Source organism: Xiphophorus maculatus, chromosome 19, assembly GCF_002775205.1.
Source record: "Xiphophorus maculatus strain JP 163 A chromosome 19, X_maculatus-5.0-male, whole genome shotgun sequence".
NCBI lineage: Eukaryota > Metazoa > Chordata > Actinopteri > Cyprinodontiformes > Poeciliidae > Xiphophorus > Xiphophorus maculatus.
Genome location: NC_036461.1, coordinates 16,277,460 through 16,340,287, shown reverse-complemented (window position 1 = coordinate 16,340,287; position 62,828 = coordinate 16,277,460). Strand labels below are relative to the sequence as shown.

Below are 62,828 nucleotides of genomic sequence, written 5' to 3'. Positions count from 1 at the left end.
GCCAGCTTTTTAAATTATATGATTAAAGTTTGTGATCAACTGTTTATTAATGTATGAGGAAATAGTTTCAGTTCCCAGGGCTTTTCAGATCTTTCTCACACATAATAAGCCGGAGGTAAAAAAAACAAATAAAAACAAAAACACCTAAAGCGCGTAAAACAAGAGTTTCTTGTTTTACGTCAGACATGATGACAGTCAGTCATCGTGCCTGTGTCAGTCAATAAAGTCAGAAGAGGATAATAAAGTCGGGAATGGAGCGTCATCAATCAGCAGAGGAATTCGGATGACTCACAGCCTAAAAATCAAAACACCACCTGGACAAAATCTCCCACACCGGTTTATGTGCATTTCTCGTTTAATTCCAGCGGAGTTGTTTTCTGATGTAATGTAGATGGTAGTCTCCAGCTGACAGCCTTGTTATATTGGCATCGCCCACTGGTCCAAAAATAAGCAAAGCTCGAAAATGTTCAGGTAGTGTAGGCAAGTCTAAACTAGTGCCTGAAAGAAGCTAGACTTGTCACGAAGCTCCTCCGAGTAAAGCCTGAGCAATGAAGGAAGGGTGTTAGCGGTCATATTAATTACCTTTAACGCGGTAATAAAACATAAAACCAACATAAAGTGACAATAAAACAAGTCTTGTGACAAGCTACAAGACGTGGCTGCAGTAGTTGAGCTGTGTTTACTTTTAAGACGGCTTCAGGAAAAGTTACAGTTACTGTGAAGTGACATTGTGGACTGGTGGTGAATTGCCTACTATTATTATATACAGTATATTTAGAGGTTGAGTCATACAGTCAGGAATAGTTCACTGTTTCAGTACCTCTACATTGGCACACATCATCCAGACTTAAATTGTCTTGGGTACCTTTCCAAAGATGTAATTTGAAGATAGAAAACTCATTTTTGTGGCCACCGTAGTCTGAGAGCTTCAGTATTGTGGACATAAACAGTAAAAACTAAAAACATACGGTATATTGAAAGCGTAATTTTATTGTAGACTTATGCAGGATGTCAACATGATGAAAATCTAGTTTGAAGGTGTTGCATGTTTGAAGCAGAGCGATGTTTAGCAGCAGTCTTTAATGATGTAGGGAATATTGTTCTTAGCCAGTGTCAAGGACCAACAGCAGCACTCAAAGCAAAAAAAAAACCCCAACATATTTATCAATGGTGGAAAGTTTCATGTTAAGTTTATTACTTCAAATGCGTTTCTTATTTTCAGGTGAACTAAATATGTAGAGAATGCCCCTCTAAGTAGGACAAAACACAAAGCAATGTGGCTTATCATGTAGTAATTTATATTAATTAGAAAACCATTTTATTGTTTTTAAGGAATTTGGCCTGCATTTGTTCACCTCCAAGTTCATAATCTAAAATACCAAAACTAGTCAAACTTAGACTGCGGGTTTCCACTCTGAATACATATTTGATAAAAACTCATAAAACTCATGGGATTGATACTCATGGGAACATGGAAAATGGAACATGGAAAAAAAGCATTTCCATGCTTTTTTTTTTGGATAACACCACCTTAAGATTGAGTTAAACAGTAAAAGTAAGGTAAATACCTGGATCAAACCTGGATTACGTTAAATTGCATTGAATAAGAGAGCCTAACAGCATGGCTCTGGACCAGTATAATTGATCACTAATCAAAATTAAAGTAATTCTATCAGCATAAAAAAAAATATTGGCTTCCCAACATATATGAAAAAACAATATTTTTAAAATTAGCAAAAAGCTAATCTTTAGGGTTTGGTGACGAGGTCATTTTTGTTGTTTGAGAGCAATCCAATCAAAATTGTCCAAGGGATAAAAACGTGACTAGACATCAGTTTCATTATATTTCCTAAAACTGAACTTTTAATGTTCTGTCTTACTTTCCCCCCCCCCCCAAGTATATGTATATGTATGAGGAGGAGGGGTTGCGAGGTGTTTTGCCCATCTTTAATCAAAAATAAAAAAAAGTAAGCTTAAAAAAGCTTTTTGAAACTATTTGTTGACATGTAAAAGACAGCTCACGCAGGCGTGGGGTTGTGTCACAGTCTGCGTGGTTGGCCTGCACGTTTGTGTGTCTGGCAAATCTGCTACTGCTTTCCCATTCACAGACAGAGACCAGAGTCAGACACTGGCTGGCTTCGCAGCAGAGGAGGGGAGATAAAAAAACACACACACACAAAAAAAAAACTCTCCTCCCGCCGCTGAGAAACCAACAGCTATCAGAGACGTGAAGTCGACGCGATGTCAAACACGAAATGCTACCGTTTAGTTTGCGGAGACAGCTACCAATAAGGAAGAGGCTGCAGAAAGTAAGGAGTGGGTGAGCAGTGACAGCTGGACACATAAAGCGAGGGATTAGAGGTCCGCACGTGGGAAAGAAAAAAGGGACTCGCTTTAACACGCCAGGTGAGTTCCGCGAAGCTTTACACCTGCCGAACAACCGCATGTAAGCACGACGTTTTACCCAAAAGAAAATAGCAAAACTTTATTTTGTGTTTTTCTACCGTCGCTTTGTGTTTAACAAGCGACTGCGTCAGCAACCTTTTTACCACTTTGCGGTGATTTCAGAGCGAATGCACGCGCCCACCTACTGACAGTGCGCGTGATGGTGTTTCTTAATAATAAAACTTAGTGAACCTCACATTGTAGACTTTATGAGCAATGGTTGTCGATATTCTTTATCAGCTTCGGAGAAGACAAACACGTTGAGAAAGTCGTCATTGTTTGTTTTTTTTCGTTCTTTCTTTTTTAACAAACAACGGATAATTCGCGTTAATAATTAATCTTTAGGGAATTCCTAAAGGTCAATGCTTTAGTCTTCATCATCTCTGCATGGTCTCCACGCTCCTTTGACGTACTAAATTCTGACGCCCGGGTTTTAATCAGCCAGTATTTGCACAGACAGAGAGATGTCCTTGTCAAAAATGTGACTTGGAAGGAAAAATATCCCAGACAGTGAAAATTCCTGCCATCCCAAATTGAATCTGGGTGTTGTCCAAACTGAATAGTTCATTGCTATTACTGTAGGCTGTGCTTCTGTCAATCCACAATAACGGCACTGTTTTCCTGTAAACATGGCTTTAACTTGAAATTATTTGAGGCAAAATTGAATGCATTGTGTTCTCAATGTGATATTAGTGGTCTAATGAGTTGCAATTTGAGGTTATAGATTTATGTTTTATCAGGGACGTTTATTGCATTTCATCAATAGATTTAATGTAAGCAGAATAGAATTCACATTCAGGTGCCCAGAAAGTTATTTTATCAATGCAATTTTACAAAACTGGAGATCAAATTTTATTGACTCATTATACCAGTACAGTTTTGACCATTATTGTGGTTAACAGCATGAAAACCCAAAATTTACTTCATAAAAAAAAAATGTGCACATGAATTTCTGCATCAGTGTAGCGTGGGATTTGGAAGCATTCAGCCTGTGTCTCAGCTGAGGTGTTAAGGAAGCCTGGGATGCTTCAGAGGCGGCATTCGTCTTGTCTGCGCTGCTGGCTCTGGTGTCTCTCATCTTCCTCTTGACAACCTGTCATAGACTTTCTATGGGGATTATGTCAAGCCAGAGTACTGTCTAATCAAGTGCAGTGATGACCATGGACATTAAACTAGGTATTGGTACATTTGGTGGTGTTGACAGGGGCTAAGTCCTGCTGGAAAATTGAAATGGCATTAAAATAAAGCTCGTCTGCAAAGGGAAGCATAAAGTATTGCAGCATTAACTGGCTTCACTGAATTTAGACATATTGGAAAGGCATCAGCACATGGCATTTTCTTCTAAATCATTACGCACTGTGGAAACATTTCAACTGGACCTCAATCAATTTGTATTTCTTCAATTCAATTATCCTCCAAACTTTGAGATCTTAATTTCCAAATCAATTCAAACTTTTACCTTTTATCTGAATAGAGGACCCTTGTGCAAAAATAGTTCTTCACATTCCTTTAGAAACTGTGGTTATCCATCTTTGTTTAGCTACATTTTCTTTTTACCACTCAACTTTCTATTAATTTATCTTTTTATTAATCTTGTGCTTTACTCAAATTTTCTGAAAAACTCCATTCTGTGATTCCACTAACTGTTAGACACAATCAGCAACATTAACACATACAAGTATTAAAATTTATTACACTATATGGATGTGTTCACGTGTATACCAAAGTCAGATTAGGTGTACCTCTCTTCAGTAAAACTACCTGAGCCACTTGAAATGATAAATTGTTTCTTTTCATGCAGGAAACCAGGGGCTAATTTGCTCTGGTAAGCCATAAAATATGTTATCCCCCATACTTCTTCATCGTTATGTTCAGCTGGCTTTGCCCTTGCATGACTTAAAGTCATTTGGTAACATTTTCCTGTGGGGAGAAATAAGTGCATCTTCTGTTCTATGTCAGTTTATGGAGAAAAGGGAGAGTGTACTTGGCGTGCTTGTTGTCCTACAAATTTACACTGATATTTGAGGCACTGGAGGAAGCAAAACCTCTGAGGCAGTAATCACCATTCCTGTCTTACAGCAGTGATTTTCCTTGTGTTGTGAATGTCTCAAACTCATCTTTTTTTTTTGTATGCATTTAATAGAAAATTAACAACATAAAGATATGCAGCACCTTTACCTCAGAGTTGTAGCTATTTTTTCCTCTCTATGCACATGCTCCTGTGTGTGCTATTCATTGAGAGCATACACAGACATTCATTTGTTGCATTTGCCTAATGCACTTTCACATTTGTATTGTTAATGCCTCATGCTGTGGCCTCGCCATATAACAGAGTCATTGCGGTAATGATCCCCGCACTGTTTGAGATATCGGTTAGTAAGTGCACTGCATTTGCTTTTTTTCTACTATTTACCCAGTTCCATCTCAAATGTTTTACTGCTGTAAGGTGCCTGTAAACAATGAGCTCATTTGGGGGGTTGGCATGCTTTTCAATGATGCATGCTTAGCTTAGCCCACATCCTTCTCAGCTTTATACCTTCAGCATCGGCTGAGTCATCTGGGAAAAACTGAATGAATGCTTTCAACGTGTTTTTTCTTTTGTTAAGGGAAAAGACTCTGGTCTTGTTCAGTATGTTAGTTTAATGGAGTGCTATTCCTTCGAAGGATTTAGATTTTTTTTAACGTAATATACAATGCACACCAGCGGAATGTACTTTACTCATCTTTGTTTGTCTTTTGTCCAACACGGTGCAATGGAAATTTAGCAGATTTTCTCTGTAAAATTGCTTATCCCATAAAATGAAACTAAAATAATAAGGCTATTTGGAAAAGTAAAAAAAAATCTGAGACAAATTCTGAGCCACATAAAAAGGAGAGGTATGTCTCTCTTGGATAAACAGGGTATGTACTCAATAAAAAATGTAAAAATGACTTCTGAAATAGACAGTCAGGATAGGAAAATGTTTGAACATTTGCTTAAGGTGCATTTCCACTGCAGGAACCTTTTTTTCAGGAATATGGGTAGTTTCCTAGAGCCATCTTTGTTTTTTGTTTTTTTTTAATTTATTTATTTTTTTTATCTCAGTTGTTTGCGCTGCAGAAACAAATGCAAAACCAGATCAGCAGTGTATGCTTACACAAGAAACTTGTCCCTGTAGGGAGCTTGTACATGTGGGATGGACCAACCCTCCAACGACATGGTGTTTTGTCGTTGGAGGGTTCTGAACGTTTCTGATGGCTGAATATTCCCAGAAATTAGTTTCAGTTTTCTTGCTTATTTGAGTTCAGTTAGAGCTTACATTTTCTGATAACTTTACAGCAGTCAAATCCATCCACTCATGTTGAATGTTGCAATGTTTTGTGGGGTTTATGTCATAATACAGCAGTAAAATCGTTCAGTCTTGGGGGAAATATCACAATATTTCCCAGAGGTTTTCCATGTTGGGTTGTGTGGGGGTGGTAATCAGTTCTAGTTGAATCTTTCCATAACGTTTGGTGTAACACTTCTTTTAAAACATGACGGTTATGAAAAAAAAATGTTTTTACTGTTTTAAACAGGATATTGTCTGTTGCAGGTAGAGATCTGTCTTCCCAGAGAAAATAGAAGAATTAAGCAGAAAAGTGTTCATTATCACCAAATGTTAAAGACAAAATATGTACTTCTTGCCCTCCATGCATTATTCAGGCAAGTGGCTGAAATAAGTTTTTTGCTGTATGTTGGCTGGGCTCCACATTATAGATAGGTCAAGGAAGGTTTTTAATCCTGGGAAAATTCAGAGCAAACTTGTTTCTGTGCTTCAAAAGGAGTCAGTTGAGGTGGATTGGGTATCTGATCAGGATGCCTCCAGGGAGCCTCTCTTTGGAGATTCGCAGGTGGACTTCAGAAATTGCTGGAGGGACTATGTATTCATTCTGGTCTGGAAACAGCTTGGGATCTCCTAAGAATGAGCTGAAGAGATTGAGTTTTTGCCTCCTGGATCTGAGGCTTGTGCCTCTCAGATGAGCAGAAACCATGATATAGCAAATATAGAATTATGCTCTTAATTTCTTCAAATAATTTGTAAATATTCAGTGTTTCTTACAGAAGAGTTGTACTGTTCCATAACTAAAATGGAGAAGTATCAGAGACTGGCACTTAAAACTTCAAAACAAATTTTGAGAAAATAATTTCTCAGTTTTCTGACCTGTGACATTTAATATCTAGTCATATGGTAATACACTCATTCAGTTACTCTTACTGACATGAAACTCTGCTTATTTGTTTTCATGGACACAAGGAAACTGTGGGAGTTTTTCCCCCAGGTCTTGTTCAGAACTTTTGAGTCAACATGAAAGCCATGCATGAAAGGCTGCAGACGTAGCAAAGTGTTTTGCTACGTCTTTCGTACATCTCAGAGAGCTAAGTGCAGAATGACAGAAACTAATTTGTCCTCCCAAGTTTCCAAAGCCAGCCAAATATGTGTAGGAGGAGTAGATATGAGCAGCTTGAAGAATACAATTAATCATTTTTTAGTATGTTATCTCGACAAATCATTATGTCTTGTACTTTCAGATAAAGTTTTCTGCAGATATTATTACCTTAACAAGTTTAGCTTAAACCCCAGATTCAAGTAAAACCTCTACCACTGTCATTGTCACACTTGATTCCTGCTGCTGGTCAAACATACAGCAATTCTTGGCATAGCTGCAGCCTTAAGAAAAGGGGAGGTTTATTTACGTACCAGCAGTATGTCAGAATGTCTGCTAAACAGTCTTATTTGAGTAGAGGTGCAGTCAAAATGACTGACTGAGAGAAATAAAATGATCTTTTGGAATTACCTAGAATCCAGAAGTAAACTCCCTACAAAATGTGTGGGCTCATCTGAAGAGAGCTGATGAAGAGATGCCTTCACAATCTGATAGATATTGAGAACTGTCAAAAGACCTTTTTTTCAATTTTTGCAGCTTGTTTTTTAATATGGGTGTATTGAAAGTTGAAGAACTCTGTACAACCCTCTCTGTCGGGACTATAACTAATAACGTATACCTCTAAAACGTAAACGTTGCTGGATCAGGGTCCGAAAAATCAATTTTACATCAAAAGAAATCTACTTTAAACATTCGTCATCTTTTGCCTTTACAGATTTTTTTCTCCATTTGTTAAATAACACTTCCTACTTACAGAAGGATCATGGTTAAAATATATTTTGGGTATGTACCTGCCATATGCTGGCTGTTATAAATTAAACATTTCGATCATTACTTCACTTCTGAAGTCTACGTTCTCTTTTGCCTGGTCTTGAGAGCAGGACTGTGTACTTGTTAAAGAAGTGACTGTGCACACCAACCCACAGACCTCACTTCAGTAAGCTCCCAAGAGACCAGTAAGCACAGCCTGAACAGATTTGACTTTATCCCGCAAAGCAAAGGAATGCATAAGAAAAAATACTGGTCCTTTCACTCCTGTGCACCATATAACCTCAGTTAATGAAGTGTTTTGGGTGAAAATGGGGTGACAAACAGTACTGGATGTATGTGCATTGCCTTCACTACCACAGTAGCTCCTTGGCTACAGTTGTTCAGCCTTGTGCTGTTCGGGTTGTGTAAGACTTACAAAGTCAAACCATAAGCTGCACACTAGCTGGCTACATTTCAATGCCTGGAGGTTTCAGTCCCCTCCTCCTCATATTCCTACTTGTTTTCCTCCTTGTGTCCCTGTCGTGTTATCCCTTCTCCCTGATGTTATGCTTCGCTGGGCCACCTGAGGGAAGATGTTCTAGTGACTGCTTCAGGGGTAATATAGGGAGCTACGAGACCAGGGTTCGTTTGACCAGTTATTTCTTTGATTTTTAACTTTCGTGTGCAGCTTGATTACTAACAGGCAAATTAAATAGAAACATTTGCTTGTAAGGAACTGTTCTATGTTGTATAAAAATCTCTAAAAGGTAGAAGGAAGAATTCAACGCTGTAAATGTCACTTTCAAAATTTGCTTTCTGGCTTTTCGTCCAGTTGGTCATTTGAAACGTAGACGTCTGTGATCCAAGTTCCCGCTGTGCTGTACAGAACAAGCAAACTCACAGGTTGTGTGCTGCTGAAAAACGATCTGAAAACATTATATTGCTTTATTGATCTGTTTTCTCTAGATACACATTGCCTGAGGGATTGATTGTAAATCTTAACTTTAAGTTTTGGTTCATTTTTATGTGGGGGGAAATTCTGCTGCTCTGATGGGAGGCTAGTAAATAATGCAGTCAAAGAAATGAATGCTCTGATACAGAAAGACACAGAAACTAGTTTTAGATTGGATGCCCATTTACCACACCATGTATTTATTAACGTTCTTTTGTCAAGAACAGTCTCAGTTTAGCAGCAGTATGCTTGAAAACTAGTTGATGCAATGTATAGCATAGACTATAGTTTAGCATGTTCAAATGTACCTATTTTTAACATGTTGTAGGTTATGGTTTTGTGATTTTTAACAGTGTGTGCTCTGACTTTTTGTTCTGCTTACCTGACAGAAATTAATTAAATCCTACAAGAAGTTTAACAAACTGTTTTATGTGAGCAAGTGTTTTTGATGAGAGGATTGTTTAGTGGTATGCCTTGCTTTGCCTTGCTGTAGAGTAATTCATCCTCAGGTTGAGACTGACAGAGTGGTTTGTCAGCACTAAGGTGGCATATGTGGTATATAATGTTAGCCGCTATGTGTCTCGAATGAATGCCTGCGGCTGAGACAATGATTAAGTTCCACGGGACTCTTGAGGGCATTTAGATCTAAATAGCCCACTACTTTATGACCATATACTGCACTTGCAGATAGTGAAACCAAGGTAGCATAGTATTTCCTGACATCAGACATACTGCTGCTTTGTCTCCAATGTGTCCCACCTGTCTATAAGATATACATTTACTGGTAGACATTGGTGTGTAACGATGGGGGGACAATTTCTGTTCTGCATCAGGGGAACTTGACAGTTTTTCAAATGGCTTTAGCTGAAGCCATTTCATTTTTGCAAGTACCTTCAGAGCAAAACGCAAAAACAATGTAGTTATAAGAAATTTGAAGAATGGCTAAAATAGAGTAACAAAAATGCATCTCATGTTGTTGAGAGGGTTGTTTTACTTTTTCTTTCTTTCACTTTTCATTTTTGTTTTAAAGTATCAATAAGAGATATAGCAAGTTGCAAGTGTAAAGATTCAGATGTTGATTTTAAATGTGTAGTTATTCAGCTGACACTTTGTTCATGGTGAGTCTTATTTTTCTGATATTTCAGATTTTGTGCTGGTTAAATATACGTACATATATTTTTTTCTATAAAAGTAACACCATATCAGGACTTTTGTGTTCTTCCTTCAGGACACCCACTGTTTCACCAGTCTAATTTATTGCATAAGTGCTGTTTTACACAACAGTTGGTGTTTGGAAATATTTTTAATGATGCTGACCAGGATTTTGAACCTGTGATAGATTAAAACCTGCACTGCAAACATGGTTTTCACATAGCAGGGATTTTCTCCTGTGGAAACAGAATGAAATGGTTCTAATGAGGCACCATGACTGGAAATGGATTGAGAAAAAAGTTAGGATACAACTTCTGATTGAAGAATACCATTCTTGCTTCTTTTTCAGTGAAAACTTGGCCTTGAGTTAATATGCAAACTCTAAGATGCAGCCAGAATGTCTGCAATATTTGTGGTTTGACAGAAAGCTGGTGCAGCATGCCTGAGTTTTTTTTCTTGAGCATTGCTTTTTCTGTAAAGTATTTAGAGATGTGAATACTGTAGTATGCTGTTAACACAGTAGGCAATTTCCCATCACAATAAGGTAACAAAAGCTAGAACCCATTTTTTAAATAAAAAGTAGTAGTAGTTTGAATGAGGTGATGATATTTCTGTGCTAGATTGAGGTGATTATTAGCTTAGATTAAAAATGATCTCACTTACAGATCTCGCCATGTGAATTACAAAACGGTTATGTTCAGCTACCTTAAAATTGGCAAAGCTATTCCCAAGAGATTGGTCCTGGGACCACGTCCTCACAGTGCTGAATTACACTTTCAATTTGGTTATGCAATTTATGTGCTTGCAGTTTTGTGATGCCTAAAAGCTCATTTTTTGGCAAACCATAAGACTGTTGCTCACCATTGTTCATCCTATTCTCTGGTTGGATAATCTTTTTTTCTTCTATAAAGTCAGACATCAACACTTTGGAGAAAATTAATATCAAATTTTTACAATTATGATTCTTGATACAAAATATTGTATAGATGAACCAAGTATATGTTGTGGGTGTTGTACTATAATCTAAAAATAACACTCAATAAACTATTTTATGCACTTCTTACACTGACATTTAAAATACACAAGCAAGTGGTTGTATTTGATGGATATCCTTTTTCTGCCTAATTAAATTTGCTGTGTCTGCTTTTCTCTCCTCTTCAGTGAAGAGTGGACTCCTCCATTTAATCGTTTTTCATCTGTTTATTTCTGCCTGTGTCAGAGATGAGTGCCAAGTCAGCCATCAACAAGGAGCTCTTCACACCTCACGATGAGAAGATGCTCGCTGGTGTACAGGTGAAGAGGAGGACAAAGAAGAAGATACCTTTCCTGGCCACTGGTGGCCAGGGAGATTACACGACTTTCATCTGCCTCTCAGGTAGCAACATCTCCCTCTCTTTCTGCATTTGAATTTAAATTACTTTTATCTATGCATCTGTCACCTTCTGCATTTGCTGTGCTTTTGCAACCATTTCAGCATTTGCAGCATGGCAATCCTAAGTGTTTTCTGATATTTTTACTGGCAGGGACGTTTATTTTTGCTGTCCAGATAATGCCATTCTCAATAAGTTCAGCCAAAAGACATGTTGTCAGTCCTACTTAAGTGGATTAGATTTGAATTTGGAGTGAATATTTAACTTTGAACTCTCTGTTTGTGGCTTATTCCTCCTTAGCAGCTGTCATCATTCCCACTTTTCATAATTCACTCAGAGGCAGCTCAGCTCCTTCATAGTATGTGCTTTACAGCAGGTTTGCAACATAGATTGTGTTGTTACCGCTTCATTGTTAGTAGTTGTTTTCTGCCTGAAGTCCATTGTAAACCTCCAAACAGTACTTAGCCGAAGTGCATTGTGATTTAAAGTTTAGCCTGCAGTCTTCACACCTGCTTGAAGTTTCAAATAGCAGTCCGTTTTGACCCAACAATCAAGTGTCTGCTAGAAAGTGAAAGATTGAGTGGAGTTTTATTTTTCACCATGACAATGAAATTGAAAATGCATCAGATGAATCAAAAGAATGTATTGTGGGGAAAAGCAAAGGTTTGGATTGGTCTAGTCTAGACACAGAACTGAATACGGTAGAAAATCCGTGAAGTCACCTGAGGAGGGCTGTGGACAAGAGATGTCCTCACAACTTGATAGATTTGAAAAACTTTTGCAGGCAGGGTGAACATATGTGACCTAGTCAGGATGTGGCATGGTAGACCACTGTCAAAGAAGGAAAAAGTCTATATCAAACAAAAAAAGGTGATTAAACAAATCCAGTTTAAAGGTGCATTTACTTGCACGGCCAGGGAATTCGACCTTTTTAAATACTTAGTGTTTTTAGACAATGTTTCTTTTTCCATTGGATTGTACAGAATAAATATCAGAGTGATACATATATAAGTGATTTACCAAACAGAACAGCACTAGGATGTGTCTCTTCCAGCAGCTGTGTGTGTGGCAGTTCTAGTCAATACCCTGTAGCTGTAGACATTACTGTTTTGGTTTGACTTGAAACACTACTTTGTAGGTAGTAAAGTTGCTTACTATTTATCTGTTGTGTTCAAGAGGTCTTTTACTCTAAGACTACAGCTCAGAAGTTAGCTACGTATTTTAGAAGAAAGGCTTTTTTTCCAAGTTATCTACTGATGAGTCATTTCTCCTTTCATGTGGAAATTATTAATGTTCACACTAGCTTGTAATGCTCACCTTGTTAGATCTTTAGGACCAGTTTTTTGCTTGGCTTAGAGCAGATTTAGGTTGCACAATACACCTATTTTATTATTACTTTCACAAATTTAAATGTGTAGCTTGCTGGTGTTTTTGCAGCTAAGAACTCAAGTTGAGATTTAAGTGTATTTCAATATTAAACAGAGCTTAAACAGAGTCAGATCTAGAAGTTGGTTAACACAAGCCATAGAGGACTGGAAATTGACACCCCTCCAATGGAATTAAATTAAGCATTTGGAGTAACATCATATGAATCACTGAACAATGGCCAGACACATCTGGAAGATTTTAGTCTATTATTTAGTAAGTTTGGAATCCATCTGTTATTTTAACACATCTTGACCTAAAATAGCACAATTTCACCACACGTTAAGAAAATGTTCACATTTATTTCTTTTTTTACATTGGGTTTATTTATGTATTATATGCATTTTATTATTACGTTCTTGAAAATGATTGAATGAATTCCGGCTCATTAAAAACCATGTTCTTGTTGCTTGATTAGTTTCCCCTTCTGGAGAAGATACAGTTACTACGAGCTGACATAAAAGAAAGATTACAACATTCCTCTCACTTTTTCTGGCAGACTCATCTGGTTTGTTTGTCTTCCTATTTAAGGCGTTGTCTGGTTAGCAACCACTACACTTTTTATTGCAACCATATGTAACAAAGGCTTTATTGCCTCCTTATGATGACAGTATAAAATGCTATAGTATTCAGTTACAGTACCTTGGAAAAGTACTCAAGACGATGAGTGTTCATGACCTTTTTTGCAATCTGTATTGTTACAACCACAAACTTTAGTGTGTTTTATTTGCACACAATTGTGAAGTGGAAGAATGTTTTTTTTTTTTTTTTAATTAAAAACTTGAATGTGCCTATGTTCAGCTTCCTGGTGAAGCTTAGTAGAACCACCTGTCCTTTTAATTATGGCCATAAGTTATTTGGAGTATGTCTCTGCCAACTTTGTCTAGCCTTTGTCTAGTCTGTCTTTTTTTCCTAAAGGCAGTCAGACTAGATGGACAGTATCTGGAAATAGGCAATTTTCTAGTCTTGGAACTAGAAAATTCTCAATTAAATGTAGCTTTAGACTTTGACTATGCTATTCTAGGTATTAAATTCTTTTTTATGATATTATTTGTTTATTAATGTTCTCTCGAACCTCTGAGGCCTTCATAAAATAACTGGATTTACACTGAGATTAAATCGGACTCTATTCAGACTCTTTTGTTGAGTTCAAATAAAGTTTGTTGTATTGGCCTTTTTTAGGAGCATCAGATTAATAAGAGTTTGAATAGATTTAAATAGATTGGCATCTATTTCATCCTGTTTAGATTTTTACTTTAGACATTTTGAAAACAAAAAAATTCCTTCCAGTCCAATGGCGTCTTTGTTTAAGTGGCATGAATGCTTTGGCAGGGAAAACTTATGCATCAGTTTTCCCAACTTTTCAAATCTTTATCATAAGAACAACCAGTGTCTCTAATACAACTCATATGTGAGCAAACATGCTCTGCCAATATGTCTCTGAAGATTTTCTATTAGGAACCAATTTTAAATTCCTTTCAAGTTATTTTAGTGGAGGATTTATAGATGTATTCTCATGAGTTTTCACTGGAGTCATGGAGTTGATCCTAGCTGTGTGGATGGAAGAGTTTGATGTGCGAAGTTAAGGACTGAAGCATTTATTTACTGCTTATGCAGCACATATGAATAGTTTTTTTTTCTGCTTTGTTCTTTAATGGATTTAGGCTGACTTCAACATTCTTTTTTCCCAGTCAAAATGGATAGAACAGACATGTCTAATCCTTTAATAAGAGACAGCAAGCAATTTAAAATTTTAACATAAAACGGATCCCTATCTGATCACATAAACTGACCTAACTTTCACAAGTAAGAGACCTAACTCTTGTTGTATTTGGTGCTATCTCATGTGTGTGAGTAGAATTGACAATTATCTGCTAAATAAAAGAGCTGCTCCACCAGGCTTGCCAAATGTATTGATTTCCTGCTTTCTGTTGAAAAATCTCCTGACTCAGCTGGCGCGTTGTAAAACACGTGGGATCGCAGTGGCTAAGGCACAAGACAGTGTTAGAAGCTGTCTCATGATTGCTTCTTTTTTTTTTTCTTCAGCCAATAAAGCATTGTTCTTAGCTTTACTCATGAGTTTCTTTGTGTGTACTGTACATTGAAACCATGAGCAGCCAGCTCATGCCTCCTCAGAGCTCGTTGGATACAATGGGACTTTGAGTGTGCAGCATGTGTGTGATTATCTGTGAGAGCACACTGCGTGTTTATGAGAGAAAGAGGGGGATGGGAGTCACTGACAGCCTCATGGTTACAGTAGCAGAGAGTTGATGCCTGAGGGCCGTACAGTGGCAGAGTTACACAATCTGTGGGATGTCATTACTGAAGAAAACCCACAGTGTTAGAAGCTGTCCTGTGAAGACCCCCACAGGCGCCTTACTATCAAACTGAGCCAGATGAAGCACCAGGAGATCACTGCTTTTCTAATTTCTAATCTCATAGCTGAGGTGCTGTCACAAGAGAGAGAATCAAAGGATCTTCAACTAATATGTAAAAAGTCTCATGCACGCAGTTTTAAAATAGTAATTTGTAGCAGATCTTTCTCTTGCCTGTAGTTTAAATTATGCAACTTCCCCTGTGGGTGCAGTGTTTAGCTTTAGCTTTCTTGTCAGTGTGGGGATTTGTAAGGCTTTGCATTGTCTAATTGCTGAAAGCATGTTTGTATTCTATAAAGAGTTGCATTTATCACTGAAATGCACAACAAAGAGCTTAGGTGGCTTGCAGTTGGTGAGCAGCATGCTGTCAGGATAACATGTGGCTCAGGTCTGGTTCTGCTGACTTGGCAAACTGTCCTTTTCCTTCAGGGGGAAGTTTAGAAAAGAGTTTCACCTTAGCTAAAAGGAGCTGCAGTAAACTAATATTTTTCTGTCACAGGGCAATGATATGCTCTGGAGTCTGTTTAATCCTGCTACAAGATCTAATTCAGAATTGATTTGTTTTGTGATGCTGTTACTGATGAAGCTCAGAGTTAGCAGTCAGGCCTCAGAATTTCATTCCCTTTTCTTGATTTTATTCCCAGCTTTTTATGACCAGGAGGGGAGAAACGGCCTGCAAGCCCAGTTTCTCGAGGTGCCTCATAACTGACTTGTCACGAGCCAGTGTGCATAAGCATCCATTTTTATTTATTCAATAGTAGGAATAGACATTCAGATGTGAAAAGGCTGCACATAAATTTGAATTTTATCTCTACTTTATGCACAAAGAATAACTTTATGGCTACTGCAGTGAAATTATGTTTAAGACCAACATAATTTGGTTTGTTGCCTGTTTAGTGTTGAGCTTCGGAAGACATCTTTGATCTTAAACAAATGTATATCTGCACAGAACCGTGTGTGAATGCTTCAACAACACCAGGAATCTTGATGACATGAGAGAATGCTGGAGGTTTGCCAGAAGCAGAACATGGGCCATATCGGTCGGTGAGACTCCTCTTTGATCACTGGACATCATGTGGTGCCTTTACGGCTGGACTTCAGAACTCAAACATTGGGCCGCCCACTGAATGTTTGGCAGCAGAGATGTCAGGGCATTTGAGCAAGATAAGAAACATGGAAGGTTCAGTGGAGGCAGCTTGTTAGTCAGCTTTGTATTTTTGTTTTCTCAATATTCTAATCTGATGGAAAAATACCTTAGCTTGGTTGTATCTGCTTTTCTTATTCAAGCTAAAATATGTTGACATTTTTACTTCTTATTTTTGTGGTTAAGTTTCTGTGGATGTTTGTGTTTTTTAGTTATCATGCCTCATCAGCTCTGGAGGTTTCTGAAGTAAAAATGAAACCACTACATTAGTTAGTAGACATGATGGTCAGTGTGCTTGTGCTCAGCATGTTTGTGTGATGTTGTGTGTTCGTTAACATGTTTGATCTTGTCCCGTACATGTGGTGCATTTGTTATAGAGACAGCAAATTACTTTTTTTTCATTTATTTTCAGTGCTGAGTGAATTCACTGTTTCTTTTTAAGGCCCTTTGGACTATAGATTGCCACTGTGACTGCACAAGGTTGTGCATTGCATTTCTGTACTTTTAATGTCACTCATTTTGACTGGTCTAGGGATTATTGATTGGCTGGAAGATGAATGTGTAGTTTGCTGATTTATTAAAGTGCTTAGTGTGGTCAGCGACTCCCAACACTTATGACCTTGGCAACTCCTTAAATTTCATTCTTGTAGCGCTTTCACATTAATATATTTCATTTGTTGTTGTTTTGTTTTTTGCCACTGTTTTTCCTTTTTTAACTCTTTACAAGCCTTAAAAGCGCCTTACATAAGTATCAATACTGCTTCAAATTTTTACAGTTTTGTCAGGTTAAAACCACAAACCTCACTGTATTTTAGTTATAACACAAAGCAGTCGGTAGTTTTTATGTAAAGCTCAATAAAAAAAACAACAAAACAAATTTTACGAATGAAGACATGAAAAGTGTACAGTGCATTTATGTTCAGCTTTCGTGAATTAACATTTTGTAGGATGATCTTTTCCTGCAATTATACCCGTAAGTCTTTTTGAGAATGTCTTTGCCAGCTTTGAACATCTAGAGACAAAATTATATCCACAACTTCAATCATATTAGGTAGAAATGAGATTTGAACATAAAGTTTATAATTCTGCCCACAGATTCTCACTTGGATTTAGGTATTTGTCTCTTAACACATACTGAATATCATTAGCTTAAATGATTCCATAGCAGTTCTGACTATATAGGTTTTCCTCCTGGAAGGTGAATCTCCACTGCAACCTTAAGTATCATGTAGCTTCGTTATGTTTGTTTTTCCTCCAAACACAGCATTTTTGCATGTAAGCCAACAAGTTGTGTTTTGGTCTTACTCTTCTTGCCACTTCTCGCCCAAACCACAGACTTGTAAAGAGCATGACCAACATTTATCTTATCAACAGATTCTTCCAGTCTGAGCCTAGCATCTTTGCAGCTGCTCCAGAATAAGGGCCTGTTGGCTGCTTATGTGATGATTACTGCTGTTTCCAAGCCTGTCAGTTTAGAAGGTCAGATCTAGGTATTTTTGCACTGCTTTATGTTGTATGTAATACCTTGAACCTTCTGGTCTGGCCAGATGTCCATTAAAGACCCATCTGTTGTTGTGCCGGTGCTTTGTATTCTGCTGCTTTTAGTCAGTTGTATAGCAGAGGTGACTGATGCTTGCTTGCTGGTACTCAGAGAGGCAAGAGACTCACCCAGAACCAGATACACCAGAATGACACTTATACTGCATTATTATTATACTGTATGCTTGTGCTCCTATTCATTTGTGTATACTATGCATACCAGCTCCTCTTAGTGCCGTGCAGTGCTATACCAGACCTCATCTACCGTAATTTGATTCTACAAGCTGAACTCATTTTTGTATGAGTTTTACGATCCTCTTAAAGTTGGATTGCCCGGCTTTCCATGCTAACCTTCTCCTCATGTCATTTCTTTAAATCTTACTTTGGTAAAGAATAACATCTTTTAAGTTAAAGGCATGATTTAGAGCTTCATTTTTCAGGACAAGAAGTCTGAAAACTGGAGTTACCCTAAGAAAAGAGGATTATTAGGATTGAATTACATTTTGTGTAAGAATTATCTACATTTACTCACAAATAAGGAAACTGTTATGTAGGGGTCAGTAATTAATTTTGCACATTGCAGTGCTTGAATACAAATAGGTCATTCATTCATTCCTGTTGTTATACAACATATCTGTTTGACTGATTGGATGGCCTTCTGACCCCCTGTATGCCCACATTTGATAAAGATTTGCAGACAGCTATAGGTGAAGAAAAAGGAAGGGACAAGTGCGGAAACTTTTGGGTTGTTAGTGCCAGCATGGCCAGTGGAGTTATTTTGCCAATCTCTTTTTGTATTATTATCAATTTAACTGATGTTAACCAGTTGTTCCCTTTTTATTGTTTGACAGAAGCTTATGTTGTGATTTTCATTCATCAAGCAATATACAGGAACGGTGAATTATATCTTATAAATTGATCATTTGGATTATTTTTGGAACATTAAAGCCCAAGGAAAAGTAGCTCTATTATCAAATTATTAAAAGGTTTTACTTTTATTTGGGGGGTTGTGCCAGTCAAACCTTTACCGAGTGACACCAATTTGCTTTTTTTTTGTGTTTAACCTGACTTATTGTTTTTCCCAGTCTTTATTTTCCTTCAAAGCTCTGACACATTTGAACTCTCTTTTGTAAACTTTGCTCTATTTCAACATCTAAATACATAAAAGGAGGAATGTGCTGCTGGTTTCTTGGTAGACGTTTTAAATTCTTCTTAATAAAAAAAACTGAAGGAAAGAACAGTCTGTTATTTCATGTTTACAGTCTGAAAAAGTGTGTGGTTTCCATTTTGTTGCATCCAATGAAGCAAGGTGATTGGCTCCCACCATTAGCTTTCTGAGCATGGCTGTTATAGATTACTGCATAGCAATATTCTAAATTTAGCAATAGTTTACTATGTTGCTGGCTGGATGGCGTGAGACCCAGCAGGTTAAAACTATTTCATTTATGCATCAACATCTTATGTTATTCTGTGACTAGTTATGATTTACTTGGTTGATTGGTTTACAAAGTAAATCTCCATTACAAAAGCTCAAAATGTTATCTTAAATTGCCAGCAGATGTTGCTTTGATCACCTTACTTGCCTTTGGCACTTCTACCCTCAGCTGCATCCAAACATTTAATCTTTTTAGGAATTCAGTCTCCTCTTCTGTGGCCTCCCCAGAAAGACTCCCGAAACGGCATTACTACTCAGAAAGTATAATAAAACAAGTTTTTATTTTCTCTTTGAAAGTTTTTCTTCTTTCGAATTGTCTTACATAATTTTTTTGATAAACAAATGGAAAATATTTTGTGTACTAGCAGCTGATCATGTGGTCTTGTTCTCTGTCACTTGTTCTTTCCAACAGCGCACACACAGAAGCTCACAGCAGGTGTAGATGGTAGATGAAAAGCTCGGGTTCGCTGTATGTCGCCTTTGTTGTGAGTGGGGCTGTGCATACAATGCCTCTCTGTGTGGAAATGGTGAGCCTGTTTCGTCCAGAGTGAAGTATGCGTGTCTGTGTATCCTGGGAATTTTGTGCATACCTCAGTGGTTCTCAAAGCTCGCTTCATTGTACTTTTCTGTGCAACATGAGCTGCTCCCTCTGCTCACTGCCCTTGAACTCATCTTGCTCACATCTAAAAAGATTCTTAGAAAAACACTAGAGAGAATGAGAGTGTTTTTGCTCAATAATGCCTTAACCTCATAGGGTGTAACATCTTACCAAATTTAATTTAATCTTCAAATCACACTGTAAATTTATTGTCAGAAAGCTGAGAAGGTCATCACCACAAGGCAAAATGGTAAGCCATTTTGTATTTAAATAAGATGATTTGAACATAGTTTTAATTTCAAAGTCAACGTCAAGAGGTGATGAGTTGTTTCTACATTACTACTGCAATGTTAAAGACTCTAAGTTATTCTCTGTATTTATTGCTTGGACCACTTCGTTCAGTGATTCAATTCAAGATTACCCACAAATGTGTGCTAAAAATTTAACTCGGTAGTGAAAATAGGTTAAATCAGTGTTTCTCAACCTTTTTATAACAAGTACCACCTTTGTAATTGCTCTTAATTATTGACCCTGCATATGCTTTACTGGTTGAATGATCAGGGTAACGGTAAAGTCCATGGTAGTTTAAAATGAATATGCCAGAGTTTGCCCGCCAGCTATCGTCTTCAAAATTTTAACTTGCCACAAACAGAATATGTTTCTCATAATAATCAAGATCAATACAAATGACAAGAAATGCCATTCTGGGTTGCTCATGACTGCTCCGTCACTTCAACACCTTTATGGCTGATCAAAATAACTAAATTTGTCGCACCCATCCATTTACTATTTTATGCAAACTATGGAATGTCAGCATGTGTAGTACACGTGAAATCAAACATGCATATTAGTAGCATACAGAACTGCCACATCACACACTTCTTGCATCTCATCACTGAGGTGTCAGACGTTGTTAGTATCTATTTTATTTCTCATATATTTATTTCTTACAGACATCTTCTATTCTTTTTATTTTTGTCTATGTAAAACCATACTCAGAATCTATTTTTTCAGCAGAAACTTTAGAGTAACTCACTCATTGTAATGTAATGATTTCTATTGTTAGGGCAATGCGTTTTCTCACGTACATAATTTACAAAAGTAAATTCTGTATGCGAGACAGATGTTACTGCTAAAATGGAAAAAGAGAGAAGATGAGCATAGAAGTAAAGCAGATGAAATAAGGGAATGTACAACAACAAAAATAAAAACAAAATAAATATTGTCAGACCTGGTGAACATGATGGTTACAGTAAAATATAAATGTGGTAGACTTCAATTGTTTACATTTCTCTGGTAGGAGTTGGATGTGTGGAAAATTTCCTACGGATACATATTTCTGACATTTTGTAAGAGTAAACAATACTTTGAGTGCAATGGATTGAACTTGTAGTAAAACCCCTTTTTTAAAAAGTTAATTAATATTTAAAAAGACCTGTTCAAAATCTTATACACAATAAATGTTCAACTACAAGACAGTATTATTGTTCACTCGAACATATTATGACTTGGGGTTTAGAGATATTTGTTTAGACAGACTGTTTCCTTTTGATTTCTATGCAAGGGTGTGTGCTAGTTTCTGAATGCAGTGGAAGTGTTGTCCACACAATTACAGCAGGAAATGGCCTGGGTAAATGAGGTATTGTTACCATTAGGGAAGTAATATTCTGAGAACAACATCACTTTATACATGTTTTGATCCAGGGTATTTGTCCTTCATATGTATTACTTCACCAACAGTCCACAGACCTGCACTGGAAAAAAGAATCGCGTTGTTTCCAGCTGTTGTTTTTTGTTAACAAAGATTGTTCCCCACATCCTTCCTCTCATCTGAACTGCATTATGTAGAGGAAGAAAGATAGAAGAGATATCAAACAAGTGAGCCTAGATAATGAAGAGCACACGCTTAGTCAGCCATTCAAACATAAAATTGTAAATCAACTTTATTTTACTTAATTGCCTGTAAAATTAATTTCACCTAAAAATCCTAATTATCCTAAATCAGTATCAACCCAACTGATGCACACAGAAGATACAACAAATCAGTCCATAAATCACAGTTTGTGAAATAAAGTTGAATGGCATGTAAAATGTGTACTGAACACGTTTACCAAAATATATTTATTATTTTAAAAATATTTTTATTAATGATAATATCAAAGTAACTCCTTTAGTAAGCATTGTTCAGGTGTAGTCCTGCACCATTTTGACATACAAACTACCTTCAGGACCTAAAGGTTTGCTGGGGGCCTAAGACCAATTTAATTTTTATAGTTAGAAACAAAAAGCCCTGAGTATAATTACATTAAGTTTGCAAAGGAAAGAACTCTTCAACCATAATGAAATGCTATTTGTATAATACCTTGGTAATAAGAAATCTTTTTAATAGGCTATCAAATATTATTTAACCTGTTGTATATTGCCTTACTGATATATTTCAACTGTCAGCTTTCAAAACATTATCAAAGAATGTTCAACACATTGAACACATTTTGTTGATGTGTTCAATACCAATCCCTGTGGTTAGACTTTATTGCATTTAATTTATGAACTAAATTGTTTTGATATGTGTATTTGTCATCAACATCTGGTGTGAATTTAATGTTAATATCTCCAGTCGGAAGAATATTTACAGAAAAAGAAGTGGACAAGAGTCTTGCATTACAGTCTGAAGACATCCATGAGTAATTTTAAATATAAAAGATCAGAATATAAATCAATTTTTGACACTGACCACTGTTTGCTTTCATGTCTCAGTTTGCAGCACACCAAAGTGTCATGCACATTCACTTTTGATGTTCTTTTTTAATCTCCTGTCCATTTTTAATATCCCAGTGAGAAGGTTTTGTGAAAAGGAACAAACTATATCGTTTCTCACTTGGCCTCTGTGAACAAGGAGAGTCAGGATGTGAGCGACGCTGAGATCTAATGAAACAATAGGCTCAGTTAGCTGCTTGGAGTTCTTTGTTCTATTTATTCTTTGTTCACTCACATCACACTATGTGTTGACTAATTTCAAATGGGTCATTGAAGCCTCTAATTTTTAATATAGTTATGTTTTGTTATGTTTGGCCTGATAAAACTAGAACGTCTGCAAAAGCTAGCTGTAAAACATATGTGACAGAAATGTTTCCTGCAAACACGTATCTTTTATTAAAATTACTCGCATATATTTCTGTGCAAATGTAAAGTGAGTCATTCTCATAATATTTTATTGTAAAAACGTAACTGCATTTTAGCAGTATTGTAATCTTGATACCTTTTGAAAAGTAAGAATAAACCTTTGTACAGATTTTTTATCACTTCCTATTTTCTTTTTTTGGCACACGTTCAGAACTTGAACGTTTTGTTACATCTTGAAAGTTAAAAAAATACTTTTTTTATCTAAAGAATTACAGTTTTGAATCTGACATGAGAGTTTAGCTGGGATTCAAAGTTTTTATCTACAGATTCCATCTGTAAATTAGTTTAATGTGGACTTAACACACAGTAAAAAAAAACAATTTAGTTGGATGTTGGAGGTAAATTGGGACTACTGTTTAGTTTTCAGTGCGCAGTATTTAATGACCTTGAGGATACCTTGAGGAAGCACTGGGTTATAAGGAGGAGAGATATTGCTGTAAATGGGAGGGAAGTCCCAACTGTTTTCACTTTCTGAATTTACTGGAAAGAAGTCTGGTCTGATATGGAAAAGGAGGCAGCGAGTGTTCCTGATCTTTAAACTTTTATTGCCAGTGATTTAGAAATTACTTTACATAGCTCAAATATCTTGAATAATTTCTTTTTGCTACAGGAACAAAATGTCTTCACACACTATTGGTGTTTTGTGTTGCCCTTATTTACAGTTATATTGACATAAAAAGTTATAATAAGCTTCAATTTCTTAAGTGCTGGTTTTCCACCAGGATCCTTCTATCTACTTCTACCAAAATATGTTTTCCTAAGTCATGTGATACAAGGTGCACAGTTGAAAATATGTGATCTGTTCTGGCAATAAAACCTCTGCAACAATTTTACCAAGTGTTAAGACCTCTGGTTACTTGGTAAAATTGATTAAATGAAATTACTTAGGCTTCTGAAATGGAAACAAAATCAAAACTTCATGTCTGTTTCATTGCTTTAGTCTTTTGTTTCCACAAAATCCCTTTTTAATTTTCGTTGTAATGATTAAACTGTTTGGCTTATCCAGTAGAGGTTGGGGAACCAAATCTGTACTGAAACATTTCTATTGTTTGGGATATTCTCAATAGGAGGAGGAACTATTGTCAGAAGCATATAACTGGGAAATATTTAAAATTAACTCTGTTTGTTTTTTTTTGTGTTTTTCAGAAAAGGAAAAGTTTTATGAAACAGGTAAAGGTTCATTCTTTGAGTGATTAATGTCACCTGATGTAATTAATTCAAACATGTAATTAATTCAAACAACAGCAAGCAAATATCTATGCTTGCTGAGCTTGAGGATTTTTCTATCATTTTAAAACCACTGGTATTGATTCTGAAGAGAGGCACATAGATTTGCTGACCTAGCGTGTCTGCAGTTAACTCTATAAGTCTCTTTTAAGGGCAGGAAGTGGATTTATCTATGGCCCAAGAATGGAGAATTCTGCCTTCCAAGCACATCTGAGTCCAGATGCTGCTGTCTGCAAGAAGACGTGGAGAGCTGTACTGTGAAGTATCTCATTAGTCACTGTTTTTCGTCTTGCAAAAAGAGACACTTAAATTACACTGTGAGGAGTAGAGAAGAGGTATTTCTAAAAGCAGATCCTTTGGCTATCTGTCACTACCATAAGCTTTAAATAAAACAGCAGGAAAACACTAAAAGGATCAGTGGTAAACCAGGATGATGAAAACCGTTAAGCTCAGATCTGGCTCACTACTTTTTGATTTACTGGCATTGGTATGAAAATTATGTTTTCATGAGTAGACTAGTTAAAAACATATTTAAGTATAGAGCGTTCTGCTAATTTACATTGCACAATTTCACTGGCTATGATTTCTTATCTGGTTTAACTTCTAAACTTTGCCATTAAATTATATTTTATTGATATTTAACAAAGCCCAAGACAATGTGTTGCTGAGTCTTGCTGACTCCAAAGTAAAAAAGATGCAATTTTTTCCATAAATGCTAAAAATTGTAGAACCTTCATGTAAATCAGTTTATACAACCATGTACAGCATGGCAGATTGTGGTGACATCTTGTTTCCCAGGCTCATTTGTTTATACACCATTACAGATTGGAAACTGCTGATTCTGTGGTTCTGCATTAGCTTGTCTTTTATGTTTTTACTGCAAACAGGTCAAATTACTGTGGGACAGTCATATCCTAGTACTCTAGGAATTCAGGAAACTAGTCAGTTTCCTAAATTCACATGCTGCTATTAAATTTAACCCCTTATCCTTCATGAGGATGCTGGTGTCCTCATAAACCCATTCGATGACATGTAATTGTTTTTGAGGTGATAGTTAAGGGGTTTAAAAAGATAACAAGTTTGACTAAAAATAGACTTGTAAGACAAGACAAACAAAGAAGCAAATTATTATTTTCCTTATTGTAACCAGTGTTTAACTTGCCTTTCAAATTCATGCTAAGAATTCGAATTAAGACTTGACAAGTACAGCCTTTATTAAAAATGTTGATAACATCAAGTTTTGGGTGTTTCTAATGTCTAAGTAACTCTTGTCATATTATTTTAGTGTTAATATTATTTTTTTGTTCTAGTGGTTCACTTTGCTATGTCCCTACCCTGAAATTGTAGATTATATAGATTTTTCTTGGCTGGAATCTTGGAAAAAACTGATAAAAGTTGGAACAGGGTGTATTTTGCAGTCTAAAACCACAACTCCCTAAAACTTTGATCTGCTCTTTTTCTTTTTCTGTGATGGTTCATCCTTTTCTTCCACCCATGCATTCTTACTTACTTCACTTTTCCAGCTTTGAACTTGCTTGAGCTATCAGTATTTGAATGTAGTATGTCACCTCTCTCCTTCCCTCATGCAATTCTTTATTAGTTGTTTTTGTATTGTAGTGAAAAGTTGGAGTCTTTGATGTAAAACCAAGAAACTGGAATGCAAATCTCCTTTTTATTGTACTCGCATCAGGTCATGTTTTAATTATGATTTTTTTTTTATTATTATAAATGGAGATTAATTTCTCCTGAATATGATCTGTTTCATTAAAAAAAATAACAAGAGGTGATGCAAAGTCTCAATGCTTTGCTTGCGTTTCTAAAGCACATCATTGCAACCAACACATAACATATGCTTTTCATTACCTCTCTAATGCTGTACCTGCAGCATTTGTTTTTGAGTTGACTTTTTTAAAAATCTTCCTGCAAAGGGGGCAAACTTTCATCATTTTTGTTGATGTGCAGTTGAATTCAAAAGCTAATGTTGCATGGAGGCTCCGCTTCTTTTCAATTTGCATTTTGGAGTGAAAACATCACATGCTTAAAATAAAACAAATAGAAATAGATAAAATATTATTATTGTTATTCTTTTACACAAAATACATTAACCTCTCAACAAGAAACATCATCACTAGATTGTCTACTTGGCTCAGCAACCAGAAGCATGTCAATAAGTCTGGCTTCCATCCAGTGGTGGATCGACTATGCATGATGTATTACTCCAGGTTGCTGTTTAAACAGTGTGCATAATCAATTGTAATTCAGTATCTGCAATAACCAATATGCTTCAATGTACATGTTTTGATGTTTATGGGATTTCCTTTAGATTTGCTAGGTCTGTAATGTTTTCTCCAGATTATTGCTGCCTTAAAATTGAGCACTGTGAGGGTAAAATTTAATGTAACACAGACAGATAATTGTGTTCCAATTAGCTTCAGTTACACTGGTTTATATACAGTGACACAGATCAATACATGTGGGAAAGCTTTTATGTGAACACAGTGATGTTCTTCATCCTGTTGGCCTCACCAAGGGATACAATCAGGCTTATATTTGAATAACACTGTGTAAGGAAAACAGGTGGAAGAAGTTGGAGGCAGTGATCCCGGCTGTTAAATCAATTTGCCTAAAAAAAAAAAAAGCAAAGATTTAAATTAAGAGCTCATTAACAGTTGTTTTAATGAGGGTGTCAGGCCGCTTTTCCCTATGGCTCTACTGTAATCTGCAGAAATACACAGCTTCGTCAGAACAACCAATCAGAGCCAGGAGGAGGATCTTAGTGCTGCCAGTCACCCTCAATCACCATCGAACCACAGCAGCATGATTACATGTTTCCCTTTGTCTTGTATCTAGAAAATAACAATATAGTCCAACGGTGTATCTCCAAGTTCTTTGGGCCTCCAAAAATGAGTCCATAATGTAACTCTGAGGCGAGGGCTCTCCATTAGAAAAAGACCCATGGCTTCTCTGGACCGCAACAGAAATAATGTAGATCTTGCTTCAGTCTGTAATGATGAATCAAGAGCACAACTATAAAATGAAGGTTTTCAGTTATCTTTCGGTCTGACTTCCAATCCATACTTATGATCATGAAATATGGATCTTGGCTGAAAGTACAACACCCAGATTCAAGTGACTGAAGTAAGTTTTATCCATGGGGTGGCTTGGCTCAGCTTTAGAAACAGAGATAAAAGCTTCTTCATCTGGGGGGCAGACAATAATCAAAGAAGTCATTTGAGCTGGTTAAAGCATTTGATCTCCTTTTTAGAGGTTTTCAGAGCATGTCCCACTGTGAGAGGACCGCAAGGCAGACCTTGAACTCTCTGGTGACAGTATATTTCATTTCTGCCCTTTCAACAACTTGGATTTCTCAGAATGAGAATTGAGTGTCTCTGGGGAGAGGCATGTTTGACATTTCCTCCTGAAACTTTTACCCCTTGTGACACAATTTCTGTAAGACGCATTAAGTGAGTGGTTCTCACCTGCTTGGGCTTCGGTCCAATCATCCTCCCCTTACAGACAAGCTGCAAACCCATCCAGAAAATTAAGATTTTGTTGCTTTTTGAAGCATTAATTATAAGGCTGACCAATTGGAAATGTTTTTTTTCACAGGCTCTGTTGCTCTTTTCAGGGAAAAACAGGAAATAAATGTGAAATATTTGCTTTTAAGCTGAAATTACTTGTCTTTAGTTGAGAATCATCCTATTGAAACTGACAAAACACAATTTTTATCAATGCTCTAGAGAAAAGGTATTATTTAAAAGCATTTGAGTTTCAATTTGTATAACACTAAATTCATAAACCTCAATTTGTAGAGAACTGAGCATGTTTTTGCTCCTCATAAGAGCTTACAATTTCCAAAAACAGGTATTTGTTCTTGCTGATGGCTTATGGGAAATTAGTAACTGAAAGAAAACACTGAATAAAGTCAATGACAAATTTTTGAATACAACTGACTCACTCCTGAGGTGGACAGATTGTAAATGAGTGTGTTTTCTTTATCTATTTAACATTCAGTTGACTGTCTAAGAAACCACTGCATTCAATCTGCTATTAGTATTTTAAGAATAATGGCAAGTTGGGGATTTTAGATGCACATCAATATTACTCTTGTCAGTGGACTCCATCTTGTACGCTTTGGTTTCATCAGTCTTTTTTAGTCTCACATTGGAGGATGGCCAGTTCTGTTGGTGATTTATGATTAACCAAGAGCAACTTCAGGATGAACAGATCTTTGCTAAGATATTTCACAACTAATTTGTAAAAATATATGATTTAATTTCCCTTTAACTAAAGATATACTATTTCACAAAACTAACCTGTTCACCAGCTTTATTACAAGATTGAAGTTGGAACACCTCCAGTGCACTTCTTGATATTTTTCTTAAAATTATATATTTTCTAATTATTTTCATGTGTGTTTGTGTGTGTGTGTGTTAAGTTACATTATACTTCATCTCTAATCTGCACCCAAAGCAGGAGAAGGAACTGCCAGTTTTATGAATCTGTGAATTTATACGACTGCCCTTTGCAATGTTTATTGTAGAAACTCATTTCGTTACAACACTAAAAAGACCATACAGTTCAGCCATCTTTGTTTGAAAGGTGGTTTTATGTTCTCTTGACCTGCACACTTGAGGACCTCAATGACTCACCCCATGAAAGCTGAGACATGTGGCAATAAATATGGATGCCTGTCTCTCAAATTAATGACAGAAGAATGTTGTATTTTCTGCCATTTCTGTCTGCTTTGCTGCTGCTTGCTGCATTATACCCTCTAGGATATACAATATAATAGACAACAGTATTGTAAGGCTGTTAGTCATATACTAATATGTGAACCAAACCTTATTACTTGTGCATAAATAATACATAGATCCTTAGTTTGATCACCTCATTTCATAAGCTGACTTTTTTTTCTTCTCACTGGACAACTGTGTTGTGCTCTTCACGTTTGTTGTCTCAGGCCATTCTTACAGAGCAACATTAAATGGAGTTTATTGTGTCTATGACTGGCATGCATGCTAATTGTGGTAATGAAGGTCACCCAGAGGACCAGCTGGAGTCCCTCTCTGTGTCTTCAACACTCTCTGTAGGGAAGTCGCTGCTTGGCTCATTTCTCACCAGGATATCAAAAAAACACCATATGCTCCCCACCTACATCTTCACACCTCTCTTAGGCTTGCTGCTGGGCAATTCAATCATGGAGCTCAAAGCCAGTGAAGATCTGTGGTGTCCAGTGAGGTCTGCTATCCAAAATAAGGTTAATTCAGATACAAGTCCTAATATATAAAAGAATCAGAAAAATCGCTTTGTGCTTGAAACAGCAAATTTCTTCTCGGTGTGTTAACAAAATGTGACTACAATTATGTTAAAAGTGGGAAAAACTCTCTGCCTCTTTACTGTGAGAATGTTCACATTATGTATTTCTGAGCTATGCTTTTACATTTACAGAAATGCCTTAAGAGGATGTGCTGAGGCAAAGCTTGATATAAATGCCTAATATTTTTAATCTTTGTGTCAGTCAATCATCAGGCATATAAAAGGACTTCTTCTTGAAGAGGTAGACATTTCCAACAGTCTTTAAGCTTGAAACATATGTACATTATTCATAATTCTATGCAGATCCATCCAAGTGTGCTGTAATCCATGGCATATAATGCCTTTTATAAGCTGTGAAACTGATTTATTAACTTTAATTGTGTAGACTTATATCTGAAACGTGGTCATAATGCTAGAGTGCTGTGCTTCCTCTTCTGCAGTTGTTTTTCTGATTTAACACTGCACTATTAATTCTGGTTTGGATCCTCTTGCATCCTTTCCTTAGTAATCTGGTAAAATTTTCATTTTTGTCATGAGACTCACCAAGCAGTTGATTTGTGACAGGAATCAACTGATTTTTAGTTGCATTTGCTCTGTTAACTGACCTGTTGTAAAGTCAAAAATCAGGTTGTCTACTGATTGTGTGAAACAGTTTTGTGTCTCAGAATTAGAGAAGTCAGAGTCACAGTAGAGTGATGTATATTTCTTTTAGCTTTTGGTCTTTGACAATAGTGGCACAATAAATGAGTAGAGAGAGAATGAGGGAAAATATACAGCAAAGGTCTCGAGATCAGAAATCGGAACCGGACTGCTGCGTCACAGACTAATAGTTTCCATATTTTGGTAGTCTCTCTACCCTGCCTCATGTCCCACTCCATTTAGAATTGAAATTAGAATTGGACTAACTTATGAGTAGCTTCACAAAAAAATAGATAAGATATTTTGTCCACATAATTCTGATCTTTAATTTTTATTTATAATTTCAGTTGTTTTTTTTTTTATTAAACTGTCTTCAAGAGAACCTTTGGTACAAAGACAAATATTATCAAGAGTTTTGTGTTTCAAGCTGTATGAAAAAGCAGGTGTTGCAGCTGTGTGAGATGCATGTCTATGTTAACTCATTTTCATTGGTATAAAGTTCATTTAAACAGCTTTTGTGAAATGATTGAGAAAAAAATCCATTAATTTTCCTCGAAGCAGATGTTGTTGAACCTCTGCGGCAACATGGAGACCACTCAAGTGGAAAATGAAAATGCTAGGAAACTAAAATTTTCTAAAACTGAGAAGTATCCACCGGGTTTGGCTGCAGGTGTTACAAGCCAACTCTATGTGATGTGATATCTTAAAGTTTAGCCTCTGTAAGGCCATAAAGGTTAGACAGGATATAGGCTGGCAACTTGGCATCTCACTCTCTCCAGGCGTCTGCCTGACTGAACAGGCCTGGTGACAGTCGACTGCAGGGGCTCTATTGGGAGCCTCCGCAAGCCCTATGTGGGCTGTGCTCTGGTATTTTACATTAAGGGCAGGGCTTAGCAGGCTCCATGACAAAGCTTCAGCACATGCTGTGTATTAGTGAGAAGTCTAGTTTAAATGAGACATTTTCATTTTGTTAGAAATTTTATTGTACTTTAGTTTTTATGCTAAGTCATAAGAAATAAAAACATTATCCTTAACATTCTGAAAAGGTAAGTTGTATTGGTGATTGTAAAAAATAAGAGTTGGTTGGTAAAATAGTTAAAGCTGTCTCTTTTTTCCCCTTAGGCCAAGGATGTAAAAAGGAGAAGATACATTATAGTATAATATCAATCTTATGATCACCAGCTGTTTTCTTGCTATGTGGGACATAATTCATGGAAAGACCAGATGGAAACCCAGGCAGGGAACAAGTGAAACTTTTCCATCCTGTTTATGAATCATCCTGACAGAGCAGCAATGTGTACCCCTCAGTGACACTGTTTCTATGTATGTTTTGTACATACAACCACAAATCCAATGTATTTGGATTTTATGCGATTGAGCAACATAAAGTATTGCATAATTGTGATTATAAACAAAGGATGGATGGTTTTCAATTATTTTTAAAAAGTAAACGTATAATAAATTGACATGCCTTTGTAACTAGCCCATTATACTCTAACGCCATTGAATAAAACCCAGTGCAGCTAGTTGCCTTTAAAAAATAGTGAGTAATGTCCATCTATTTATAATTTATTCTCTCTGTATGAATACAGATGTTCCATTAAGCCCTATTAAATTTTAGACAGGATTTGCAAACCGGATCATCAAGACCAAGGAACACAGCAGGTCATGGGTGCAAGCACATCCTCTTGTTAGATAAGAGGAAAATAGAACTATGTGAAGCGGATAATTAACACTGCACATCACTCTGAACACATCATCCCTATGATGAAAAATGGCCATGACAGCTTGCCGGGGGGCTGCTTTCCTTAAGCAGGGACATTGGCGTTGGTAAGCATTGATGAAAAGATGGATGGAACTAAATGCAGAAAAGTTCTGATAAAGGCTACCAAAAAGCAGCAGAATGCCAATCCCAAACTTACATTAAGAGCTATATTTAAAGGGTTTAGCTCAATGTATTTGAATATTTTAGAATTGCCCAGTCAAAGGTGAGACCTAAATCCCAGTAAGAATCTGTTATAGTGCTTGAAAAATTATGTTCACAAATCCTCTTCATCTAATCTGAGTTAGAGCAAATTTTCAAAGAATAATTGATCTAACTCATCTAAAAATTGCACATCAATCTCTACATGTACAAAGTTGCTAAAGACCTACTCCCAAAGACTTGCAGTTGTTATACGCATCATTAGGTGCTTCTTCAAAGTATTGATTCTAGGACTCTGGATACAAATATACACCACATGTGCAATTTCAAGTTATATTTGTGAACGGAAGCCCAAAATTTCATAACCATCCAGCTCTAGTCTCTAGTTTATTTCCCCTTGGAGAAACACTTATTATTAGAGTTCTTCAGCGCTGTATGGTATGTTTTCAATCTCCCTAGCCTTTTTTTGGTAATAATCCTAGTCTCACAAAAAAATGCTGTTTGTCATAAAAAAACAAAAACTAGAACTATTTCTGCATCTTAATTAAGTCTTGTCTTGCTGTTGAAACTAAGAAAGAATTTGTATCTTCAGATGAGCTTTGTTTGTGGCAAGATCAGATCCTCAATTAGAAATGATGTTCTTTGTCTTCTTTCTTCATAACTAACATGCCACATTTATCAAAAAGTACAGGAGCTGTGGGCCCCTTGTGTAAAATCCTGGCTTTAGTTATTTCCATAGATTTTCTATTGATTTTAGATCAGGTGATTGGCTGGAGCACTTTATTTACTTTCTCTGAGACCAACTGAGACTTCCCTTGGCTGTGTGTTTGGGATCAATGTCTTCCTGAAATATCCGCCCTGATTTCATTATCCTCAGAAATGGCACCATTTTATTTTAAGCTGACATGTATTGTGACATCTATATATATGCATTTTAAAAACAAACATGAAAAGGAGCTGGGCATCCTTTAAACAAATTACAATAAATAAAAAATGAAAAAAAATTATTGTAAGAACATATGATAAAAAGACCAAGTTATATTAATATAAATTCTGGGAAAATAATTCCATCAATTCAAGTAAATTTTTGTAGCACTTTCTCATATATTGCTCCATGTTTAAATCTCAGGTGGTTCCACAGATCTGTGGAGTTGCTGACTTGTCCACATTCCACCGATCGATACTGCACACTGTGTGTTATTGATCTGTGTCGTCTCTTACAAGCCAAAGTTTTCCCACGTAAATAAACTGACTTGACCTTGTTTTGTTTTGTTTTTCACTTTCCTCTGTTGCTATTTTATTCCTTTACAGTTTTATTAAATGATAACATAAAAGATGGAGTGTTTTGTAACTATCGTGTATGTTCATACCCAGCAGGTGATGCTGCTTTTTTTCCCTGTTCTTTCCACCATCCTCTCCTGACATTAAAAAGTCTCCAAAGTATGTTAGTCCAGCCTCCAAATAGGCATCAGTCAGGGAAAATATAAAAAAACCAGTGTACTTATAAAACAGAATATACCAATAATAATGTATATTTTTATGATGAAAGTGTTTCCTGGTTTTTTTTTTAGTAAAATGTTTAATTGAAAAAAGTATTTGATTTGTGGCAGAGCCTTTGTTCTTGTATAATATGTAAACTTTTGTTTGGAGTTGCTTCCGCTTTGGCCAGGACCTGTTTATAAACTTAATAATAATAAAAACAATATATATTTTCCAGATATATAAACCATGAATAATATATATATATATATATATAAACTACCTTGAAAGAAAAATAATTAGCTCGACCAAGGTTTCTATTTTATGGGTTGTTTTTGTTTATGTCATATATTTTAATCATCTAATTTAATCGTTTTGGCCAGCGTTTGATGTGGGTGAGCTGAACTACAGGTATAATGTTGTGTGACACAGTGTCCTTAATATGTCGTTGATGAAATATGTCCCTAGACTTTTTCTATAGGTTTGTTGCCTGGTCAACTGCTTTGCTCTTTCCCAATCCATTGATATGGAACTGATTTTATTCATCTTCCTCCCTACTGTTGTAGTATTGAGAAAAGCTATTAAAAGTCATTCTGAAGTCAAAGATGTTGTAATACTAAAGGTCATGTGAAATATCTGATTTTCATAGGTGAAGCTCTTAACCTTTTATTTGATCTTATTTGATTTAAATTATGTATGTTCTTGAGGATATCTCCATCAGTTGTCTGTTTACAGATTTATCTGAAGCATCTTTGCAATCTTTTACACATGCAGGTGTACTTCTGTTGTGTTAGAGCTAATCTAACCCTACCCCAACCCTTTCTGCCTTGACTGTATTTAATTATCAGCAAAGCTACTTTGAGTATAAGAGTCGACGAAATGATTGAGTTGTTATTTTAAACTGTTTTCTGTGTAGGATATTAGCAGTTAACGCTGTTTGCAAGGTTAGCTTTAAGTGTAGACTGTAGTCTCTGTGTATGTTCCCTAAAGAATGTGAATCCTTCCCTTCCCTCTGGAGATTTTCAAAAGGCTGCCTACACTTCCAGATTACAAATGTTTTATAATGCACAGAGGTTGAAAACTGGAAAGGAGAAAACAGAGTGACATTACTGTCCTCTGTTATGTCTCCCTATTGTCTGATGGAGCCTTACTTTCTCTCACTTTGTTGCAGCCTGAATGAACCAGGTTGTAAAAACAGACATGTCTCAAGATATTATAGAAGATATAATTTCTCTGTTTTTTCAATATTGTCTTCAGTTTCTGAACTTCCTCTGACTACATTTGTTTATTTGCAATACTACAAATGGAAAGCTTGATTTTTTTTCTATTTGGTGCTCATGTCTGCCTGAAGAGTCAAGGGTGGCCACATTTGGATTATTTTCTTTGTTCACCAGTCAATTTCTTGGTCCATCTTTAGTTGGTCGCTGTTCTAAGTCAGTGGTGTTTCTTTTCTGGGATCTGTCCTGCGGTTGTTTACGATGACAAATGTCCTCCAGTATTCAATTGGTGCCTTGCCACTGCATGGTAACCATCCTGCCTACCAAACTCCACAAACACAACAGTTTCAGTGTTTTCCATCCCATGAATGGACTACAAAGACCTTTGTTTAGAGTCCTGATTGCTAGCCTAGCATGTGCTATGGTTCGTTGCAATGCCAACCTTTTCTCTGAAAATAATGGTTTCTCAGCCTTTGCAAAATGAATTAAAAACAGCAAGAAATCACTAGATTTGATTTCTTGCTGTGCTGTATTATACCAACTTGAGGAAATTCAAAAACATGTTTTCAGATTTATTTGGTGCACAAGCATGATAATGGATTTGTGATCTATCCATTGATAACATTTATATTTCATAATGAGATGAGGTCTTCTCGTCAAGCCAAACACCAGAACATTTCTTTGCTTTGGAGCACTTAGCTTCCATTAGTTCCTACAGCTTTCATAATGATATGTAAATGGATTTTAATGCGTCAAACTTGGCCTTGGCCCTTATAAGTTGCTGTCCTTTCATAACTGTCTGCTTCTCTGTGTGTGTTTTTGTCCCACTCAAATGAGATTACCATGGTGACTGCATTTATTCAATGATGGAGTGAAGAACAGATCTGCTGTTAAAGGAAGTGGCTTGATTTTCTTTCTTTTTTTTTTTTTGCAAGAGGTCCTGAAGACGTCTACCTGCAGTAGGGGTTGCTTTCAGGAAATAGTTTCATCTTTTCCCAGTGATCTAACAAGGTATTCTTGACCTTTAACCACAAATGACTAAATGAACCAGAAAAATGTTTGTGCGAACATGACTTTTGCGTAACTTGAAGAGGCAAATGTGCCTTCAATTAACTTTTGAATTTTACCTTCTTGGGTGACTCCTGGCCAAGCAACCAATCAGCAGCAGTTTTATTTATGGTATGTCTCATAACCATGCTTTACTATTATGAGACAAAGGCATCTTTGTTTTATTTATTTTTTATTAAAATTGCATGTCTAAAATTATTTCTTTATCAAAAATCTATGGAAAATTCTGAAATGGCAGAGCAGCATCAAGCTTTTCCCATAATGTTGATTAATTTTTTTAACATTATATTTTGCGATGTGCTGCAAGTCTTGAATAGGAAGGCCTTTTTGCCATTACCCAAATTTTGAGCGTCTCCCACAGATTACCAATCAGAATTTTATCAAGACTCTTACTGGGTCTCCTCAAAAGAGTAATATTACTCCCAGTGGGAAGAAACATGTTTGTAAATTAAAAGATTACTATAGAAAGATTAGCTTTCACTCTCTCCCAACTACCTAAGAGTGTTATCGGAGAAATCCAGTAGCACTTATGCATTGTGGGCTCACAATGCATCGAAGTTGCAAATTAGGATTGGTCAAATATAAAATCTGCTGATTCTGTTTACAAACAGATTTCTCTGTGCATCTATAATGACCATTGTTTTGTTTTCTTTCCAGTTAAGGTGTAACTATCAATGTATGAATTGCCATTGATAGTGGTGTTAAATAAACGATCACAACACATAAAACAGTATTTGGTGGTACTATGCAAGCATATGAGGGTCTTTTTAATTATTTCCCACCTAGGTGGTCCTTCAAGCAGAATTTGCCTTCATGGTGTCAATATCATCTGATATCTCTCAATTCTCTCTTCACAACCACAACTGTGATAATAATTCCTCGAGCGTTAGCTGATCCAGGGAACGTTTCCTCTATGATGTCTGCAGTCTGTAAAGGCACTGTACATGTTTCCCTTTCAGCTGCAGCGCTCGCACACAGTAAAGAATAACAAGAGATAATTCGGTGCAGGATTTGCGTGTGTGTCACCATGAGAGTATGAGAAGGGGGAAGAAAGGAACACCAACATAGCCTTTCTTGGACAGCCAGCCCACATAGGAACAATATGTTTGGCTGCCTTTCAGTCATTTTGAGTTTCAGTTTTCCTTCTTTGTCATTCTGTATTTATCCTTGATCCTTTACTCATATGTTATTGTAATAAACCAATAACAGGTGCATCATAGTAAATTTTGGTGTTAGTCAGGTTTTAAAAGAGAAGCATGCAATCACGTTAAAAATAAAGTACTCCCATTTTCAAATCCAGTATCTTATGTATTGGGATGAAAATAATCTGGTTTTTAACCGATTGTAAATGTATTTAAATCTAATTTTCAAATTGGATAACAGCCCACAGCAAATTGAAGGTTTAAGGTCATTATAATGTTACAAAGGATCTAAACGGGTGTAGTTTTTTTTAAGAGGGTCACAGAAGAAGCCTCTTCTTTCTACAGGAGGGCTGTGTCAACAGTAAAGTTTGCAAACTGGATGAGCCACAAGACTTGAGGCTGTCAACCACAGTGATGTTGGGTTTGCTGAGATGAGCGTGTTTTCTGGTAACCAAGTGCTACGAAGTAAACATCAGATTTTTACTTTTGCAAAATTTACCAATTGTAAATTTCTTGTGTCTAAGCAGTACTTCAAAAAAGCTTATGTTTTATAAACTTATTAATTTAGTGTTAAAAGATGAATGTTTTTTTTCTGGTAACAAACTGACATGAATCAGATTTTTACATTTGCGTTGAATGTCTGTTTTATGATATATTCACCACCAATGACAAAAACACATTCTCACTTTTCTGCAAAATTTACCAACAGAACATAGGAAATCTTATGCACTGCAGTGCACTGCCCACATTATCAGTAGCCTTTTCCCTAAAATAAGCTTTGAAGCTATGTTGTTTATTTTTTTAGCCATGTATAGCACATTGAATGGAGGAAGCCAATGTAAGACAACATGCCACTGGCAGCATTTAGGCTAACATCAGCATTTTGTATAATTTTAGCTTGTACACTAATTTTAACATACTGAATGGAGTAAGTCCATGTTGATCCATATGTTGTGACTCTCCACATGCTATAGAGTACATTGTAACTTACTTTCACATTGATGCTAATTTTTTTAGCATCAGAACGAGGGGTTCCAGCCAACAGGCACACTTTGGCAGGCTCTGTTTAAATTTCTTCAGAAATTTTCTAGTATAATATTGTTTCCAGAATTTTTTTTCACACTAATAGCATCAATTTATCTCAATTTGCCATCAGAGCAACTCGGAAGTTACATTTTTGTAGAGCTTGGCTGAACATTTTCTTCTTGCTTGGTTGCTATTTCAATAAAGCCATGCCTTAGAACTTTCAGTAATTGTGTTAATATTCAAGGGAGATACTCTGACAAGAAGGCAGTGAACAGCTGAATATGAAATTGATTTGAGAGCCTCAGAGGTGACTGGCAGCTTCATTAAGACGTTTGTGTTGATGTGTCAACAGTTTAACTCCGTGGCCTTGAGATTTTTTCTTTCACAGATCTGCCGATACAGTTCGGTGATCTGTTCTTTATAGAATGTCATTACTTATTTAAAAAAGACTAAAAACCACAAAGTAGTTTGACTGATTGTGATTTGCTTAAAAAATGTGCAGATTACACAGATTGGTTTAATAGGAGTCTCACATTTTTTATGAAGTATGGTTGACACAATTTTTCTCATATTTGGAGTAATTCTGTTTGTTTTGAAAGGTTTAAAAAATGCCGCTGGTCCAGGACGTCAGTCAAACCTGCTGCTGAAAATTATCCCTGCCGAGACAAGACAATAGTGAAAATCAACATCCAATCACTTTGGGTGTCATATTCCGTACTTTTGCTCTGCTGTGATTGACTGTTTACTTTAGTTCACAGCAGATGTAAACATGAATAGAAGACACGTTGCAAAGTTTTTCACTGTTCTACCATCTTTAAATTTAAGATTGATGGGTGTGCTGTGGTGGCGTAGAGGATAGCGCTACCCACGTTTGGAGGCCTTATTTTTTTTTACCTCTTAACATAAAAGTTAATCTGGAGAGAAATAAAATATGACTCACTTCAGGTATTAGCTAGTTTGGTTACCATGTTTGTTCCTAAATTAAATTGTGCATTTCCAGATAACTTAAAACCTTGTGCTTTACGTGAATCCAAGGCCGCTTTCCTTCTCCTTTATCAGAATTGAAAATTGTTATACCTTTTAAGAAATCTAGTCATTTCTTGTTCATATCAAATTTTACTTGATAAATTTCAGCTATCAGTTTGTTACTTATGAAATAAAATATCGCAATTTCTGTTAAATCAGTCTGTCATGGATTATTTTTTTGTTTCTTGGAGACATATTATCATTCCAGTGGCAGATTGTAGACAGTAGATGGTCTTCTGTCCTTCAACCCAGTGGTTGATTGCACCCTACTATCAACATCTTTATAAAATCTTCTCATTCCTAAAGCTATTAGTCATCAGTGTCACCACTGCCAGGATCACTGATTATTGACTTCATTTCTCCGTCTTCGCTGCAACTGTTTGAATGAGGAAGCAGTGAGTGATTGCTTCTATAATTCTGTCTGTCGGTGTGTTTGTATGCCTGTTTCCTTCCACCCACTGTACCTCCAGTATAAACTGCAGCTGTCAAAACGGATACTCTGAACATAACCATACATCTCTTGAGCTGTAGGAGTTTCTTTCAGCCCTACCTTTGTAAAACATTCCTCAATATGGGTGCAGTGCACCCTGAGTGAATTGAGTTGTAGCCAGAGGAAAAATAAATAATATCTGACAGCTGTTAGTGATGTTTTATTTATTTTTTGATGTTATGATGAGAAACAGCAGAAAACCATCACCTTGTGTCAGAGATAACACAATTACACATGTCTTGTTCCTGGTCTGGGGTGAAAAGATTAACACGTACCAAATTAAAGCAATCAAATTATTGCAAAAAACGACTTCTCTGTACAGCAGAGCAGGTGTGGCCTAGTCCGGTCCTCGAGAGATACTTTTCATGCATTCTTGACCCTGCTGAATTTAAATTATTGGAATTGAATTAATAAACTTATTATCTGTGTGTGGAAATGATGTACAAAGCTGGAGTAGAGAAAGTTAATGTGCAGCATCCTGTAAGTAAGTTCACTGTAGAATGTTTGATCAGACTAATAAATCAGGCTGTTGTTGTAAGGTTAAAGTGAGTTGTTCATTGTTAATGATCTCTTGTTTTGCTTTAAGCTGAATGATGTATTTAATATTTTTCATTCTATAATATACTTCACGCTTACCACTTCCTTACTCATAGGGACAAAAACAAGAATACCTTCAACAAGCAAGTTAGATGTAAAAAAGGTTGAAATACTTTACCTCCTTTAGAATATACTTTAGTTTTGAGAGAGAATGGGATACTGTAAATGGTATGATTTATTTGGACTGTGCCAAACAAAATTTCTCACAGTCAAATTCAGATATGTGATCCTGGCATGCAGTTATCCAGTCCATTAGTGCTTCCCTTAAGATCACTGCTTGGTAGATTTCCTATGTCTTAATGATGTTTAGTTGTCATCTTTTTCTGTCAGCCATACTCTCTTCCTGGTGATTCCTACTTCTGCTATACTTTCTGTTTTATGTCTTTTGTTTTCAAGCTATATTTCTTGCCGTTTCTGTCCTGATGTTTTGTCTTCCTTCCATTGACTTGTAAAATTAGCTTTTTGGATTTGCAGTTTGTTATACTTTTTTAAGTTATACACAACTCACCAGAGGTTTTTTCTTGGATTTTATTTGTTTTATTAATTTCATTCTTACCACCTTAGCTTTATTGTGGATCTGTCTTTAATTTCAAAAACATAAGAGTGTATTATAGCCAAATAACTGTTCTGCATTGTTTTCCAATGTATTTGGCAATGCAGGACACAGAATGTGATTACCAGATAAGCCAAGCTGATACAGATCATTTGAACATGTCAAAAAAAAAAGAAATCATTTTTATGAACTTTCCAGCTCACACATTATGTAAATGGCACATGTAGCTAGCTGTTCAACACAACTTTAACTCCAGTATTGTAGTAACCCCTTAGTTTTTTCCCTGATTGTTTAAAATGGTAGAATTTCTGCTGTATAATTTTGTCAAGTATATATATTTTATTAGGTTATTGTTCTAGATTTTTGGTTGCTAGTTGTTGTATCTTTAATACATAGTTATTCTTTTTTAACTTTTGTTTCCACAGTGACAAACAAGAAACCGTCCCATGTATCCCTCACTAAAGTGAAGCAGTTCCAAGGATCATCTGCCTTTGTCAAAAGGTCACAGTGGACAATTGATCAACTACGGCAGGTTAATGGCATCGACTCCAACAAAGTACGTATTTATAACACCACCAACAAATAAAGCATTTTACATAAACATAAAACTTCTTACTTGAGCTTTACCTTTTGCTAGGTCTGTACAGCCTGAAGCATACTGAGGGTATTAGTGGCTATGTGTAATAATTTAATGTTTTAATTTGTTTTTGTTTTATTTACTTGTCTTTTCAACAACTACACTCTCTAACGTCAAACCTATAACGGTTTACGTGTTTACTCGAAGGATTGTCCAGAATTGGACCTGATGTTTGACAATGGTTTGGACCAGTGGGTTGCCAGTTCAGCAGGAGAGAAGTGCACCTTCATCCAAATTCTGCATCACACCTGCCAACGCTACTGCTCAGCACGGAAACCCGAGTTCATCAACTGTCAGTCAAAGCTGCTTGGTGGTAAGATATTTCCAAAGTAAAAATACTAATTTTTAAACTCTAGTCAAAGCCATGAATCTGTGTATTGTGACAGATTCACGGATGTAACCCTGTGCTGTAAGCCAGAATCCTATTATGTATGATGACAACCAGCACCTGGTGTGTATGAAAATGTATGCTTATTACTTGGAAACAGCATCTGTTGTGTGCTCAGTTGATACTTTGTCAAAAGAGGAAGGCGAAGTAATAGGTCACCTTTGACTAAATGCATTTTTCAAGGTTAAGGTGGTTTTACAGCACAAACACATCCTTTAATACTTAAAATTTTAACATTTAATTTCCGTCATAACAGTCAGTCAGTTCCATCATTAAAGACGGCATTTATAAAATACTTTTTTGATGCAGCATTCCTCTTCTTATGTAAAATTACACTGTTTGACATGACTGCTTCTTGCTTTCTCATACTGATACTAAATTAAAGAAACCAGAGAAACAAATTAAAATAATGTCTCTTTTGAGTATTGCTTAGTAAGTAAAGATGCATGTTTAAAGCCATTTGAACATAGCTTGGTGTCAATTGTTACACTCGTGTTAAACACGCTGTTGTTAATGTGATAATGGTGCTTTTTAATATAATTCTCTTTTTAAAAAAAATCTGATATCAATATGATTATCCTCAATTCCCATCTCAGAACGTCAGACAGTTTGCCCTATTCATAAAAATAACTTGAGAACTGAATGCCCAAAACCTTCCTACAAGCTCCACAGATACAGGAGTCAGTTATGAGAGAGGTTTGCGGCATTTCTTCTGCTGATAAGAAATTATTTAATATGCACTGCATTGCAGTGAGGTGAGATGTTGAAGCTGTCGTCACTCATCTACTTACTGTTTTTTTGTGTTTGTCAGTGTGTGTGGGAACTGACTATCTATTCATTGATGATAAAGCTGCCATATCTTCCCAACCTTCCTCTACATTTCTTTGACCTCCCTCCTACATTCATGACCATGTCCATATTTAACATTTTTCAGATGACCATAGTTCATAGTGTGAAATCTGTATGTGTAGGTGGGGAAGTAGCAGTTTCCCATAGAGCAAAAACTGTTTAATGCTTTTTAAAGAAACATGTTGAGCAAAGTTGCTCTACCACCAGTACATTTGAAAATGATCATTTTCAAAATATTATTTACAATTGTCTTATTTAAAAAATAATAATCTGTGCACCAAACTTGCTTCTTGGCAGACGTCAAACAGTAAATCCAATCTTTGACTGCTAATCTGTCAACGATTAGCAGCTCTGCTTTCTCTGGATCTGTTTAGCATGACTGATAGTGGAGATGTCTATAAATCACTCAAATGACAAGAAGAATGGGGAGAATCCCAGACTGCTGCCACTTCTGTCTACTCCAGTTTAAGTCTCACACCAGTGCAAAACAAAAATCATGACGCTGCTCAGGTGTGGGACCCTAACTGTGGATGGGCTCTATCTGCAGAAACACATGGAATGACAGGCATTTATAATCTTAGAAATAGCATAAATACTATTAAATGTAACTAAATTGAGTGGAAAGTAATGCTAATTAGTGCAAGAAAAACATTCCTTCACTATTTAAGAAAGAAGAATTGATTTAACACAGTTTAACTTGATTCAGATTCAGTCTGATTCCAATTTCTTTTTGCAAACTAATTTATAAAAAAGATCACCATTCAAAATATTTTTTCCAGTTGTGATGCCATTAGTTATTTATGTAAGAAGCAAAGTCAATATTATGGCATTGTTTGAGACATCACTGTAAAATTGTAAGTGTCTTTGTGGCCAGTTTCTCTGTGTACTTCTACTGATCTGTGGATGTCTATTTTATCCAGCCTATAAATATGTCATCAAAGGTTTTATATCCTAACAGGGAACAAAGACATTTTATTGTCCCTCAGCAATGGTAACCAGCCTAAGATATCTAATTGCTTTATTGTAGTGCCACACAGCGAAAACAAGAGTGTACCAGATTTATGCAGCACAAAATATGAAGACTATAAAATCTGCCCATGACCAAACAAATAGCCATGGTAAGATTTGATTAATATTCTTTCAGTGGATTCTACTTATACAGTGGAAACATATTTGGGCTGGTGTGCTGGCAGAATCTACATTTATATATGTATTAAAAATATTTTGGTCTCACCTCAATGGTTATTGTAAATAACTTGGACTTCATTACAAGTTACAAACCACTGGATATGTGACATGCTCAGAGAAGCTTAAATTTATTTACAGTTGATCATCAAAACATATTTTTAAATCAGTTGGAGTGGTTTTCCTTAACTACATAACTACTTTTATGTAATTGCATGGCATTAATGGAGAACTAAACTTCTAAGTTATTTACCCTTAACTTAATGACAATAATACTAGAACTAATTTAAAAGTAACAAATTGTAATTCAAATCAAACTTGTTTCTGGCTGATGTCTCCTCATCGCAGAAGGCTTAGATACAGTCATTTACCACTGCAAGGTCTATTTCAACAGAATGAGGAAAGACTTAGTGCCACATCGTGGTCCTCCTCAAAAACAAGGTAAGCACTGCAAAACAAAAATACGTATCTACTAATAATATGTTGACTTCCCGGTTTCATAAATAATTTTACAGATATGAAAAAAGAAGAATCCTAATTGTTCATTTTGGATAGACTAACTTTTGAAATGTCTACTATCAAAAGAAGGATATGAGACAGGAGTTTTAATGTAATGTTTGGAAATTTGCTGTTTAAGTGAAAACGACAACCTAACTGGGAAAAAGCACAAAAGTCTAATAAAAAAAAAAAGAAAACCACTATGATTTGTTCTCAGATTAGTTTGCTTGCAGCCTTCTTTTTTTTTGCTCAATGCTTCATTTAAGTACAAGGACATCTTTCACTTTGCATGTAGTACTGAAATGCTGATAATCAAAGTTTACGAGCCACAAACTCACTGTCTTCACCCTTCACTGTCAGACTTTGTGCAGACTCGCTAATAAAAGGCTGTTCAGAGGTAAATCATGATCTGGTGTCCAAGGACAACACAGTTACAGTCTGCATCCTCACTAATGCTGTTTTCTGTACTGTTGTTTAGATTGTCTCACACTATGATTTATGCTTTGTTGGGGTAATAATGACAGAAATTGTGTCAGTCCTTTTTCCTGTAACACTCAAAACATTTATCCTGTTTGGAAATTATTGTGTGAAAGTGTCATTACATTAACCTGCTGTTTGGAGACACACTATAGAGCCTGTTTATCAATGCTCATTATCATTAAACAAACTAATTAGCCTATTATTATATCATTCAGCAGAAGATTATTCAAATCCTTGAAAGATTCAGATTTAAAGAGATTATGTCTATCTGATAGGAAATGAGACACAAGTCTCTCAAAAGATTAAACAATGTTGAAAATAAATTAAGCATTTTACATTTTATACATGTTGAACATTATTCATGCTCTTCTCAATCATTAGTGGATAATTTTTTATTATTTTACTTTTTTTTTTTTTACAAAGGGCCAAGATTGTTTCTGTTAGCTTTTTGTTTCCTTCAATAAATCAAATCATCATTTATGGCTGGAAGTAGGTTATTAATATTTAGTTTGATCTGACATTTAAGTGTGATCAGAATGTTACTTAACTTAGTAGAATAGCTTCAAACACCACTTCTTGATTACATAAGTTCCAACCTAGAATGTTAAAATCTTGGTAATATATTGTTTGAATGCATCGAAAGTCTATGAATATTTTTCTACCTTTGTTTATACTGTTTATGTCATTCACGAGAGAAACCTGTTTTGATTAAACAAAAACAAACAAGAAAAAAAGTATCTTTTTATATATGCAAAGTCTGGATGAAGTGTTGCAGAAAATGCCTTAGAAAATACACAGATTCTGAGATTAGAGGAATAGTTTGTGCTTGATTAAAAACAAGAATTAAATAGGACTCCTAAAAGAAAGTGAATTTACTTTGATGAAAAAAAACTTCAGGAGGACCATGGACAAAAACAATTGGAATCAAATTTACTTGGAGTGGAACACGGTGTAGCTTGGGGAGATTCTCCTCAATGTTTGAACCTTTCCAACACTTTCATTATGCTGCTGTTGGTACTGTCAGAATTTGCATTAATTAAACTGCAGGAGGTTACTGCAGCAGCATGTACCTACAGGCTCCTGTAATGTCTGTTTTTCTCTCTCCCTCTCTATTCTCTACACAATTTAGAAGATTAAAACAGCAGTTTTCCTAGTGAAATAGTCTACGTCTTACTCCGCTACATAACTATTCAACGCAGAGATAAATTTGACTTCATTTTTGGTTGGATATGTTCATTAATATTTATTTTGCTAAGCCTGAAAATTTCACACAAAGCAGGAAATAGGATCTTCTTTGTTCAGGCTGAAGATCATGTAGTGGAGATCTTTTTTTTTTTTTTTTTTTAACCCCAGACTAAAGAGTGGGCTATTGTGATGAAAACAAGACAGCACACTAACTTTCAGTTCTAGAGAATAAATAATCTGTTCTATACCTGGTACAAGATAATTAAAATCTTGGAGTGTACTAAATCTCACTACTCATATGCTCCGATTCACTTCCATAATGAAATACACTGCAGTGTGTATTCTTCCATGATTTCTTTTATGTAGCAATGTTTGTTTTTGGAGTTGACAATATAATCTCATAAATGCCTCAGGAAATGTGGCTCAGCTGTCAGTATGAGGTTTCCATTGATAACCATCAGATCATTTTCTGAGTATCACAGGAGCTCAGACTCTTGTCTTGGAATCCACTATCCAACTTCCTGGTTTTGTTTATCTTTGTTGAAAGCTTCTGGATTCTGGGAGAGCTTTTTTTCCCCCAAAAAATAACTTCTCTACTTGTTGAGCCTCTGCTGCCCAAAGAATGTTAGATTATGATACAAAATGGACTTCTCATTGTTTAGAGATCTGGGTCATGGATAGAGAAACCATTGGTTTACAAAAGCTTTACAACAACTTTGTACATATTATTTTTTGTTCAACATACTTGACCAGATGGGAGAAAAATCATTTGCCTAAAACAAAACAGTTGTGAGTTTTAGCCTCTGGAGTCCTACAGCTGTTACTATTTAATGTGAATGTATTGATCACTAGTCCTATTTCACTGTAAGATGAGATGTCAGCATTCGGTTTGAATCACAGGAACTGCACCACATAACACACTCTGCTCCTTCACATCTATTTTGACTTGCTATGTTCCAACTCCCTTCCCTCCTCTGAAACCGTTCCACAGCCTCCCCACCCAGCATTTCTCTAATTACATTCTACAGTACACTTGGGGGAGCCGGTGCAACAGCCTGCCACTGATTTCTGTGAATAGAGCAGGGAAAGCTCCAGAGAAAAGAAAATGGTAGGCAGACAAATAAATGGAGATGTTCTTTTTAGTGCGAGGAGATGAGTGCGGGGGTTTTACAGCGGGTGAAGGGAGCACGACTCCCTGGGCTCCCCTGGACGAGGAGGAGGAAGGGAATTAAGAAAAATCTGTGATAAAGGTGTAAAAGGTCTGCAACGTTTTATGAATAACTCAAAACCTGTAACAGAAAGTTTACTTTTGCAAAATTGAGCAGTGGATATCATTTTGTGTCTGTGTCTTCATTTTCTATGAGCATTAATGTAAATGTATACCCCATCCGAGTCTGCAGATCTTGTTCTATCAAAGTAACTAATTCTGAAGGGCTACCAGGTGGCCTCGCAGTCTGCTTTTGGGCTGTCATAAAGTCCAGTGCAGTCCAGTGGAGCTGTCCCAATTATCTGTCACTCACCATATCTGTCAAGGGACATACACTTACTATATTGGAGTTTCATGTAGGAAATAATAGAATTCAGGTTGTCAGTTTCCAAATGCACTCAGTTTCCCCGCTGCCATTATATGCATATCTTCTTGTGAGCCACCAAATGTATGTGTAGGTCACAACCTAAAAACGTTTCAGATGGTTTTTTTTGTTTGTTTTGTTTTTTCTGAACTGCCAAGGTGTCCTTAGGTACAGATCTAACAGAACTCCCATCATGTAAGAGATGAATGCCTCATCCAAGGAAACATCCGCAGGGCTGCCGAAGTTATCTGAAATTATCTTTGTTCTGTCTTTATATCTACCAGTGGGTTTCCAGGGCAGCCCAGGAGGCCAGCTGTTCTCTACCATGCTTTAAATTAGAAAATAGAGTAATAAATGTTTTGCTCAAGAAGTTCAAAATTAAATAAAGGAAGTGGCAAACCCTTCTTTTACACTCTTAGAAATGGTCAAAAGAAGCAGACGATTGTATTAGTTTTGTTGTCCAGCTTATGGATCGGGTCTGCTGATGCATTTTGTGGCAGGTGCTTTGGGATTATTGAGTTATTATTGAGCTTGTTCACAGTACAGGCTAGACTTACTGCCCCTTGTCATTGATCCTATTTCTTGTGTTCATGGACAGGCACTCAAAGAAAAGTCATGGAGAACCTCATCTTTTTCAGAATATGTGGCACTCATAAAGCCACGGCCTGCAGTGTACATGGTAAAACTTTACATCCAAAGCTGAAGAGAGCAGGATGAGTCAGTGGTCACCTCATGGTTGTTAAGGTAGACTGTCCACTCTGGGTTTTTGGTCAGTCTGTCTGAAGTGGAAGAGTTCATATCCTGTTCATGAGTGATGGCAGGATGATGCAGGAGATGGACAGAAGGACTGGAGCCTCGTCAAAAGTAACATGGGTACTTCTTTGGACTCCCATTGTTACGAAAGAGCTGAGCCAAAAGTGAAGCTCTCAGTTTGCTGGTATTTATTCTCACCCATGATCACAAGCTATGGATCAGGACCGAAAGCAGAAGATCCCAGAAACAAGTGACTGAAACAAGCTTCAACTGATTTCAGTAAAAGATTCCCAGTGGTAAATTAAATGTCATAACTTGGTCTAAGTTAATTCATACAGTCACTGAAGATGATGATGATAGCAGTGGAATAGAATAATCCTCTGTAGGGGTTTCTTTTGCAGAGTTTGTGGAGACCCTGACAGTAAACAATTTGTTGTATTGTAAAGATGGTGCTCTAGAATGCCCATTATGTTCTTCCTTTTATTAAGTGTCATTTCTAGAGACTTTAGAGCAGTCCCTAACACAGAGCTAGCATCACAAGAGGTGATGGCAGAAGAAACTATACTCTCTCAAAAAAGCAGGAAATGCAGCAAATGCTGAAGGAACTATGCATACTCAGAAAGTACAGTCTGCTCTGTCTCTTATTTTATGCAACTTCACTTTTGTGTGAACATTAAAATATTTTTACTACTCAGCCACCTCCTGTTTTGTTTCCATTGAAGGAAATAGTGTTTTAGATTTTCCCATTTCCCCTGAAATCTGCAGTCATCTTATTTGTCTCGTTTATATTCTAGATGAGATGGTTGTTTCCACACCATGCCACACAGTGTACTCAGCCCACCTCTGACACACCTGACAACTGCAGAGTCTTCTGAGTTTTTTTACGCATGACAGGACTCCAGACGTTTTCTGATATTACTGTGAATAAAATCAGCTCTGAAGAAAACTCATTAGCCACCCGTCCACTTTGCACCAGCTGGAGACCATTTTGTTTTTTTATTACTTTGTCTGGCATCATTAACACTATTGGTCAGGGGTGCTGATTGCACCACATGTAATGCCACAGGTTTTGTCTCTTTACCAAAGTAACCAAAGTTTCTTCTCCCCCTTCTTTTCTCTTTGCTCCACTTTGTTTTGCCTCACTTTCTGCCTCTTGTTGGTCTCCCTGTTTCACGACTTTGCTGCTACCCTTTTCTGCAGGTAACAGTATACTACACTCAGCTGCAGACAGTGTGACCAGTGCTGTACAGAAGGCCAGCCAGGCTCTGAATGAGCGCGGTGAGCGATTAGGTCGGGCAGAGGAGAGGACTGCAGACATGATGAACAGTGCTGAACAGTTTGCTGTCACAGCACACAAGGTGAGTCAAACTAGACGCTTATTAATGCTTAAAAACATTCTAGGTGTTCGTTCCCTTGTTCGATGTGAAAATAGCAGTTTGTCATTGTTAGTTTAGCTTAAAAATATCTCTATTGAAGGATTGTTGTAAGTTATGCTTTACTGTGATGAAACTATTAGCAGTAATGATTTCTGCACAGTGAATACAATATAGTTCCTTTTTACTATTTTCTTGCTTTCTCATTTTTCATAAAGAATTACCAGCTTGCTGCTTAACTGGAAAAAAAGATGAATACCTAAAAAAAATCGATATCCATATTATAGTACTGGTTCAGCATGGTACAATGATTGAGTGTAAATTACAAAAGCTTGCTTGACCCTCTTGCTGCTCACAGATGAGATTCCCTGCAGCGATGAGATGCAGAAAGTTTGACAAGCAGAGAGAAATGCTATGGCTTTGTTACTTTTCCAGAGAAAATTACTACATAAACCCCACAGTGAATGACTCATTTGCTGCCATTTCTCATCCCGCTTGATCCAATTTGCCTCAAAGCTTATATGGGTTGCACTTTTTACTTTTACTAAAACGCATGCTGTTTTTACTGGATACAGTGTGAAACCTTTGCGTTTTCTGAGTTTTGAGCAGGGAAAGCAGATTTAATTTACTTAAGCTAATTTTGTAAACTGTATTAATTTGATTGACAGATGAGAGATTAATGCAAATTCAAGCAAGGAAACCTGTCTAGATCTTTCATTCAAATTTGCCTTTTTGGCTTGGGTGGTCTGAAAATATATTATAGTAGGCATTGCTATGAAGAAAATAAATGCACCATAGCATAATGAATACTAAATTCTACAAATAATTAAATCTTTGTCATTATATTTTATTAGTAAGCAACATCATTATTATAATAATATTTTTTTAATAATATTGATATATACATGCATTTTAGACTTCTTTGTTGTTTTAGGGCTACCTGTTCATTCTGTGAATCTTACAAATTGCATCAAAGAGAAACAAAAGAAAACATCTGCAGTACTGCGAGCAGGTCACCTTGACTTTTTTTCCTCCTGGTCTATTTCTGCAGTCTCATTTCTGCAGCTCACTTTGTGGCTACAGACAGTTTTAACTACACTGCTCAGTTTTAATCAAAAGTACTAATTTGTCTGTGATGCTCTGCTGCCCCCACTGGATCGATCAGTAGAATTCAGTTCTCGTCACATCACAAAGCTTCATGCTCCATCTGTTGTCTCTGGTTGTGTGCATGCATGCATGTGTGCGTGCATGTGTATTTTGTTTTGTTTTTCCACATCTCTCCACCCCATGGCTTAGCATTTGATTGGTGACCCTAATCACCTCCTTAATGAGACTCCCATAAAGCCAATTACAACTGCTATTAATAAGATAGATGAACTTCCAGAAGGTGTAATTTGAAAATAACAAGCCTCAGTAGTTTACCTGGCAACTTTCATTTTTATGAAATAACTTAAGTGATGCAGCCTGATTCCTCCTGCTGTGATTCGGTGTGCGCTTTATTGAGGAGTCTGTAACTTTAATGGTAGGATTTAATACACCTGCATTCTTTTCTTGAATTTCTTCACCAATATTCTTTAATCCCCCCCCCCAATTTTTCTACAGCTCGCCATGAAGCACAAATGTTAGGACCACTGCCAAAACCACCTGCACTGGAGGTGTGAGCACAGACCAGTCGTTGCACGGGAGAGGGATTCCAGCATTAATTCTTTTTTACATTTTTTAAATATAATTAATCTTTTTTTTAACAATGTTAACCTTTTACTCTTTTGGGTTATCATACTGTGGTGCAGTTAATTCCTAATAACAGAGTTGCAGCACATGCAGTGACTTGCAAAAGTACTTGTACCCCTTTAGCAGTTTGTTTCATGTTCTGTCACATCACAATCACAACCCTTTGTCTAATTTATAAGAGTCATATGATAACCAACACAACGTAATGCATCATTTTTAAGTAGAGGATGGGGTTCAATGTGGTCCTATCTGGTCTGTTTTGGATTTAAACCTGGACTTTCACCGGACCATTCTAACACCAATCCATTTCACTGTTGTTCTGCATGCATGTTTAGATGTATTGTTCTCCATGTCAGTATCAAATCTCTTGCAGCCTTTATCACCTTTTTTCCTCCATGTTTTTTCTATATTGTGCTCCATCTTTCTTCCCATCAGCTTAGACTGATTTGTCTGTAGCATCCGCCACATCATGACACTACCACCACATTTAGTGATGGGGATGGTATATTGATTTGCACTATAAGGCCTCTACTACATACTGCATTTTACATTTAATCAGTGTCCCTTCTTCTACATGTTTCATCCTCTTATGACTTTCTTCTTGTCACTCATCCTTAAAGGCCAGATTCATGGAGTGACCGACTAATAGTTGTCTTGTCAGTGGATTAAACTTGAACAGTCCTTTATGAGACGTTCAAAGTTCAGAATAGTGTTTAAAAAACTAACCTTATGTTATTTTATACCTATTACGTCTATTGTCAGCAGATTCCAATTGAACAGTCGTTTATGAGATGTTCAAATTTCGGGATAGTGTTTAAAAAAACTAAACTACTATTTTGTACCTCCTCTGTCTATTGTTGTTGTTCGTCTTCATAATGCTGTTTGTTCAGTAACGTTCATTTTTATGATGCTTTGGCAAAGCAACAGAGCATAACTAACACATTAACCAATTAGGTGCTTTCTGACAGCAATTGATTGCACTGAAATATACAGAATATAGGGATGCGTTAGGAAAGTAGGTTGAATACAGATGCACACCACTTTAAGATTGCTCATTTGCCATTCAACTTGTATTATTCACCATCCACTTTATAGTTATATACTACTCTGTGTTGGTCCCAATACAATAAATTACATTTTGTGTATGTGATGTGACAGTGTGTTGGTGTGGAAACGTTTAAGGGGTGTGAGTTCTTTTGAAAGACCCTGAAGGCGGGAGAGGAAGGGACAACTTTGAGCAGAATGTTTAACGCTGCTGTTTACCAAAAATGTAACTTTAATGACAACAGTTAATGGTAACAGGCCCTGAGTACACATTGTGTTTTTGAGATAATAATGTGTGGGCTTAAGTTAAACTAGAAACTATCATCAATTTCTCCCAGACAAGTAATACATTGTTTCTGATTGTTAGGCGTTATTTATCCACACTGCTGGGTTTTAAAGGCTGATTTATGAATCAGTAGTAGTCTGTTATGTGTTTTCCTTTTGAAGAGTGTCTATTAAATCAAATATAAATCTTTTGCACCTATGTTTCTAAAGGTTGAGACTTCCTTGCAAAATTTTGAACCAAATTTGGGACAGTGCAGTTTCAGCCTGTCCTTTTTCAATCTGCATTTTCATTGAGTCTTTTGTCCTTGACTTCAGGAAGTAAAAACAGTACGTTTCCTGTCATACAATGCCAACTGGAGTAGAGTGAAGAAAGATGATAAACACACTTTGTCACCTTATGGAAATATTTTTTAGTATTAACATTGTTTCTAAGGATATTGATTACACATTGTGTTGATTTATGTTACAAAGAGGCAGTACATTAGACCAGGCTGCGGTCTGAAAGAAAAACAACCTCTTATACTGATATCTCAACGTCTGTAGATCTAATTTGTCCCTTTATGGGGTGTATTACAATTAATTCTTGCTGTAGTTCACTTTTCAACACCGAGTTTCCTTTGCTTTTCTTTATTTAATTTGGGAATTGTTTAGAGATGACAGCTGATCATAGACAAGTTCCTTCAGTAGCAGCAATATATGATACTTTATGTTGCTTATTTTTTTTTATTGTACTTTCCCACACTGACTGTAATTTTGAGGTCACAGTCTGGATGTACCCGATTGTTTTTATATTTTTGCTTTTTTCTAAGACATGATGTTACAAAGCACTGATGTAATATTCTTGCAGTGCACTGCTGAGTTCATAATGAGTTCTAGTTGCCACACTTGGATGTTTAGCTTTTTAATAACAAGAAAAAGATTGATATCTATTATTAGTCCTTTCTTCTAGCTACCTTGAGGTTTGTGTTTTATGCTTCCAACAAATGTAACGCACACCTGGTACTTTGATATATCTTTAGTCAATTCACAAAATTGTTCTCTTTTCAAGCAATGTGCCAACAGCTTTAAGTGTTTCAGGGTTTATTATCTTGCTTTCTTTGTTTGATGAGCTCAGTTTCACTTTAAACTTTAACACTTGTTCTTTTTTCTGATTTCCACTCCAACTCTATGCGGTTGTAACATGTGAAATAAAGACCACAATTACAGTAAATGATTGTTCATTGGTGTTTCTTCTACAGTGTGTTTGTTTAAAGTTTATGATTTAAATTGTTACAACATGCTAACTTTTGTTCTGAGAATTTATCCTTCTGTACTTTATTAATAATACCGTATTTTCCACACTATAAGGCGCACCTTCAAAGAATGGCCTATTTTAAAACTTTTTTCATATATAAGGCGCACCGCATTATAATGTGCATAGAATAGACGCTACAGTAGAGGCTGGAGTTACGTTATGCATCCATTAGATGGAACTGCGCTAAAGGGAATGTCAACAAAATAGTCAGATAGGTCAGTCAAACTTTATTAATAGATTACAAACCAGCGTTCTGAAAACTCTGTTCATTCCCAAAATGAATAAACAGCTGTTTTATTATTTTTCCCGAGGTAAAGTAAGTGACGTGGTATTTTCGTGACACAGTTTATCTTTTAACAACAGCAAGGTATAACATATAGTGGAGGGGAACTTTTCCTCGATTCAATAAACACGTAAAAAACAGTCTGATACTGTTACAGTAAATCAAACATTAGTGCAATCACAATATATATCCACTTCTGCACCTTTGATTCGTTCATGTTAAATTCTCTTGCTGCTGCTCTATTCCCGTGTTCTACTGCGTGACTGATCGCCTTGAGCTTAAACTCTGCGTCGTAAGTGTGTCTCTTAGTAGGAGCCATTTTGGGGTCTTTACACAAAACCCAGTGTGCACCGCGCGCTTCTTCTTCTACGGGGGAAAATGAAGTCGGCGGCTGCTTACCGTAGTTGCGAGACCTGTTGTGGCTCAATATTGGTCCATATATAAGGCGCACTCTCGGCTTTTGAGAAAATTGAAGGTTTTTGGGTGCGCCTTATAGTGCGGAAAATACGGTACTCTTTCTATACTGTAAATGTTTGCAGAGCTATACAAGATGAAGTCAGTGTGCAATGACCACTAATTCTGTCCCTTGAATGAATGCTGCCCTCAAGTGGTGTATTTTAAAAATACAATTGGTCCAAAGAAATAAATGGTACAGAAAGACAAGTTGTGAAAACGCTACAAAGAATGAAACATTCTCCAACTCCATCAGCTTTGTTTATATGGGCAAAGACAGAAGACTTGTGAATATATACATGAATTACTCATTTTAAGTCAACTGTAGAAAACATAAAGGATCCCTGTTTTTGCTAAATATGTAAATGCAAATATGAGCTGTTTTTAAGAACTTATTTAAAATCTTTTTTTTTAAAGAGATTCACAAGTTTAAATGGCTAAATTTATATAAACTTTAGACCTTTCAATAAAGAGAGTCCATAGATGTGGATGAACTTGCTGGATGAATTTCAGTTTAGAAAGAAACATACTCGATATTCACTGAAATAAATTGCACCTGACAAAAGTAACATTTTGCTGAAAAAAACAAAACAAAACAACAAATATTGCTGATTGTCAGGTGACATTTTTATTGTACTGTAAGAGATTTTCTGAAAACAATCTAATAAAACAGGTCAGGGGTCTGTTTCAAAGACAGGATAAGGTATTTACCCGGGATTCCTGGGCTAATCTGTTTTAACCCATCCTTTTAATCGGTTTCACAAAGGCAATCACATCAGTAAATCAGCTACCATGGTAACGTACTCTGGACATAGTTTGGTCAGTAGCAAGGAAATAAACGTTTTTATGTATTTCCCTGCTACTAACCAGCTGATTTTCTTAAGTCTTCTAATGTGCTGATTTAAACAGACATACAGTTTTGATCTGCAGCTATTAAGATAGTGTATTGTTGAGATTGATACAATCATTTTGCAAAATCATATGTGGTCTTCATGTTATAGTTGTTCAAGTTCCGCCCCATTGAACTTTCCCCCTCTCTCACAACCCACCTTCCTGCCGTTTCACAATCAAAGACCACCAGAGCTGAAAAAAATCATTTAAAACATCTTATATATTTAATATTTACTTCTAAGCAGATTATAGGAATTAGAGCATTTGAAACCCATATTAAGTGAAAAATGTGAAGTCCTTAGAAATGTAAGGCTTTAAATGGGAACAATTTATTCAAATGCAGCTGACTACCCCTCTATAATGGGGCCATATTTTATCCTTTTATTGTAGCGATACATCTACTACTATGTGACAGTGTTATTTGAATAAATTCATAAATAGTTCTTATTTATGTAACTCAAATTAGTTGTCAATTTTTATTTATGACTGATTGTTTTATTTTTTGGGGGGTGGGGGGCTGATGCAGCTGTTTTAAGTTAATTATTGTTTATTTAAGCATTTTTTCTGTATATTTTACTTGCAACATTTTTGTTTTCAGTTTTTATAAATTTAAAATTCTCATTCAGTTTAATTGCTGTGTTACACATAAGGTCAGTTTTTCTTCATCAGTTATTGTGTGATGAACCTCACTGACTTATGAAAACAGCCAGATTTCTTCAGCAGGATTAGTTAAACCTGTCTTAACTTAGCTGCTCCTCTGTTGCTCTGATGAGGCTTGATCAAGCCCGGTTATATTTATCCTTATCCTGTATTGATCAATTCTATTTTTGGCCACTGGACACAAATGGTGGCACACTTGAACTATTTTCTTGCATATTGTATTAAGGATATCGATCAACATCTGTCTTTTCACCAGATGTGTTTACTCACTCCTTTTGAACAAACTGCTCCAGTTGCCTCTGTTTCAAAGGATGACTGTCTTTACCACCCTGATGAAAAAAATCGGTTATTTTACACGCAAGCTTCACACCATTGATTAATATTAAGTCATCTGAAACGTTCCATTTTTCCATCCAATGGAGGGAAACTGTTTAAATCAAACTTTAATCCTCCTCCTATTTTATTGTTCTTATTAATGATACAAATCAATGTGACAAGCATGGGTAGTTAGAACAGTTGCAGTTGAAATACACGATCTATAAACTTTAGTGCTGGAGATGGCAAAGCAAGCGCCTCATTAAAACCCTGGCGCAGGACTCTGCTGCTATTACTCACTCTGCAAACCAGTTTGAGTCATCCTTCCCTCCTGCTGAACACTCTCTGCATTTGTTCATCTTTCTGTTGTTTGTGTCTATGGAACATAAAAAAGTAAGGCTCCATGTGCAGTTTATTTTTACCCAAACTCATGGCAAGTCATGTTAAAATTTTTAAACTTGCTCATTTGAGTACTACTGCAAAGACTACTGGTAGTCTAAAATATTCTGTAAATAAAAATCTATTAAATTCTTTGCTTGATTTTTATTTTCTGAAAAGCTTTTTTTAAAAAATTGCATTACCTTTTTTTACCACTAGGGAGCGCACTAGTCTTTAGGAAAACAACAATTGTGTCCTGTTTCTGTTTAGCATTGATTACTGTGTTATACTGTAATTTAGTTTAGTAAAATGAACGAAATCAGTAAAATACTTGTCACCTATGTTTACTGGTGACATGTTGGATCAACTGTACAACTTAAGAACTGAGACACATATGTACTGGTAATTGCTACTGTTAGTGGTAGAGTAAAACAAGAAGCCAGTGAGAGCAACAAACATTTTGTTCACAATATTCAGACCTATTATTAATGTATTTATAAGTTAACTTTAGGATATAACTCCTGGAAATGTATTTGATGGAAAATAAGCTTTGAAATATAAACTTTTCAAAAGATGATAATGACTTGATCAATGTGTCTGGTTGGAATAACTGTGACCATTTTTGAAAAGAAAAGCGTTTAGTGTTTACTCCAATCAATGTAGGCAGGTACGAAGGGCCGTCATAACACACAGTTGAAATGTATGGCTTCATATGTTTATGAATCTGTATAACGTGGGTGTCACTTTTCTAATTGGAAGTGGGTGAGCAAATAAGATTTTGCCTGTGGCGCCTGTCAAACTTTGGCTGGATCTGAATAAAGGGATTCATGTTGGCATTTGTGGGTGTAAGAAAACTAAATTTGAAAAGGTTCACAGGGGTAAAAAAAAATACTTTACTCATATTTACATACAAAGAGAATACTTCCATCAGTGGTACACAGTGCCTAACTTATTTGTTGAAGAATCTTTGCAGAAAACTGGAAAGCTTGTGCAAGCAGATGTCACCTTCAGAGATGCATTGGCATTCCTGTCAGACAGGAAGTGTGAGCCTCAGCAGAGGTTTACTGGCCGCCTTACTGAGAAGGCAGCCAGCCACCCTTGGGCCAGTTCGTTTTTAATCTGCCAACATCCCCAAAGGCTCAGCTGAAGTAATTACAGGTTACACCCAAAGGTTAGGAGTGTGAATGAACTCAAAGACACTTCTAGTTTTCATTATCACATACAAATCTCTGCTGTGATGTTTCTTGAAATGGCTATCTGTCAAGACTTGATTTTTACCTCAGAGCTAATCTTTGTTGACTAAAACAGAATATAGCCACACTTATTCTAGAAACTTGGATCGAGTGAAATGTCCACGAACCCAAGTGCTACACACCCTCCCGACCAAAGGAAAACACTTTAAACATTTTAGTTTCATTAAGTAATAGAAACAGGAATATGCTCTAAATGTTATATTTAACCTGTGTAATTTAAGCAGTCTGCGACTTTAATCCAAATCCTGTGGATTTTCATCAGTCGTCTATTCTACGAGATGACATTTAATGTTTAAAAGGCATGTCAATGTTTTTACTGCCTTTTTAGTTTTATTCTACCCTCAAGTCCAAAATAACTGAGAAATCTGTACAAAAAATAGAAATAAAAAAATTAACCAAACACAAGACAGCTGAGAAAATGGTGCTAGCTAAAACTCATTTTGCCTTTGGTGAGCTAATCTGGATAATCACACAGTATGAACAACAGTATGTTGCACCTCATAGACATAGTCAGCACTTTTGATCTGTGTTACTGAACCTCACTTGGGAGAATGTCGAGACTCAAATCTGACCTTGGTTTGATATTTTCTAAATCTTTCTTGATTGTGTACGTTCTGGTATCTCTGAATGAATCCCACTAAGGGAAGGAAAAACAAAAAGGTCGAATTTATTTTTGATCTAAGGTAGAAACAGAGACCAGTGCAGTGTGGGTCACCTGAGTTCTTCCCCACAGTCACTTGGCAGATGTGTAGTGAGGCGAAGTGCACAACAGCTGCTTGCTCTAAATTGAGCAGCCCATTCTTCCAATTCTCCTCTCTGCCTTTGAGTTCCTGTGGTGTGCAATGTCAGGTGTGCTGGAATCATCATTTATTATGCTGATGAGAGTTACCTCGCACTTTCTCCTGTGTCAGTCTGTATTCTTTCAAATGTTGGTCCTCTTACTTTTGGTCAAATTGTTTGTCTTTGTCATATTCTATCTGTAGCCTTTAATTTGCATATCTACACTCTGACCTTCATGAATAAACAAAAAGGAAAATTTTGATTTCAAAAATCACCTCGGCACCTGCTGGAAATTAGCATAATAAGACAAATGGTCCTTGGTGCAAAAGAGGAGCAGTGACCCAGTTCTCTGTTGAGTTTTAATGCTATTTAAATTCACTTTACAGATGCTGACATATTGTTTCTATACATGGACCAAACCAAGAGGGAAACTAACAGCTAAAATAACACATAGAAATATGTGATAAATTGCGATTTCCTCGGTAAACAATATAGTGCAGGCACAGCTTTTCAATCATTGAAAAATGAATTGATTTCAATAATTCAACAATTTAAAACTGATTATGTAGGGACACAAAGCGACATAGTTTAGACATTTCTTTCTGATAATTGTGATGGTTTTGGCTTTCGGCAAATAAAACTCCCGAATTTTATTTCTCTAAAAGTTAGAATATTGCCTTAAACCTAATCCAAACAGCTCAATAGAACAGGATTTTTAATATAGAAATGATACATCATGGCACACACAATTTTAAAAGAAGGATTTGCTGAATAAAACTGGCAGTTTTTTCCAAAGTAACATGTTCTGCATGGCAAGCACTGCTAATCCACCTCACTTGCTTTTGCTGTTCCTCTTTGCATCTCTGTCTGGCCTCTTTGAATTTCAATCATTTAAAAGCGAGGCACAGACTGAACTTTGGAATACGACCTTTATGATCGCTAACGTTCAGTACCTATTTTTCATAGGAGGACATTCTGTATTAGAAATTGATCTCATGTGCAGTAATACACAATTTGTTCTGGACAGCATGACTGATTTCTTGGGGTTTTCTTTATGTAAGTAATCATCGAAATTAACAGAAATAAGCACCTTAAATGTATCATTGTGTTAGAAAATTGCGTAATGCACAAACTTCACATTTTGATCTGAACCGATATAAATAAACTTTCTAATGATATTTTCATATATTCAGATGCACCTGCACGTACAAATACAGCATAGTTCCAATATGTCTGTATCATTAAATCTAGAGTCCAATCTTGTAGGTATTGACTTGACTCAAAGAACAAACTTTCTTCAAACCAGCTTTGACATTCAATCTTTAACTCCTCTGGAAACACTCACTGACTGATCCTGTGCTGTCAGATAGTTGATATTGTGAGTTAGTCCTGTTGAAGCTTTACCAAATAAACGACATGAATACACATGCACACAGGGAAACTTGCTCCAGGTGTTGGTTTCTCACACACCATTGGGGATAATTTAGTTAAGCACAAAAATACAGTTATATAGATGGTCAGAAATGTACTTTAAATAATAAAACATTTTGTACAAATAGCTTTTGCATTAAGAAACGGAAATAAAATTGTGCATTGATGGTTTGATAGAATAGTTTGTATTAATGACTTTGTCATATTCTCATATTAGCTCTAACTATAACCTGAGGTAATGGATGGCAAACATAAGGTTTCCCTCGGATGCTGCTTTAAAATCAGTGAGTTTGCGTCAGTTTGACTCAGCCTCACTCCTTGAGTGCATTTGTCTTTTGAAGACATTTCTTTAGAAGAGCCTTTAATACCCTCGTTTCCTCCGTTCCTGTGAGCAGGATATCAGTATGCAGACAACGCCCTTCAGGTTTGCAGTGCATGCTGTGCAAAGCCTCTAAATTACACTAGAATATGTAGGAGGGAGAGTTCATAACAAAACCTGTCACTTCCTGTTTGTCTATGATCCATCACTGCAGCCTGCTTAATATGTTTCCATATTCCAATAGAGGACCATGGGTGGTGGGAGTTTGTGGGGGTCAGTAAGACATGATTAGTTATTTTCACTGTGCTTTGTCTCAGGCGGAGGCTACTGCAGTCTGGTTCTTCAAGCAGCATGAGTTTGTATCTGTTTCTCTTTGGACTTGAAGGATTTATCTTCCGGAAAAACGGCGCCGTGAGGAAAAAAAAACAAACAAAAAAAACGTGTGCATCAGCAAAGTAACAACAAGCCTGGCACTAACACCAGAGGGCAGCAATTAGCATGAATTAATCGGATTGATTAAGGTACCATTTCCTCTGCTTAGATCTCTTGCTCTCCCTCCTGTGCAGAGGAAAGAGAGTCTCAGCCACACAGGTCTAATTCTTCACAAATTCCCTTAGATTAAGGAGATTACAATGGCTTTTAATGTTGTTGCCTGTTTAATGTCACATATATAGTTTCAAGGATTTCCAGCAAATGCCATCCGTTTGGTCGTACTTGTGTATTTTCTTGACCAGCGATGTTGAGTAGTTCCTGCAGTCCACCACTGAGGGGCGCTGCAGCTTAAGATGAGTTATATGGAGCTCAGGAACCCAAGTGGGAGTGTGCACTAACTGAGATAGCGTCAACTGCTCGCTTTAGTGCCAGTCCCTAAAAGTTACCCCAGATAGCTAAATCTGCTGAGCTGTCTCCTCCCTCTGCCCCTCTCTCTGCTGCAATATGACTTTTATGCTCCACTCCCAAAGAAAGTTTCCTTTTCCCTCTCATTTGCTTTCATATATCGTCCCTTTTTTTCCCCCCTTACAGGCACCAACTCCAACTCTAGCTGCATTCAGCCTAATCCCTCTAATTCAGTTAATCTAATTTTATGGCTATGGTCACACTGCTGATCGCCACAGCTGGTTCTCTGCAGTCTCTTTTCTCTGCAATCTTTTTTTTTTCCTCCCTCCGAATCCCCCTGGAGCACGCTCTTTCTCACTTCTTCCACTTTACTCACCCAGAGCAATTGATTGGCAGTATTTGAATTTTTTTTCACAACTATCCAAAGAATAACTTAAATCTGGAGCTGGTTATTTAAACATGACACATTTAAATCTTACTGTATGTTCTGTGTCTAATAGTCTTGAAACTTAATTGTTATCTTTTCACTTCTCTTCACCAACTTTATGATATAATAAATTTGGCATGCAAATTACCCCTGCAATTGCCTTTGAGCTCTTACAAATGTTTGAGGGTTAGAATATTTTTGCAAGATGTTGTATAATGAGCTTTCTTTTTTAGCAGACAAATTTCCACACTTATCATTCATTAAAACTTGCCAGCATACAGTGTATGCATGTCTGAGGGATTATGAAGATCTATTAGCAGATAAGAGGGACTTTCTTGGTGGAAATCACTAGACATCAGGTACTTAGATTAAATATTTGGGGTCACTGCACAAACATTTTAAACAGACTCACAATTTAGCTGAATGTTTTTCAAATGTCCATTTCAATTCCTGGTCTCAACATTTAAAATGTCACTTGTTTCATTATGCTTCTCTGCAGCCTCTTTCTGTTTTGCCTCCTACCTCAATCTGAGTCCACTGGCTGCGGCAACTCTCAGCTGCAACTGTCAAAAAGAATGAAGGCGTTTCAAACCGCTTGAAAAATCAATCTTTACATCTTTTGCTTGTTCTCCATTAACCTTAACTTATCATGTAAAAGTAGAAAAGAGAGATAGAGGTGGGGGTGGGGGGGGGGGTCCACTTTGCGGAGGTGGAGGGGAATCGTGTCAGTCTCAGTGAGAGGATTAGGGCCAGGAAAACCAGACACTCACAGGATTTGAAAGTGGGCCGAACGCGACACACCCATGTGTCACAACTTGCCGTGTGGGTGTGTTTGTCCTGCCTGACAGCTGATATAAAAAAAAAAAATAGAAGGGAAGGGGAAAAAAAGCAATATTCCTATAGCCTATGCGTTTCTGTTTTTCAGTTTTTTTCCTCTCCCATCTGCCCTCTGTTTTGATTATTCCTCACTATCTCACTCCTCCTTCAGCTGTTGCTGTCTGTCCTTTTCCCCTTGCCACCTGAGGCCCAATTGTGGGTTTATAGGA

At 36.5% G+C, this 62,828-nt stretch overlaps 1 protein-coding gene across 3 annotated transcripts; it reads left to right on the top strand.

The window, feature by feature from the left end:
• Nucleotides 1-2,100: 2,100 nt before the first annotated feature.
• On the top strand, nt 2,101-53,671 carry stxbp6 (syntaxin binding protein 6). 3 transcript variants are annotated; one of them, XM_023352936.1, is made up of 7 exons: nt 2,101-2,406; nt 10,868-11,081; nt 40,908-41,038; nt 41,267-41,432; nt 43,890-43,982; nt 49,229-49,386; nt 51,004-53,671. In XM_023352936.1, the coding sequence occupies exons 2-7, from the start codon at nt 10,928-10,930 to the stop codon at nt 51,025-51,027; spliced, it is 726 nt and encodes a 241-aa protein (XP_023208704.1). In that variant the 5' UTR covers nt 2,101-2,406; nt 10,868-10,927; the 3' UTR covers nt 51,028-53,671. The 3 variants fall into 3 exon arrangements, with proteins under 3 accessions (XP_023208704.1, XP_005798379.1, XP_005798380.1); XM_005798322.2 differs by having other exon boundaries at nt 2,103-2,406; nt 10,926-11,081; XM_005798323.2 differs by lacking the exon at nt 43,890-43,982 and having other exon boundaries at nt 2,105-2,406; nt 10,926-11,081.
• Nucleotides 53,672-62,828: the final 9,157 nt, after the last annotated feature.

Coding starts and splice junctions, on each gene's coding strand:
- stxbp6 (XM_023352936.1), top strand. CDS start 10,928: ATGAGTGCCAAGTCAGCCATCAACAAGGAGCTCTTCACACCTCACGAT. Junction 41,039..41,266: donor ATGGCATCGACTCCAACAAA/GTACGTATTTAT, acceptor GTTTACTCGAAG/GATTGTCCAGAATTGGACCT. Junction 41,433..43,889: donor TCAGTCAAAGCTGCTTGGTG/GTAAGATATTTC, acceptor TCCTCATCGCAG/AAGGCTTAGATACAGTCATT.